Raw genomic sequence first — 70,994 nt, 5'->3', positions numbered from 1 at the left:
GAGGTGGAAGAAGGCATCTCTGGGGTGGAGAAAGATGTCCCCGAGGTAGAGTGGGGTGGTCCTGAGATAGAGAAGGGCAGCCCTGATGTGGAGGAAGATGTTCCCGCAATGGAGTAGGATGTCCCTCAGGTGGAGTAGGGTGTCCCTGAGGTAAAGGAAGACATTCCTGAGACGGAGTGGGGCAGCCCTGAGGTGGAGAAAGGTATCCTGAGGTGGAGTGGAATGTCCCAGAGGTGGGGAAAGGTGTCCCTGAGGTGAAGTGCACAGCCCTGAGAGGGAGCAGGGTGGTCCTGAGGTGGGGGAAGGCATCCCTGAGGCAGAGTGGGATGTCACTAAGGAAGAAGAAGATGTCCCTGAGGTAAGGCAATGTGTCCCTGAGGTAGAGTGGGATGTCACTGAGGAGGAGGAAGATGTCCCTGAGATGGAGTGGGCTATAACTGAGGAGGAGGAAATGTCCCTGAGGTGGAGAAAGATGTCCTGGAGGTGGTGTGGGCTGTCACTGAGGAGGAAGAAGATGACCCTGAGGCAGAGTGGGGAAGCTCTGAGATGGAGAAGGGTGGTCCTGAGTGGAAGAAAGGGTCCCTGAAGTGAAACGGGATGTCCCTGAGGTGGGCGGAGTATCCCTGACGTGGAGTGGGATGTCACTGAGGAGGAGGAAGGCGTCCCTGAGGTGGAAAAACCTGTCCCTGAGGTGGAGGAAGGCACGGCCGAAGCGGGGAAGGCCGCACTACCTTCTCTCCGAGAGGCCATGTTGCCATCACTGACCCCACGATATCGTCGCAGGACACCAGTGAAGTTGCCCCAGGAGCCTCTGCCCACCTTGGTTTTGGTTCCCGAGGCCCAGCTCCCAGGACGCCACGCGCTTACTTTGCTTACCTCGCCCGACGCTCCTCAAGCCTCGGCGCCACGACGTGGCCCTCAGGCGCATGCGCAGTACGCCAATATGCCTGCGCCCTCTATGGCGGGGCAAGGGAGGGACCTGTTTGAGGGGCGGAGCCAGAGTCCTAACTGAGATTGGGACCTGGGAGGGACCTGAGGCAGGAGCCTGAGAGATGGGGCGGAGCCAGAGCCTTGCTTGGAAGAAGCCTGAGGGCGGGGCCTTGGGAGGGGTGGAGCCAGAACCTGCCTGGAAGGGGCCTGAGGGTGGGGTCATGGGAGAGGCGGAGCCTGGGTTGAGGGCGGGGCCACGGGAGGGGTGGAGCCAGAACCTGCCTGGAAGGGGCCTGAGGGTGGGGTCATGGGAGAGGCGGAGCCTGGGTTGAGGGCGGGGCCACGGGAGGGGTGGAGCCAGAACCTGCCTGGAAGGGGCCTGAGGGCAGGGCCATGGAGGGGCGGAGCCTGGGATGAGGGCGAGGTCTTGGGAGGGGCAGCCCCAGAACCTTGCTGAAGGTTTGTCCCTCACCCTTCTCACTGTCCAGTTTTCATTCTCTTTGTGGTCCCTGGGCCCAGATGAGGCATGTGGCACATCCCTCACCATCTTCGCCATCCCTGAGCCTAGCTCAGGGTCATCGCCCTCTGCCTAAGACCATCTGTATGGCCTCTACCAGTTTGCTGGCCTCTGCCCATGACAGTCCACTGAGCCTTTATGGCCATTCTGCAGCAAAATCCCTCTCCCTCACTGGTGCCTAGGCCCAAGCACAGGCAGCTGTTCAGAGCCCCAGCCACAGGCCTATCCCTGGACCCAGGCCCTGGGCAGGCCTTGTTCAGTGCATCTCCCAGGCTCCAGGATGAAGGGAGCAGAGGACAGGGAACTGGGAGCAGCCAGGGAACTGCCCACCCTCCCACTCCACCCTAGGGATGAAGACATGCCTGAGACAGGGTAGACAGTGTATGTGCTGGCCACAATTTATTGTTAGAGAGTGAGAGTCAGGAGCCCCTTCCTCCAGGTTGACCCCCAGATTCCTGAAGCATTGTCCCTGTCAGGGGGTCTTGCAACAGTCACTCCCTACTACCCCTCCCGAATGTACCCCACCTCCTCTCGAAGTTACAAAAGTGATACATGCTCATTGCAATGGCTCAAGGACAACAAAGGGCAAATAGGACCCCTGCCTCCCAAGGTCTCTGCACGGGGATACTCTTGAGGATTCATTCCGGGAGAAAGAAACTCTTTCCTCTTAAGCCGAGAACTGAGGCAGCTTGCGGCTATAGAGAAGGTTTCTGTCAAAAGAAGGTCTGAAGAAGACTTGCAGAAATGGGAGATGGAAGGAGTCTTGTCTGCATGGTTCTCAGGTCTCAGGTCTGCCAAAGGTCCTCCAAGCAAGGCACCTGCCCCCAGGTGCACATGTCCATGATTTCCTTTAGTTGCGTTGATTTCACTTCAGCTACTGTGAATTGGGTTAATATTATTTGCAACCAAGAGGATCCTGGAAAATGTACACAGAGCCAGAAATGGCTCTCACGGAAGTCCTTGGGGATCCCCCACATCGCCTCTCCACACACCCTCTGAGGGTCAAGAAGGGGTGGAAGGCAACTGTTCTGGAGAGGGCTATTACCGCTGGACTCTGGCCGCCCACTCCGCAGGCTGCTCTGGAACAGGTGCAAAGCCACAGGCTCCGCACCCCAGGAATTTCCACTGTCCCCCAGCAAGCCACTCTGAGGGCCTGAAAAAGGAAGAAGTGGCAGAGCTCGAAGCCATCCCACGCTGCCTGGCCACCACGGTGGCTTTTCCTGCTGTGGTAGCACCCCACAATGGCTAATGAAATTGACCTAGAAGGTTTCCACTGACATCGTTAGGTGAGAAGGACCAGTGCTGCACTTAAAAAGTGGTGTCATGACCCTTGTCATCAAAGTGTCCCACAGCCACAGGCACGCAGAACAAAGTGGTCTTCATGACACATCATCAAAGGTGCACACGCGCACGGCCACAGGCACACAGAGCCTCACCTAGGAGGCGGGCAGTGGGTGTGTGCCCAGTGCCTTCTACACTGATGGTCACCAGCATGAGACTCCAGCCTCTGCTGCACAGTCAACCACATCCTCCCTGTTTCACTTCAGACCTTCGGGAGGTGGTCAGCTAAGACTTTCTATCGAGGGGCAAAGAGTACATATATCCTGCTATGTGGGCCATCTGGTCTCTGTCCCAGCAGCTGGATGCTGCCTTCCTGAGCAGGAAAGCAACTGCACACAATTTGCTGATGAGCATGTGGTGGTGCACAGGACACCTGCCCGTGTGGGCTGCACCCACCCAGTCCACCCTCAGATGTATTCACTGTGTCAGGTCCCGCCAGCCCAGATCCAAGCTGCTTTCTGCCCTGGAAGGCATCTACACAGAAATGCAAACACATATACCTCCCCCCACCCCCCGTGGTGCTGGAGATCAAACACAGGTCCTTGCACGTGCTAGACGAGTGCTCTACCACTGAGCTACATCCCAGCTCACTTTTTTTAAAAAAAAAGGCATACTTAGTAAAAATTCAAACTGTGTCAATTTGAAAGAGTACAATATAAAAGTAGCAAAAACTTTGGTTTATGTACAAAATTGGAATAATTTTTTTAAAAAGCAAAAGCTCTCAAAAGCTTTGGTTTCCTCACTTAAACACCATAATAGTTCCTGTTTCATAGGATGCAGGTAGGAATTGGCTATGACAATTGAGATAAAGAGCTCAGCCCTGTGCTGGACAGAATGGGCCCCCCCAAAGGCTGGCCTTTATGATCAACACTGTCAACCATCTGCTGACCATTCTTTCCTGGCCACAGGGAGGTGTCCCATGGGTGGAGAACCAGCCAGCTCAAGATCTGAATAGTGCCCAGAGCTTCATGGGCCCCAGACACTCTCCTAAAGCCATTTATAAAACCCTACATTTGACTATAAGGAAAACACAAATTAAGTGTCACCCATTTTCTTACTTCCTCGGGACCATCCCATGTGAGATTTCTGACAACTGAGATCTTGATCAGTGCTGAGGAGAACCTCCCACAATGCTGGGGATGTTGTTCATCTCCAAGGTCCATGCAGTACCCACGGACCACTGACACCGATGAGTGGTCAGTGCATTGAAGAAATTGATTTAGAATTTATTCCATGTTGATTCCTCTAAATGTAGGTGTGTACATTAGTGGTTATTGTGTGGGACAGCACAGGAACCTACCAGAATGCTCTCTCACACTCAGTTACCCACAGGGCTCTTGCTTAAGATGGCAGGGTGTTCTTTATCGTTGGAAGGTGAGGGAGCCTGTCTGTCATGTTGTAGGATTATTTCTCTGTATACTCGGCCTTTATCCACAGGTTCCAGTTGCCAGTAGCACCTCCCAGTAGGGACAATCAGAAATATCTCCTGATACTGCACAAATGTTGTGGGAAGAGGAACCGTCCATGGGGAACCTCTGAAGTAAAGTCAGATGGAAACCAGGCAGTGTCCACTCGAACAGTCTCCCTGGTCTGACCTTGCTGGTGGCTCTGGGCTAGTTCTGGACAAGGGCTCTTCCTGGGCCAGGAGGCCTTACTTTCCCTTCCTAGCATGCATTTTCAGGTGGAGCGTCAAGGTGGCCAGGTGCCTGAAGGTCCTCCCACACTGTGCGCAGGGGTCCGGCCTGTCTGCGGCGTGGATTCTGCGGTGGTTATTCAGGGTGGTCCTATCAGTGAAGCCTTTCCCACACTCGGTGCACACAAACGGCTTCTGCCCCGCGTGCAGCCGCTGGTGCCGTATGATGCTCGACTTACACCGGAAGGCCTTTCCACAGCCCTGGCACCGGTGCAAGGAGTCCTCCCCATGGCTTTTCTGGTGCTTGAGGAGGGCTGCCTTGCTGGGGAAGGCTTTCCCACACTCGGGACAGTCCTCGCGGGCTCCCGGCACGTGGATCTGCTTGTGCTCTGTCAGGTGAGCACGGTTCCGGAAGTGCTTTCCACACTCTTCACACTTGTGCGGCTTCTCTGCTTGGTGGAGCCGGCGGTGCTCCACGAGGTGTGAGTTGACTCTGAAGGTTTTCCCACACTCGCGGCAGCAGTAGGGCTTCTCTCCCGTGTGGATCCTCTTGTGCTCGGTCAGGGACGAGCTGCGGCCAAAGCACTTCTTACACTCCTCGCACTTGTAGGGCTTCTCCCCGGTGTGGATCCTGCGGTGGCGAGTGAGCTTCGTGCTCTGCTTGAAGGTCTTCCCACACTCATTGCACTTGAAGGGCGTCTCCCCGGTGTGGATCCTGAAGTGGCTGCTGAGGGTGGAGCTGCTGTTGAAGGCCTTGCCGCACTCCTTACACTTGTAGGGCCTCTCCCCCGTGTGGATTCGGCGGTGGGTGAAAAAGTACCAGCTGTGTCTGAAGGACTTCCCACACACGTCACACTTATGTGGTTTCTCTCCCGTGTGGATTCGCTCATGCTCCACCAGGTGGAGGGTCTGGTTGAAGGTTTTTCCACATTCCTTACATTTAAAGTGATTCTTACCCTTTCGGGGGCTCTGAGGCTTTTTCTTGGAGCCCGTGGCACTTTGTGTTTTCTTACCAGTGCCTTTTTCTGGGGTCTTCTTTCCTTGACGGGTTTTCTTTGGTGCTGAGGTTCCTGGTTTTTGACTCGAAGGTTCCTTCGGGGCCCTGGGTTCATGCTCTTTCTCAACAGGGGACATGTTCTCTGGTGCCGTGGTGGATGGCTTTTGAATCGAAGGTTCCTTTGGGGCCACGGGTTCATGCTCTTTCTCAGCAGGGGACACGTTCTCTGGTGCCGTGGTGGATGGCTTTTGAATCGAAGGTTCCTTTGGGGCCACGGGTTCATGCTCTTTCTCAGCAGGGGACACGTTCTCTGGTGCCGTGGTGGATGGCTTTTGAATCGAAGGTTCCTTTGGGGCCACGGGTTCATGCTTTTTCTCAGCAGGGGACACGTTCTCTGGTGCTGAGGTTGATGGCTTTTGATTTGAAGGTTCCTTTGGGGCCACGGGTTCATGCTCTTTCTCAGCAGGGGACATGTTCTCTGGTGCCGTGGTTGATGGCTTTTGAATCGAAGGTTCCTTTGGGGCCACGGGTTCATGCTCTTTCTCAGCAGGGGAGACGCTCTCTGGTGCTGAGGTTGATGGCTTTTGATTTGAAGGTTCCTTAGGGGCCCCAGGTTCAGGCTCTTTCTCAGCAGGGGACACGTTCTCTGGTGCTGAGGTTCCTGGTTTTTGACTCGAAGGTTCCTTTGGGGCCACGGGCTCACGCTCTTTCTCAGCAGCAGAGACGTTCTTGCCTGCTCTTGTGTCTGGGTTGGGGCCAGCTTTCTGGTTACTTGGAGATGGCCTGTCCTCGCTTTCTGAGGCCCTTTCCAGGGCCCTTTTGGGAGCCCTTTCAGAGGCCTCTTCAGAGGCCCTTTTCAAGGCCCTTTTTGAGGCCCTTTCTGCCCTCGCACTCTGGGCGATAGCCCTTTGGATGGCTTTCTCTGCCTTCTCCTGTAGCAGAATCTTTGAACTGTCTGGCTTCGGTCTTGTCTTTGACTTACGCTGTGTCTTCTTGCCTGAAAGAGATTCAGGATGCAAACATCCGTTTTATGTTGCTGTTTTGATTTTAAAGTGTTTTATTGGAGCATGTAACACATATACAAAGTTCATACACAGATAAAAAGTGCTCCTTTTGGTTAGTGCTCAAGAGTGAGCACACTCCTGTTCACAGGGCCAAGGTGAGGCTCACAGCAGCCCAGCAGCCCTCCCACCGCTCCCCTCTCCCCAACCACACGTGTCTGCATTGCCTGTTCTCACATACCTTTAGCGTCTGTATTTCTGCACTCCATGTTTCCTTTGTGACATTCATCAGTACTGTCTCCTGTCAGTGTAAACCATGCACTTGCTCTGCTTATAGTATTTCATCGTGTAATATGCCGAAACACGCTTAGGTAGACCCCACTTTGGGGTCATTCTGAACAGAGCTGCTGTGAACACCGCAGCACACCTCCTGGTGAACACAGATGCGTGTCTGCTGGGGTCTACCCAGGAAGAGTGGTCGGGGGCTGAGAAGGTTTGTGTGTGCTGCTTAATGGTCTTCCCCCTCCACAGCTCCGCCCACGTGGACTGCCACCAGCAGCCTAGGGCATCCTGCGCTCTGTGCTGTTATTGAGTGAATGCCTATGTCTTGCCAAAATGCACATTTTGAGATCCCCATCTCTAAAATGAAGGTACCAGGCCCTGAGCCCCTATGAGATAATTTAGGTCATTAGGATGGACGCCTTGTGAATGGGGTTTTTGCTCTGACAAGAGGCCAGAGACCTCTCTGGCTCCATCCACCATGTGAGGACCTCAAGAGGCTGGCAGCCTGCCCCCTGAGGGAGGCCCTCTCATGCTGGCATCCTGCACCTGGACAAGCAGGCTTCAGAAGCAGGAGAAATGGATTGACCTTGCTTACAAGTTGCCCAGGCTTGCTTGGTTCTAACAGACAACAAAGCCCAACACCACATTCTTGTCAGCACTCATACTTCTCCTTTAAGTCATTGTGAGGGGATGTATCCCTGGAAGCTGGTTCAGAAAGTTCAAGACTTACTGGGTAGCTGATAAATAACCAGAACTTGGAACTAGGGATGCAGAAGCCGGAGTGTGAAAGAGGATCACTATTTAAGGAGCATCACTTATTGTTATTAAAAGACTCACAAATAACAATAAGTGATGCTCCTTAAAGAGTGATTATATTAACATTATTATATTTTAAATAATTATATTTTAGAATCTAATTGTGCTACATAATATATCAAATAATCATGCTGTCTGTTATATACTACTTTTGGTTTCACCTGCTTCACATCTGGGACAATGGAAAAAACGAGTTAGTGAAAAACATCTACACACTCTGAGGTCAGACCATGGTGGGTAATAACAGCGCTGTGCTTTTCTAAGTCCACAGAGGGTCGCGCACCAGTGACATGTGAAAAGATGAAGGTCATGCACAGACCCACCCACACCAAGGCAATGCCACCGACCTCTCTTCAAGGTTCTGGTTGAAGCCGTAACGGAGACCCAACGGAGGACAGCACTCGCGGGAGCAGAGAGCCCGCCCCAGGCCAGTCGGGTGTCCCCCAGCTCACCTGCCGAGGCAGCGCTGGCAGCGCCTCCCTCGTCCTCCTCTCGCGGGGGGCCTCCGGGGGCCGGTCTGTCCTCCAGGGTCGGATCGATGCCCTGCTCCAGCCTGGTGATCAATGTCGGCTTGAAGAAATGACACCCCACTACACACAAGAAAGAAGGTTCAGGCCTCCCAGAAGTCCTCGCCCACGCCGGTGCTGGCACAGAAGGCCCACGCGGGCAGAGGGTGCTCCCCAGCGGGCGCGGCCCGGGGCTGGCCTGCGCCCCACCCAGCCCCGCGACCTCGGCGGGACCCCTCGAGCTCCAGCTCAGGAGCAGAGCCCGGGCGACGTCCGCCCACTCGGATTGGCTCCGCTGCGGCCACGTGACTCCAGCCAGCTCCAATCACAGAGAAGCCCACACTCGCCCTCCCCGCCGCCAGCCCGTGAGACTGGAGCACCCGGCTGGCCGCAGCTCTGCGCCACCACGAGCTGGGCCGGGAAAGGAGGAAGCCAGTGCCAGGCCCCGGCCTTCTGCAAAGCTCAGAGCCCTTGAGAATCGAGATGGCGTGGGGAGGCCGTCCTTACCCAGGGAGGCCAAATTGCTGTAGTTCTCCAGCATCACATCCTTGTACAGGGCCTTCTGCGCAGGCTTCAGCAGCTTCCACTCACTCTGGGTGAAGTACAGAGCTATATCCTTGAAGACCACTGGTTCCTGTAACACCAAAGCCCTGTGTCTCTTCACCCAGGGACTGGTCCCTCCCCTGGCCCCAGAGAGCATGTGCAAAGGTGTGCCAAATCCCGCATGGCCCTACCCCCGCCATGGCACTTGCTTTGGCCAGTGGGACGTTGGTAAAGGGTGATATATGCAGAAACTTGAAAAAAACTTTGATAACTGGCAATACTCTTACTGCCCGTCTACTGCTACCAGGAGAAAGAACATGCCCAGGTCAGCCTGTTGGAGCTGGCAAGATGTGTAGAGCCACACTAAGTCCCCCAGGCCCTTGGAGAGCCAGCTTAGACCAGCGGACACCCAGAGTGCACAGACTGCTCCTAGAAAGGAGCCTCCTAAACAACCCCTTCTGGTAGGTGTTCCTGAATTTCTGTTGTTGGTTGTGCAGCACTGCCATGTCAAGAGACAACTGCTACGGTATGTTCCCAGTGTTCCTGTGGGGTTGGGAGGTGAGTGCATGCTATGGAACATCAATGCCTGGAAGACTCCTGCCTGTCATCATTTGGCCATCTGGAAAACTCCCAGTTTCCCTATCTGTGATGTAGATACCAAGGATGGTTAGGAGCAGACTCAAGAGCCAGACTTCCTGGGTTTCACTCCTGGTTTGGCCACTTAATTAGCTGTGTGACCTTCGGCAAGTGATGCAAGCTCTCTGTGCCTCCACAGGGATAACAACAGTACCTCTCCTCCTGGGTTACTGTGAGGATTGAGTGGATAAGCACGGGTATCATGGTCAGTGCTCACTATTATTCTAAGTATTATTTAAATGTGGGTGATCCTAGGCAGTGGGAGATGGATGCAGACTTGGAGACCAGTTTACTCACGTATTCACCATTGCCAGGTGCTGGGGATAAGTTAACCTAACAGACTAGAGCTGTGATGGACACAACATGCCTACGATTTTGTTCTAAAAATAAAAGTTATAGGTGAATGCATGGCTGCCCAAAGACTACATTTCCCAGCATCCCATGCAGCTAGATAGGGTCTTGTGACTACATTCTAGCCAATGGGTGTAAGCAGAAGTGACAGATCCATCTTTGCCTTTAGAAGGACCAAAGCTGTCCTTCCTTTCCCATATCCCCACTTACTTGGGGCAGAATGTGAACTGACATGGGGTGAGCCCCCCTCGACCTCCTAGGGAGAGAAACAGGATCAAAGGAGCACGGGTGGTGAGCCCCATGCAGTGGTCACTGCCCCCCCCCACCCTGGATGTTCACACAGGGACCATCCCTGAGTGGAGAGCAACTCATTCTACCCATGTAGCTCCTGAATTCAGAAGACGGCAGCCAAACCTGTGTCCCTCCTGGGCTCTCGGTTCAGGGCAGGGAGCAGAGAGATGGACAGAGCCCAGGGACACCTGGATGCAGTGTGGCTGGTGCTGGAGGAGCGGCGCATGCCCAGGAGCACAGAGGACACCTGTGCACGCATTTTGGGGAACTCTGAAAAGGCTTGAAAGAGAAGATGACAGCCGAGCTGAGTCTCCGGGGACAGAGGAGTCTGCGAGGCAGAGCAGAGCAGTGGGCCCTGAAGGAGGTGAAGGGTGGAGCAGGCAGAGAGCTCAAGACAGGAGGAGGCTGGAGAGGCAGGGAGGTCAGCCGCAGGGCAGCGGGCCACATCCTGCTGGGATCCCTGGACAGGCGGCTTCCTGTGCCTTGTTTCCACATCTGCAGGATGGGAAGAAGAGCTAACAGTACTGCCTCTAGGGGATTAGACAGTAAGGGAAGAGCCCCAACAACATTAGTCACTTGATAAGTTCCGTAAACTCGCTAGCTGCCAGTTAACGCTGTCGCCTTAGCTGAGTTGTTGAAACTATCTGTTGTTGTAAAAATATCCCCACTTCTTTTCCAAGATAAAGCATCTGCCTCAGTGCCACCACTTGATTTCTGTCTGTACTCTCCTCAGGGGTTATTGTGGTACTCTTTTACGTAATTGACATGCATGCTCACGAGTCCTCAGCTACTTTTGTTATTTCTCCACTTGCAAGAACAGAGGCAGGAACACTTCCACAACTCGCTACACTCATTGTGATCAGAAATGGGGCTCAAAGAGGATCAATTTTCCCAAACTGGAAAATTTCCCATCATTTACCTGCAAACACTTACATGATAGGCATATTCCAAGAACTGCACAATCCACTCTCTATCCTGTAATAACCCTGTGATGGGCTACTGTGACCAGCCCATTGACAGATGAGGGAGCTGAGAGGCACAGAGGAGTTCAGGAAATAACCCAAGACCACACAGTGGATAGTGGCCAAGGTGAAAGTCTAGGCTCATGGTTTCGCTGGGCTGGGCCCTAACTGGGGGGCATCAGTGGATGGGAGACTTGGTTCTCTACTCTGTGCCTCTTCCTCTGCAGAACCATCCTTTGCTAGCCCTGGGTTCCTCAGCCATGGCTCCATGGCCACTCAGGCCAGTTCATTCTGACTGAGCACTGTGGGTGCATCCCTGGCCTCCACCCATTAGATGCCAGTAGCATGTCCCCTCGAGTGTGGCAATCGAAACAGGTCCACACATAGCCAAAAGGCCCTGGAGGGAGGGTGCTTCCAGGCGAGAGCCACAGCCTTCCTCCAGGCTTCCCTTTCTTGGTTTGTGGGACAGGCAAAGACACACACCCCCTTCCACTTCAGGGACATGCACATGGCCCAGGGTGGGCCAATGAGGGTCCGGCATCCCCCGTTATTGCTTGGTTAAATGGTGGGCATGTGATTCACAATGGGCCAATCAGAATATTCCCTACCCCAGGTTATGGCTTGATCTAATGGAGCCTCTTCACTGATTGCCTATTAGTTGTAATGAGGAAAACTGGAAAGTATTCAGTGGAGAAAATAGAAAACTATCTTGACCAGGATCAAAATGAGCAGCCACCAACGATGACAGACAGGCCACATGCAGACCCGGATATGAGGCTCTAAGCAGGCACAGCATTACCTGTGCCTGCCTGTATTCTGGGAACAAATGCATAAGATCAATCTAGTTCAAAGAAAAATGCACCCCCAGACCCAAATGCAGCAGTGACTGTAGTCTTCAAAAATATCAGTGTCAGGGGGCTGGGGATGTGGCTCAAGTGGTAGCCCGCTCGCCTGGCATGCGTGCGGCCCGGGGTTCGATCCTCAGCACCACATACAAACAAAGATGTTGTGCCCGCCGAAAACTAAAAAAAAATAAAAAAAGATTAAAAAATTCTCTCTCTCTCTCTCTCTCTCTCTCTCTCTCTCTCTCTCTCTGTCTCTCACTCTCTCTTTAAAAAAAAAAATATCAGTGTCATAAGAGGCCAAAAATGGCCAACAAGGTTTTCTAGACTAAAGGAGATTTCTTCATGTCCACTAATTGCAACACTTCCACAGACCGAATCCTGCCATGGAGAAGAGAGGATGCAAAGGTGGATGGCATTTAGCACATTTTCAAGTCAGGGATGTTGAGAGCAGTTTTGATTAAAAGCATTGTACCGATGTTAAACGTGAAGGTTATAACAGTACTGGGGTTATGTAGGAGGAGAGTCTTAGGAGAGACAGAAGTGTTTGGGGCAGGTGCTGTGTGCACTCTGTGCTCAGTGGTTCTGAAGGTAATGTACGTATCACGATAGAAAGTGCAGAGGACGAGGCCAATAGGAGAAACGTTAACAGATGGTGAAGCCTGGTGCGCTTACTAGTGTTGCGCTTTTCTTGTGAGTTTTAAATTATTTCCATAATATGCACATATATTTTCTCTGTGTTTGTGTGGGAGGAGTGTTGCTGGCACTAACAGGAAAGTCATTTCTGTCCTTTGGGATGCTTCTGAAGGTGGTGCTGGTGTGACAAGAGAGCCTGCCTCTCTGGATCTCCTTTCCAGCCTCTCATTCACCATAAGGGCCATCAGTGTAGCATTTCCACCTGTTTGGCAATCCTGGAGTCCCTTACAAGTCCCAGAACCAATTCTCCTTGGCTAAGACTGAGTCACATGCCTGGCCCTCAGCCAGTCACTGTGGTCCTGGACATAGTATGCTGTGATTGGCTAGAGGAATGCCAGGAGAAGGGACAGGATCTGCTTCACACAAAGTGGGTGGCAGACAGGAGTCTGCAAGGAAAGATCAAGAGTGGAGGGGCTGGGGATGTGGCTCAAGTGGTAGCGCACTCGCCTGGCATGCGCGGGGCACTGGGGGCGCTGGGTTCGATCCTCAGCACCACATAAAAAAAATGGAGTTGTGTTGTGTCCACCGAAAACTAAAAATAAATATCAAAAATTTTTTTTTTTTTTAAAAAGAGTGTAGATGGGCTGGGGATGTGGCTCAAGCGGTAGCGCGCTCGCCTGGCATGCGTGCGGCCCGGGTTCGATCCTCAGCACCACGTACAAACAGAGATGTTGTGTCCGCCAAAAACTAAAAAATAAATATTAAAAACTTCTCTCTCTCCTCTCTCTCTCTCTTTAAAAAAAAAAAAGAGTGTAGAAAGGAGGGGGCAGCTGCCGGCCTCCACCCACTGATCCTCTTTCCCTCCCTGCATTCACACTGCTGCCCTGTGCATTCAGTCCACTCTTCAGCCTGGCCGTTCCTAGGCCAGGGCTCTGTCAGTGAACAACAGATGAGATTCCTGTCCTCCCCAGGTGTAGTGGGGCAGCAGCGGACGGACACATAACAGCACACTGTCGGGTGGCAACCTTCCTCTGAAGAACGGAAGCATGATAAGGGGTAGAGAGCAATGGACTAAGTGACCGATTTGTTCTGCAGTGATGGGAATGTACACAGGGTGTCACCCAAACTGGACTAGGGCTCCACCATGGAGCTGTGTCCCCTGCCTGATAGGTAGCATTTGACCAGAGACAGGAATTAGGAAACCCGAGGCAGGGAAGAGAGGAAAACCACCCTCCTCTGGGTGCAGTGCCCACCAAGCTAGAGCAGGGTCTCAGCTGGGCAGAGAGGGCAAGAAACACAACTGCCCTCTCCAAATAGAGCTGGCCTCTGGCCATTGAGGAAACAATCAGCTCACCTTGCTCCAGGCTGGTAGAGACGTGGCCAGCAGTCTTCCCTTCCTTTTGGAAAGCTTGGTTGGGGTAGGACTCGGACTCTTCGGAGGCAGGGCTGGAGGAGGAGGGGAGAGTCATGAGGCCAGCCTGGCATCTGAGGGCTGGAAAACTCACCCATAAAACCTTAGCAATGAGAGAAGTGACAGGAGCCCAGGCGGATGGACCAGGTTCTGTGCTTGGGTGCAGACCTTTCATAGCAACTCTAGCAAAAGAAACCAAAAACAAGGCCCCTAATGGTATGCATGCTAAACTGCCACCTGTATGAAAAAACTGTTCATAAATATGTGATGACAGACACACATGTGTAGCTGTTTGTGTGTGCCCAGAGCTTCCTGCAGGAACTGGACGGTACTGCCGCTGGGGAGTGAGGAAGCGGAGGCCAGGTCACTCTTGACGGTGCAGTCAACACATGTGCAGTCTTTCCCTCCTCGTCACAGCAGTTGACTCTGCAAGGCAGACGGGAAGGAGGAGACGCCCAGGAAGCCCCACGCATGCCCCTGACGGCACCACCAAGATTCTGCCGTCCACGTGGTCAGGTCTCCTCTGCCCTCTGTCAATCCGTCTTAGAGTCTGTGCAGTCCATAGCAGGTCACAGGCTGCAGTTCCTTTCCTCCTAAGCATTTTTAGAGGCATGTCCTTAGGGAGAGTTCATGATTCATTCGCCTGAGTTTAGGTAAGATTTACATACAGGGAAGCGGACACCTCTCAGGGGCATCATTCCAAGGAGCTGAGACACACAGAGACCTGTGCAACCAGAGATACAGACCTCTACACATCTGTTTACACTTTCCAATCAAAACATTAGATTGAAAATGTTAAAAGAAGATTTAGTTCCCAGATTAAATCATACACATGGTTCTTACCACTGGGTTTCCGGAGCAGAAATCAAACTGGGTTAGTCTGGCCTTGATCTTGGCCCTCAGGACCACAAAGCTAGAAATACCCGCCCTCCCTGAGTTGGATGGGGGGGGAGTTCACCCTCCCCACCTCCAAGACTCTTCCCACCTCCTGGAATCTCCTCACCTCCCAGAATCTCCTCACCTCCTGGAATCCCACTTCCCTGTACCTCCTCACTCCCCTGAATTTCTCCATCTCCCATTCTAGAGAGGGGACAGCAGGTGCAAAGGCTTGAGTCGGGTTATTTAAGGCAAAGAAAGGCTCCAGGGCCTGGATCCTGTGAGCCTGAGGGAGATGTGGGTGATGGAGTCAGAGGGTGACTGGGGAAAGGCACCAGGGCCTCCGGGTGGCATAATGGGTCAGTTTTGAAGATCTCCTGTGTTTTATGGCACCTCTGCCTGGGAGGGGCAGGTGGAGTGGCAGCCACCCAGGAGCATCCTTTCTGGCCCAGAGGAAGTGACAATTTCCTGAACACCTTCACGAAAGCAGTCTCGGGTTCCGTAGCACGGCAACATGCCACGTGATCCTTCTCTGGCCAAGCGACCAATGACGGGTCACCATCCTGGGGATCATCCCAGAGAGATGAAATGTCCACACAGCAGCCTAGAGATGCACACCCTCACCCCCAGCAGGGAGAACCTGAGCCCACTCCGGCAGCCTCGAAAGGAAGCCGGCTGGGGTCCACTGGGGAACGCTTCCTGGGAACAACATGTGTGGACCCAGCTCCCGCCGAGGTCCAGCAGACCCAACCAAACAGAACCGAGGCCCTCACGCTGGATGTGCTGAAGTCAAGCCCAAACAAGCCGCTTTCCCCACACCAGGACATTAGCAGCAGCTCACCAGAGGGGCCCCTTACCCAACCAGATTGACAAGGAAATCTCTCTGCTTTCCCCGAAAGTAAAGCAGCTTTGAAAAGAACAAAATGGTTTACTTTGTTCCCTTTCTGCTTCTTCACCTTTTCAGCCTGTAAAGTGATTTCCCACTGCTCCCTTCATCAGAGACCTGAGTCTTTACATGAGATGCTACCCAATTCCAATTGGCCCACAAGAGCCACTGAAATCTGTTGAAAAAAAAATTTGTTTTTTTTCTGGTACTAGGGATTGACCCCAGGGGTGCTTTACCACTGAGTCACCTCCCTAGTCCTTTTCATTTTTTATTTTGGGACAGGTCTCATTAAGTTGCTGAGGCTGGCCTCGACCTTGATCCTCCTGCCTCTGCCTCCTGAATAGCTGAGATTACAGGAGTGTGCCACCATGTCAGACTTCAGTTTTGTTTTGAACACTACTAGCCAGCAATAAAGAGAAATGAAGTGTCTATGTGCAACAGAGCTAAGACAGGTCTCAAGCACACTGTGCAGAGCAAAAAAAAAAATAAAGGGAAAACCTCAAAAGGTCACAGACTGAAAAGCTCCCATTGAACATTCTTTAAATGACGAAATTCAGAGGGAGAACAGAGGAGTAATTGATGGTGGGCAGGGGTGGGTTAGGGTTAGAGTTAGGGAGCTGAGGTGGGCAGGGTGGGCGTGGCTCTGACAGGACAGGGAGCTCAGGTGGGCAGGGTGGGCGTGGCTCTGACAGGACAGGGAGCTCAGGTGGGCAGGGTGGGCGTGGCTATGACAGGACAGGGAGCTCAGGTGGGCAGGGTGGGCGTGGCTATGGCAGGACAGGGAGCCCAGGGGGCAGGGTGGGCATGGCTATGGCAGTACAGGGGGTCGAGGGGCAGAGGTGGGCGTGGCTCTGACAGGACAGGGAGCTCAGGTGGGCAGGGTGGGCGTGGCTCTGACAGGACAGGGAGCTCAGGTGGGCAGGGTGGGCGTGGCTATGGCAGGACAGGGAGCCCAGGGGGCAGGGTGGGCATGGCTATGGCAGTACAGGGGGTCGAGGGGCAGAGGTGGGCGTGGCTCTGACAGGACAGGGAGCTCAGGTGGGCAGGGTGGGCGTGGCTATGACAGGACAGGGAGTCAGGTAGGCAGGGTGGGAGTGGCTATGACAGGACAGGGAGCTCAGGTGGACAGGGTGGGCGTGGCTATGACAGGACAGGGAGTCAGGTAGGCAGGGTGGGCGTGGCTCTGACAGAACAGGGAGCTCAGGTGGGCAAGGTGGGCATGGCTCTGACCAGGACAGGGAGTCAGGAGGGCAGGGGTAGGTGTGGCTGTGACAGGACAGGGAGTTCAGGTGGGTAGGGGTGGGCGTGGCTCTGACGGGACAAGGGGTGGGAGGCAGAGGTGGGCGTGGCTCTGACAGGACAGGGAGCTCAGGTGGGCAGAGTGGGCGTGGCTATGACAGGACAAGGAGCTCAGGTAGACAGGGTGGGCGTGGCTCTGACAGGACAGGGAGCTCAGGTGGACAGGGTGGGCGTGGCTATGACAGGACAGGGAGCTCAGGTGGACAGGGTGGGCGTGGCTATGACAGGACAGGGAGCTCAGGTGGGCAGGGTGGGCGTGGCTATGACAGGATAGGGAGTCAGTGGGCAGGGTGGGCGTGGCTCTGACAGGACAGGGAGCTCAGGTGGGCAGGGTGGGCGTGGCTATGACAAGACAGGGAGCTCAGGTGGACAGGGTGGGCGTGGCTCTGACAGGACAGGGAGCTCAGGTGGGCAGGGTGGGCGTGGCTCTGACAGGACAAGGGGTGGGGGGCAGGGGTGGGCGTGGCTATGACCGGACAGAGAGCTGAGGTGGGTAGGGGTGGGCGTGGCTATGACAGGACAGGGAGTCAGGTGAACAGGAGTGGGTGTGGCTATGATAGGACAGAGCTGAGGTGGACTGGAGTGGGCGTGGCTCTGACAGGACAGGGAGTCTGGGAGCAGAGGTGGGTGTGGCTATCACAGGACAAGGAGCTCAGGTGGGCAGGGTTGGGCATGGCTATGAAAGGACAGGGAGTCAGGTGGACAGGAGTGGGCGTGGCTCTTACAGGACAGAGTCAGGTGAACAGGAGTGGGTGTGGCTATGATAGGACAGAGCTGAGGTGGACTGGAGTGGGCGTGGCTCTGACAGGACAGGGAGTCAGGTGGGCAGAGTGGGCGTGGCTCTGACAGGACAGGAGTCAGGTGGGCACGGGAGGCCTTGATGGGATAGGGAGAGCTTTGTGCTGAAGAAACAGTTCTCTCTGGTAGCAATAACAGTTACATCATGCTGTAGATGTGATAAAATGACAGCGATCTTGCACACACCCTTCTCATACTGACTTCTTGTGTTTGATGTGTTGCCATCAAGTGAGACACAACCATGAGGGAAAAGTGGATCAAAGGCACACAGGTGATTGACCTCTCTGTGCTGTTTTTGAACTTTGTATGAATCTGCATCACAGCAAGCTCAGCGGCCCTCCTTTGTGGGCCAACCCACCAGCAAGACTCAGGGGACTGAGCCCAGGTCACCTCCTGCCTGACTCTGCACCCCATCTCCTCTAGTTGGCTTCCAGCATCTCCAACCTGCCGCCCTGCAACCCCTGGCCAGACAGCAGGATGTGAGTCTAGCTCAGGCAGGGCCACTAGGCCACAGTGAGGGTCCTGATGACCTCAGCTCCCCAGACACACCCCAAAGGAAGTACCAGGACTCATCCCTATGACCGGAATGCCTTGGGGTTCCACCTGGGAGAGCCTCTGACCCTTTCCACCCCAGGGGAAGCCAGAGGGAAGACTGGCTTGGGAGTCCAGGCTCCCTCAGCATGCCTTGGAAGCCCTTCCCAGGCCTGCCCACTTCCCCAGTCTCTCACCTCTGTCATCTGAGGTCTCCTTGTCTTTGACGCAGCCACGACGCTGACGCTGACGTGGCATTTTGTGCACCGCAGGCAGAGCTCCTGGGAAGAGGGCTGAGGAGCAGGTGGCCTGAGCTGGAACTCTGCACTCACTCAGCAGCTGGGGCCCTCAGGCAGAAGATGTCACCTCCCCAAGTCTTCTAAGTGTCAGCAGGGCCTCCCCCTAGAAAATCAACCAGCTGATTTGTGGAGAGCACTTGGCAGAGACAGGATCATGGACTGCAGGGCCTGGGACTTGGAGAGGGTCTCTTCTCTCTAAGCAAAAGGTGGAAAAAATGTGTGAATGCTGCTGACACCCAGATGAAGTAATTCTTGTCAGACTCAGACAGAGTGAGAGCCAGGAAGTTACCGAGAACTCTTCAAGGCCCTGGCCAGGGAAGTACTGAGGTAAGTACTTTCTAGAGGACTTTCTAAAGCCCACAAGAAATTTCCTCTTGCTGTTCACATACCCCATGCATTGCAAGCCTTGCCCAAATGCACAGAATTCCATAACCAAGTTTATCTTTAACATCCTAAGATGCTCTGGACAGAACACTTGCTCACAATGGCACCTCCACTGAGATACAGCCAACTCTCACCTCAGGTCTCTGACCAAGGCACTCTGTATCCAAGTAGCTCATGTAAAGTTCTCCCTTTTCTGCTTATAAAAATTCCCCTTGCTTCAACCTTTAATATGTCCACAAGTTACTGTGGCATATGCCTTCCTTCTGCAATGTGCTGCAATTCCCAAACAAATGCCATTATCTTTGGAGACTCTCAGATTGTTATTAAGCTGACAATTATGCATGTAATCTGGCTCTGAAGGGGAAACTCATTTTACTGCACATCAAATCATCCTCTAGTGCCTAGAATATAGCCAGGGCTCAGTGAAGGCAGCTCTTAGTGAGCATTCAAATTCCCGTCTTTCTGACCCTGTTCTACAGTGATGATGTTGGTTGGAGTATGCTTAGTGGTAGAGCTCTTGTCAAGCATTCACAGGACCCTGGGTTAGATTCCTGGAGCCACAAGCAAACAAACAAAACAGACTTAAGAAACTAAAGTGACAGACAACATAGTAGCTCAGAACAAGACACTGCAGACTTAAGAGGCTCAACTTCAGACCCAGTTCTGTTCCTGCTATGTTTCGAATGTGGTTTGTCCTCCCCAAACTCATGCAGGATTTTTTTTTTTTTGCACAATACCTTTATCTTATTTATTTATTTTTATGTGGTGCTGAGGATCAAATCCAGTGCTTCACACGTGCTAGGCAAGTGCTCTCCCACTGAGCTTCAGCCCCAGCCCTCATGCAGGATTTTGAGCCTCAAAGTCTTAGGGTAATTATATCAAGAGAGTAGAAACTTAAGCTGACCATAGTGTTTAATGATAAGTCCTTTGGGAAGTGATTAGAAGATTAGGTCATTAGGTTGGAGCCCCTAAGATTGAGCCCTTTTCAAGGGGAGGGAGAGAGACCACACAGAGACACACAGGCATTCCAAACATGATCCATGCAGCCAAGGGGGCCTCCCAAGAGGTGCACCATGGTTTTGGGATGTCCCCCTCCCCAACTCTGGGCCAAAATGAGCCTCTTGGCTGTATCATCGACTCTAGGTATTTTACTATGATAAAGGAAAAGGGGCTGATCAGGTTCTTCACGAGGACCTGGGGCAAATGACCCTGCTACATTTGCCTGGGTGCCTCCCACTCTGAAGCGGGGTGTTATATGACTCCGCAGGACCACCATGAGGATGGAAGGGCCAGTCCCTGTGGCCCCTGATGCACTGCTTGGGGGAGGAGCAGTCCTGCAACAAAGCTGGGTGTTGGAAAGCTCAGATGGGAGTGCTCGGCCACCATCATCACGGTGGCAAGGTCTGTCTGGAAGGGAAGGGGGATGGTTCCCAGCCTACCACTCACTAGATGAGAGACCTCTGGGACTGAGTTGCCAGATTAAGTAAATAAAAATAGAAGGTCCACACTGAAAACAACTTTCAGATTAAAGATGCATAGTTTTCAAGGGTAGGTATATCCCTGTTACTGCCTGGGACACACCTATGCAAAAGAACTATTTTTAAAATATATTTAATAAGTTACTTTTAAGTAGAGGTATGTCCTATATATGCAATATTTGATAATTACTAAAAAGCAATTTTTGTTTGTCTGAAATTCAAATTAAAGTAGGTGTTCTGTACTTTGCTCAGTGACCTGAATACTGGGTTGGTCATTGAACCCTCTATACATACTTTAGCTTTCCACTCCATAGAAATGAGAACAAAAATGACTAAATATGAAGACTGAACGTCTGCATGCCTGTCAAGGAATTCACAGTGCCTACAGCAGAGAAAGGCAGAGGAACGGCTGGCTTCACTTTCATTGTTAGCAGGGCTGAGCGTCAAGGGGTCTCTTCCTCCACTCTGTCCCCAGCTTCCCTGCACCATGTCCCCGTCACCGAGGTCTTCACCTGGGTCTCACATGATTGTCCTCCAACCCACCCCATCTAGTCACCAGAGAAAAGCAAATTGCTGTTGAAGAAAAAGATGTGTAGGTCACACAGCTTCATACTGAGATGAGGGACCCCTGGCCAGAGACCCCTGGCCAGGTGGTTACAGGTCAAGGGCTAGGCTTGGCACCAAGGCCATGCACTCCCACACATGAGCCTCCCCAGACTGTGCACTCTCCGACTCACGGCTGACTTTGACAAACTCACAGGCACTTCCCATTGCCCCACAGGTCCTTTTAAAAAGTCACGGAGACCCACTGGCAGACCCTCACACATGTGCAAACACAGCTTCAAACTTAGGGGAGTCCCAGACTGTTGACACACATTTTCAGATAATGACCAGGCACACCTGGGCACACAGACACATACATCCTGACATTCACTCCAGGGAAACTGAGAACCCACTTGCTCAAGCTGGACCTGTCTGTGAGCGCCCAGATCCCTCCACACACATGCAGGCACAGACATGCACACAGCCCATCTGCAAACGGACATCCTGGAACTTCAAGTCATCCTCCGAACGCAGACCCTTGGACAGCATCCCCTGTCTGCCCCCTCGGGGGCGGCTCCCTACACTGGAGCACAGCCACTGCAGAGCCCCAAGCCCATCCAAGCCCCTCACCCACAGCACTTCATAGGAGTCCTGCCTAGCCAGAACATTTCCTGAGGGCTCCCAGCTCCATGCTCCCCAAAGTATCCTCAGTCTCCCCCCAAATCATCTTCTTGTGCCCCCATCAGGGAAAGGGGATAACTGGCCTCTTTGGTCCCCAACTGATCTGTCCAGCGTCCTGGAAGACTTCCTCCATCCCTCACCAGACTGGCGGTTCCCAGACCCGACCTTCCTGCTCCTAGATCCCTCCTGACCCGGCCAGGCTGCCTGTCCTGGAGGAAGCACCACGTCCTCCTTGGGCCGGTACCCGTCTCCTCAGTCTCTTCTCTCTCCTGGTGTCCAGGGACATCAGGGGACCGAGTCGTCCCGCGGCTCAGAAACGCCTGTGAGCGGCTAGTCGCGTCGGGGGAGGCTGGGGTCCCTAACACGGCGCGGCAGTGGCTGGCTGCAGCCCTCGCGCCCGCCGCGGCGTTCAGCAGACACAAGCAGGGCGGCGGTCCGACACGCCGCCACCCGTTCCCGCCGCGCCCAGCCACGGGGCCGTCCTCGGGCTGGGGGCTGTCCTTGGGGCCGGGAACTGTCCACGGGGGCTGTCCTTGGGCTGGGGGCTGTCCTTGGGGCTGGGGGCTGTCCTTGTGGCCGGGAGCTGTCCATGGGGGGCCGTCCTCTCGGTCTGGGGGCTGTCCTTGGGTCCGGGAGCTGTCCACAGGGGCCGTCCTCGGGCTGGGGGCTGTCCTTGGGGCCCGAAGCTGTCCTGGGGGCCATCCTCAGGCCAGGCCGTCCTCGGCCTGGTGCCCTCCTGAGGGACAGTGGGCTTTCCTTAGGGTGGGGGGCGTAGGGGAGGCTGTCCTCAAGATTGGGGGGCTGTTCACAGGGGCCTTCCTAGGGCCGGGGGCTACCCTGGGGGCCACCCTCAGGTTCAAGGCTGTCCTGGGGGCTGTCATGGGTGGGTCAGGGCTGTTCTGAGGGTGTGAGAGTCTGTCTCTTGGGTCGGGAGCTGGGTCCGAGGTTGTGTTTGGAGGAGTTGAGCTGTCTTGGGGCTGTGGTGGGGCTCGGGTCGCTCCGCGGCGCCATGCTTTCTTGGGGGCTGACCGCCAGCAAGGCTGTGCGGTCTGGACGTGAGCAACCTCAGCCTAGCCGGCACGCACGCGCACTCACAGAAGCCACACCGTCGTGCAGGCGTGCAAGCGGACTCGTGCCACGCAGGCCTGCGACGCGGCACACACGCGTGACCACGCAGACCCGCACACCCTCATGGTCCCACGACGCCCATGCACTCGCGCACTCCGAAGGCACACCACCACTCCAGACGCACACCACCAGACGCACACCACCAGACGCACACCACCAGACGCACACCACCAGACGCACACCACCAGGCTCACGGCGGGGCGGCCCGCAGCCGCGTCGTCGGGCGCGCGCGCACTTGCTCGCGCGCGGCCCGCTCTCCCGCGCACGTCCTGCGAGGCGGTGGCGCGCGTCTGCGCCCGGGCCCGTCGGGCCGTCGCCGGGCGAGATGTGCTAGCTCAGTTGCGGGACTCGCTCGCAGCGCACAGGGCGTCTGGCCGCACGCGCCGCACAAGGGACGCGGGCAGGCGCGCGGGTCCCGCCCCGCGAGGGGCCCCAGCCACCCGGACTCGACCGTGGAGCCCGACGGCCGTGCCAGAAGGCAGTGCGTTCGCCCGTGGAGGACTACAAGTCCCAGAAGGCCGCGCGCCCGCCTGTAGAGGACCACAAGTCCCAGAAGGCCGCGCGCCCGTGCACCGAGGAGAGGCCGCACGCGGGGGCCGCCGGGAGAGGGAGTCCAGGCGCGGCGCGTTCGCGTCAGGGCTCCCTGTCGGCGGGCGGCAGAGGCTTTGGGTAGCTCTTTTCCGAGCGGGCTCTGACGGCACGCCGGGGCACCTGTGTGCCCGTCGTCACAGGGCGGGGTGTAGGTCCCAGCCGCTGCCCGTCTCCTACGTCACCGAGGGGCGTGGCCGAGCCTACGGGGCAGCCCGAGTTAGACAGCGCGGGGGGAGCGCGGGGCCGGCGGGGACGGTCGCTCGGTAGCCGCGAGGCGTGCGAGGGTCCGCCGCCCGCGCCGCCCGCGCCGGCCCCGCGTCCCTCCCGAGGTGGAGTGGGGACGTCGCCTAGGCGACCCGCCTTGGCACAGCGTGCCCCCTGGGTCGCGGCCTCTGCACCTCTGCCATCACCGTGAAGGGGTGGTCCTCTGGCCTCGGGAGAGCGCGTGGGCGTTCTGGACCCCCGCCGCCCGCTGCCAGTCGGCCGGGACGAGCAGGGCCACCTAGGCCACCCCAGGACCGGGGGGGGGGGGGGGCAATGTGTGAGAAGTGCACACCGCGTGCCGCTGCGGTTCAGAGGTGGCTCAGGCAGCATCGCCAGGACTGTGGTCAGCCGCTGCCTGGGCTTGTAAGTGGCCCAGGTGGGCTAACAGGCTGGTCAGCAGATGGGTCAGCATTGCCCACGGTGAAGGTGTGTGTGAGCACCTGCCCCAAGTGCCAGAATAGCCAGCTTGCCCGCTCTTCACCTGGCAGTGTTCCTGTGTCCAAGGATTAGATTTTACTTGGATCCAGTACCCAGTAGTTCTCAGTGTGTTGCTTTGGCCAACAAATGGATTATCTATGTGTCATGGTTGGGTTGAGTGTCCCCAAAGGCCCACAAGTTACAGGGTAGTGTTGCCAGGCTATGGTGGGTGGCTCCTTAAAGTGGGGCCTAATGGGGACCCTGGCCTCTTGGTCTCACTTCTGCTTCTTGGCTCATGGAGTGAGTCGCTTACGCTGCCACACACTCTTGCTGTAATGTGCCCCCCTGGCCAGAGGCCCAAAGTGAGGGGGCCACTAGATCTTGGACTGGAGCCTCCAGAGCCAGGAGCTGAACCAAGTCTTTTCACTTTGTAAGTTAATTGCCCCAGACGTTGTGTTACAGTAATGGAAGGGGAAGGGCATCAGCCAGGCTCGATGAGGCATCTGGAACCAAGACTCCCTCTGGCCACGTAGCTTTCTCTTTCCAGGTCAGTTTTCTCATCAGCATGCCCAGCCCTAACCTATAGGACTGCACAGTTAGCTCTCGAGTCCTTTTGAGTCTGACTGGACACTGGGAACCCATGAACCCAATCCTCTAAGGCCAGGGGAAGTCAAGTCTCAGGGCGTCCGCTCAGAGACGGCAGGGCAGTTATGCTCCCCTTCAGGGTGTGGTTGTGAGGGCAGGAGGGCTGCTCAGGCCACTCCAGCCAGCGCCCACTTCACTGCCTTCCCTACTACCTGCTGTAGAGACTCTTCAGGAACAGCTTTAGGAAAGGGTGACCCTCTCACCTTGGCTGATCACAGAATGACCATCTAAGCTGTGAACCAAATAGATGCCACAAGAGATGACCACAATTCAATGGGCTTTCATTTTAGTGTGATTAAAAGTTGAGTTCTAAGAATCTGAAAAAAATCAGGACCTATCTAATGCCAGAGTGGCTAGAATTACACCAGAAAAACCCTTTTACATCTTTACTGCAAAACCCAACCACAGTGTGTGCCGAGGCGTCAGAGAGGGTGGGGTCATGGGAGCAGGGACACAGCAGCCATCAGGTGGGTTACCAACACTGATCCAATTAGCCACAAATGGAAATCTCTGGTCATTATGGGATAACGTGCATGTGTAAAGATTTCCTCCTGAATTACCTGCGGGGTAACCTGCTGCATTGTATGGGTGTTAAAGCTGGGTTAAAGTGTGGTTTGTGGACTGAAGAAAGATTGCCCCAGGGATAAACATCTTTTAACAAGAATTAGGAATAGATGTGTCACAGATTCTGAATCCTGATATTGGCATTTTTACATTGAGGGTTCGTGAACAAGCGAATCTCAAATTTCCATTTACAAATGCCCAGTCAAGTAACTGAAATATTTGTTATTATTCTCAAATTTAAAAACACTACTGGAACATAAGTGCAGTTAAAGAAAACATGGAATCAAGGAGTATGGAAAGATCCTATGGAGCAATTTAGAAAGACCCTGTTTCAAACAAACAAACAAACAGAATAGGTTAAGGACGTGGCTGATGCATCCTCGTGGTTACGTGCCCCCAAGTTTAATCCCTGGTACAGAAAAAAAAAATCCCATGGAAGTAATTATTGAATCATCCAATACCCAAAAACATAAGATCTGCAAGCCAAATGAGGCACAAAGTGTCTGAATTTATAGCTTTAGCAAAAAGCACACCTTAGCAAACTCTTGACAGGGACAAAAGAGACTGAGAAATGATTATTTTTAACTTTATTTTTATTGTTGACACTATTACAGATAGAACGATCACAACCATATCAACAAACCGAAAACCTGTGCACAAGAAAGATGATGATGAGGACACATCAAGATGCTGACTACAGTTGTTGGACGGTGGAAACATGGATGAGTTTCTCTTCTACATTTCCACAATGTCAAGGTTTACTATAGTGGACACATACTGCATGGGTGATGGGAACGTAGGGGGTGAAGGGGACTACTGACCACTGACAAAGGCCACTCAGAGAAACGGAGGCAGCACGCTTCCCTGTAACCCCACAACCACCTGTAGCTCTCAGCCGCTCTGTCTTCCAGTCTCCGACACGTATGGGACGTATCGTGAGCCCCCAGACCACAGCCCCCCCGTGTTAGCAGCAGCAATTCTTAGGAATACAGGTGAATTTCCTTCTCCTTTACTAACTTCCCAGTTTTCTATGAGTATGTATTATATTTGTAAAGGGAAAATACATACATTAAATTTGTCACCAAAACACCAAGGATTATTCAAGAAATTTTAGACAAAATATGTAGCCAGAATCCCACAATGACATCACTAATTTAATTATTTTTCACATTTTTTTTCACTTTTTGATTTGATGCACACACATTGAACACCATTACACCCACAGGCTGTGCACTGGAACAATGTGGAGGAAAGGACCGAGATGCTGGCGGAGTCTATGGGCTGGGGATGTGTGTGAATTGTTTTTATTTTCCAATTTTGCTCTGTTTTCTAATTTCTCCTCTGGGTACATGTTACGCTTATAATGTAGACATACACAATAAATGTTATCAGGACACTATTAAAAGGAACACTGGAAAAAATTAAGATAAAAGGATTTAACCATAATTCCAAAAGGGTACCATACAGCTATCTTGAACACACGTTTTGACATGGTTATATTATAAACCTGTGTAAAGAAACAAGAAAAAACAGGATGCTTTAGAGTGAATCTGTCTTTGGATGGTGGGGATATGGAATTTTTCCTCCACTTTGTTTTTTCCAAGTGTTTGATGAATTCCAATTATGTTCACAATGGAAATGTGATCATCAACTTTAACAGCACTACCATAAAGAACATTCAAGAAAGTTAAGAAAATGATGCTCAACTATAAGCGTACAACAACACAACAGCTTTTGACTATAAGCATACATTTTAAAGTTATAATTGTAGTATAAATATAATTTTGTGTCCTGCTTTCTCCACTTAATCTTCCGTAAATATATTTCCATGTTGCTACATAACTCTTTATGATTATCATTTTTAAACAGCTGCATAAGAGTCCAAAGATACGTTCACTTAATTCTTACTCTACTGTTTGGCATTTAAGTTTCCAATTTCCCATACACGTAAGGTTGGAACAGACACCCTTCTTGGCAAGTTGCTTTCTGAAAAGGGTCTAGTGATTCACACCGCCTATGGCACTGAACCCCCAAATTCACTCTGATGACATCCACACTGATCCCAGTCCAGGGCCCTCTCATTGGGGGATGCCTCACAGGCGTTTCCCTGGATGTCTGCTCCGACTATGGGTCTTTCTATGCAGCTTCCCACACTCTACCTCCAGGACACCACCCACCCATCCTCACCCCTGCTCTGGCGCTCCCTCTGTCTCCTGGGTCTGCGGGTGTGCTAGGATGCCCTTCTTTGGCTTACTCAATTCTGTTTCTTGCTCTCAGCTCTCCAGCCTCCTAGACTTTGGCATTCCCTGCAGCTTGGACACACTCCCCGGGAGCCCTAGACCTGCGGATCTAGAAGAGTAAGATTCAAATACGTTTCCCTCGGTGGATATTTTAATTTTGCTTGTTCAAATGATCTGCGCTTGTCTTTTGCTTACTTCAACTAGAGATCCGCTTTTTTTTTTTTAATTTTTAAAAATTTTAAAGTTTTTTTTTTTTCAGCCAACTCAAGGCCAAAAATTTTCTTAATATAGCCATTATGCGAGGGGAGAAGCAAAGGAGCACTGGATGTCCACAGCACAGGACAGGGGAGACCCCAAGCTGAGGTCAGTTTGTGATCAAGAGGAAAACCGAGATGGGACGACACGACACCTATGGAGAGGTCAGAAGCGCCTAGAAGGCCTGAAGAGAAGAACAGATGGGAACAAAACAAATTAAGGCTGCCGGGAACCTGAGTCCGTGTTGAGCTTGGGCTAACTGTAAAGGAAGCTTTTTTTTTTTTTTTTTAAAACACTTTTAAATTTTTTTAAAATGCAAGTTAGACATGGGATTAGAGAGTTAGGTAAAGAAGACAGTTAGGTTTAAGCAATAGAAAGATCTAAGGATACTAGCTCCTGGGCACCCAGGGAGCAAACTGACTTGTGGCAGCACACATGCCACATAGGTGACTCAAGCCATGTTGCTACTTGTCACTTAAGGCAGGAAGCATTCAGAAGAAGTGATGAAAGGTTGTCAGCTTGCTTCCTTATGTACAGCAGCGAGTCTGTCCTGTGGTTCTCAACCTTCATTAGGCACTACTGTGATCTAGTGATGGTTGCAACCCATTCTTTAAAGGCAAAGACTTAGGATTTATGGGGAAAAGCATCACATTTTAAATTCACTACTGAACACACATTATGTTGGTTTAAAAAAAACACTTTAAAAAAACACCCAAATTGTAATATTTTTGCACGAGAACCACTGCAAGGTACACACAAAGGGGACAGGTTGACCTGGGTCACAAAGGCCAACCTATAAATTGTAAAGGCTCACACAGCGTCAGGTCGCAAGGTGTTGGTGCAGACGAAATGGCTGTACAAGGAAGCGAAAATCACTCCTTTTTTCAAACAGCAAAGAATAAAGACATGTTACTTTTCCTGTCTACACCTTCAGGAGATTAGGAGTGAGAAACGTAGCAGTCAAAGATACTGACAGGGTTCAAATAATGCACAAGGAATCTTTCTCAGACCAAAGACACTTACAGATATATTCTACTTTGTTGCTCTCTCCCTCCTCCAAGAACAAAAAATTAAGAGTGTCAGGTGAGATACCTCTGCACAGTAAACTGCAACTGTGTATCATATTAAATCCAAACATGTGATCCCCATTTTGCTACGTTCTGCTCATTTATATACACTGCAGGGAACCTTCTGTTTAGGTTATAGGAGCATCATTTACAGGTGATTGGGCCAATCTCTCGGGTTGACGCAATCTGGTAGCTGGGATAGACGTAAGATATGTGCTATAGCTTTCCCCATGCAGACACTGATGCTCACGGGGAGAGCTAAGGCTGAAGGAGTATCCACGCTGTCTGGCTAATCTGAGCTGTCTGATGTTAAGTCAGGTGTACACATGCTAAGGTGAGTTTCCTATTGACATTATCATAGTCTTGTGTTGGGTAAGGGTCCAGTTCTAGGTGGAGGTTTTCCAACCTTTACACTTAGCCAGTGTGGCTGTTCTGGTGCCTGGCAAGGGACAGGCGGTCACTGAAGAGCTGCCCACAGACATCACATCTGAAGTGCTTCTCGTCGGCTGGCTGGGTGCCTCCGGTGCTGGTGCTGGCACGCTGGATGTAGCCTGAACACTCCCCGGGGGCGCCCACGGGCTCCAGCATGACCATGCTGGCCTGGGCCTTCAGGGGCCCACCCAAGGCTGCGCTGCACGGGAAGGTCTCTGTGCACTCCTTGTAGCCATCATAGGGCTCTTCCACCTCAATCTCCTCGTCTTCACCCTCCTCTTCTGGATCTCCCACTCCTAGGCCCTCAGGCCCGTCGGCATCTCCTTCTGGCCCTTGGGCTCCCTCCTCTGGGTCTTCAATCCCTACACCATCTGGCTCATCTGCATCCACGATTGGCTGCTCGGCTTCTCCATGGGGCTCTGCGGCCTCTCCTCCTGGCCCTTCGGCCTCTCCATTTGGCTCGGCAGCTTCTACTTCTGGCTCGGCAGCCTCTACCTCGGGCTCGGCAACCTCCACCTCTGGCTCAGCAGCTTCTATGTTTGACCCTTGAATTCGCAGGATTTCTTGTGGAACGAGGACATTGGCTTCAACTTCCTGGGCAGCAGCAGCTTCTTCTTCCTCCTCTTCCTCCTCCTCCTCTTCCTCCTCCTCCTCCTCCTCTTCCTCAGGGTGAAACACGGTGTGCTTGGTTAGGACCGTGTCGTGGATAAAGGCCTGCCCACAATCTTTGCACTCATAGAATGGCATTGGTTTCCTGAAGGGCTCTGCAAGAAATGAAGTGTGAGTGTAGGAGGGCCCATATTCATAGGGCTCATCCTTGTGGACCTTGGTGTGGTGATCGCCAAGTTCTTTTGCAGTGAAGAAGCACTCTCCACATATTGTGCATTCAAAGAGCTTCTCCTCGGTCTCACTTCCCTGGAACTCGGTGAGGGCGAAGCCATGAATGAGGACTTCCTCAGCCATCTCGCTCTGCTCCAGTAATTCATCCTCCCTGTGGTGTCTCATGTGCTCATTGAGAGCAGAGCTATGAATGAAGCCCTGTCCACACTGAAGGCATCGGATAGCTGACCCAGCAAGAGCAGGATTCCTCTCCGCAGCACGATTCCTCCGTGGCTTCACAGGCAAGAGGGAAATAAAACCATCATCACATCCCTTCATGGAGTACAGCTGGTCTTGCTCATGGATTCTCTGATGCTCAAAAAGGAAGGAGCTATGAATAAAAGATTCCCCACATTTTGGGCATTCAAAGAGCTGCTCACCAGTGAACTCCTTCGAAAACTCATTGATGGAATGGACGTGAACTTGAGACTCTGTGTCTTTGCTACTGTCAACACTCTTTCTGATGTGGACATCCTGATGACCTGTGAGATCTGTGAGATCCGCAAATCCCAGCCCACAGTCCTGACATTCATAGATTGTGTCATCTGGGTCATCCTTCTGGGGCTCCTCCAGATCTGACCCCTGAATGACAGTGTCTTCAACCATCTCCTGATCGTGGGTCTCCTCACCACGGGCTTCTACACCATGGGGCTCCTCACCATGGGGCTCCTGACCACGGGGCTCCTGACCACGGGGCTCTTCACCACGGGGCTCCTGACCACAGGGCTCCTGGCCACGGGGCTCCTGGCCACGGGGCTCCTTGCCATGGGGCTTCTGACCATGGGTCTCCTCACTGTGGGGCTCCTGATGATGAGTTTCCTCTCCAGGGGGCTCTTGACCACGGGTCTCTTCACCCTGGGGCCCCTGGGCAGGAGTTTCCTCTCTGTGGGGCTCCTGAGCATGGGTCTCCTCGCCACGGGGCTTCTGAGCACAGATCTCCTTGCCACAGGGCCCCTGGGCAGGAGTTTCCTCTCTGTGGGGCTCCTGAGCATGGGTCTCCTCGCCACGGGGCTTCCAAGTACAAGTTTCCTCTCCATGGGGCTCCTGAGCACGGATCTTCTTGCCACAGGGCTCCCAAGCATGAGTTTCCTCTCTCTGGGGCTCCCGAGCACGGGTCTCTCTGCTGTGGGGCTCCTGACCTCGGGTGGCCTTGCCAGAGGACTTTTCTTGGGTGTAGATGTTCAGACGTGCACGGAAGAAGCTGCTGAAAGCAGAGCTCTGCCCTGACTCTCTACGTTTGTAGCGTGCTTGCTCTTCAGCATAGCGCTCTTGGGCATAACTTGTCTGAGGGTCAGTAGGGGCCAAGCTGCGAATGACAGATCGCTCATAAATTCTACTTCCAGAGGGCTTCTCTCTATTGTGAATCTTCTGGTGCTCAGTGAGGTCAGAGCTACGAGCAAAGCACTCCCCACATTCCTGACATTCATACAGCTTCTCTCTAGGGCGAACTGTTTGCAGTTCACCAAAATGTAGGGAATGGATTACAGAGGTCTCGTTGCCCCTGTGTTCGATGTACTTCTTTTTAGCACGTGCCTTCTGGTGTTCACGGACATTTGAGCTGGGAAGAGAAAATTTGGCATCTTGCTTGAATTCACTGGATCCCTCTCCAGCAAGACTTCTTGGAGGTTCAGCATGAGATACACTTGGCATAACAGAATCCTTATAGTTGTTATTCTTACCCGCTTCAGAAGGGTTCTCTCTGGCAGCAATCTTCCGTCGCTTATTATTAAGGTCTGAGATATAAATGGAGGATTCTCCCTTCTCATCGCATTCATTTTGCCCATTTCCACTGTGACGTTTCAGGGGTCTGGGAGCAGCCAGGCTATGGATGACAGACCTCTTGTGCTCCTTCCCTTCACAGGCGCTCCCAGCGGCAGCTGAGCTCTGAATGGTGGACTCTGCGACTGCTTTTAGTTGACTGGGCCCCGCTATGCTGTGACTTCTCAGAGTCTCAGCAGGGGTAAAGCTGTGGACCACAGACCTCTTGTAGAATCGCCCTGTGGTGGACACCCGCTGGTCTTCATCAGGGTTGCTGCTGATGGTGAACGCCTTCTCATCCTCCTCATCTTCAGGGGGTCTTGTTATAGTGTGACTCTTCTGAGACTCGGTGAAGGGCGTGCTGTGAATGACAGATTTCTCATATGCCCTGCTTTCAAAGAAGTTCTTCCGAGCATGGATTTTCTGACGCTCACTGAGATCGGAGCTTTGCATAAAGGCATCCCTGCCATCTGCGAAGGCAAAGAGCTTCTCCTTGGTGTAAGTCTTCTGACGTCTTTTAAGGGACTGACCAGGAATAAAGGTTTCCTCACACACTTTGCTCCTGTTTTCAAATGGGTTTCCTCTGGTGTGGACTTTCTGATGTTCCTTCAGGGATGAGCTATGAAGGAAGGTCTCCCCACAAACCTTACACTCATAGATTTTCTCCTTATTATACATTTTCTGAAATTCATTCAGGGCTGCGTTGGGCATGAAAATTTCCCGATGTTCACGCTCGCGCTCAGGCTCACGCTCATTATCTTTGTCTTCTCCAAAATTCCCTCTGTTGTGGATTTTCTGGTGCTCAATCAGGGCAGAACTATGAAGGAAGGTTTCCTTACAAACCCTGCACTCATAGAATTTGTCTTTGCCATATATCTTCTGAAGCTCGCTGAAGGTTGGGCTAGGCATGACGGTCTCCTCGTGCTCCTGCTCCCTGTGCTCTGCACGGCACTCTCTCGCGTGGATCTTCCGATGCTCAGCCAGCGCGGCACTCTTATTGAAGGTTTCCCCACACTCCTTACACTCGAAGCGTTTCCCTCCAACCTGACCTTTCTGAACCTCACTGACTGCCACACTGTGAATGAAGGACTCCCCATACTCATAGAGGTTCTCTCTGGTGTGCATGATCTGGTGCTCAACAAACTCTGAGATGACATTGAATGACCGCCCACACTCATCACACACATACGCCATGGGCCCAAAGTCCACTGACTGTGACTCAGAATAGGAGGAGGAGCCGAGGCCACTTAGGCTGCTCATGCTCATGGCCTTTCTCATCTCACTGCCACAGTCAAAGGGCTTCTTTCTGACACAGCCATTATGATCATGGGCTGTGTCAAAATGATAGCGCCTTTTTCTTTCCAGAACTCTCTTTCTGGAAACAAGGCTTGAGTTGAACCTGAAGCCCCCCCTGAAGGCACTCCCTTCAGAACCCCTCTCCTGGATCACTGACTCCCTCCTGCTGAAGGCAGCATCCTTCCAGTTATCATCTGGCATTCTGGGGAGCCTCTGTGGCCGCTCCTCCGGCTCCCTTGCTCTTCCTGATCTGGGGCCACGTGACACATCTTTGATGAACTTCTCCATTATCACTCCATGGCAAGATTCGTCCTCACAAATTCCGCGCCGGTGAGAGGGCTTCTTGGCTTCAGGCATGGTTTTCAGACCTGGAAATAAACCCCAAACATAAATACTCCCTGGCCCATGTACTTGCACAAGGTGGCCACAGGAGCTGGAGGAGAGCACTCTGCTGCGACACCTGGGAATGGGTCTCATGGCTAGGTGGCTCCTCTGTAGGATCAGCCTGGGGCTTACCTCGGCTGGTGCTTGGGTAGACACTTCTCCTGGACCTTGATGAGTGGCCTTGGGTCATGTGGGAATGGCGGTCATCTTCAGCAAGTTGTACCCCTGGTCACAAGAGTGCAACAGCTCAAATTGGAGTTGGGGAATAAGACTCATCACCATAAATTGATTTTCATTTTCCTCTGAGCTACTAAATATAAAGTAGCTCATTTCTAATTAATTGACTATCTTTCATTTACTGACGCATTTTCCTACCATCCATTCCCTAACGTATTCCGTTCTGCATTTTAATTCTCTTAATGACACCCAAAGATGTGTAAAAGACTTCACGTGCCTGGGAACTCGGTGCACCTCTTATAGTCTTCAATTCTTGTCACTCTCTCTTTCACTGCCCTTCACGGCCAGTCCTCCTCCTCATTTTTTGTGGAGCTGGGGATTGAACCCAGGGCCTTGTGCATGCGAGGCAAGCACCCTACCAACTGAGCCACATCCCCAGCCCTCCCTCCTTTTTTTGTTTTTTTGTGGTTATAGATGGACACAATGCCTTTATTTTGTCTTTTATTTTTATGTGGTGCTGAGGATCGAGTCCAGTGCCTCAGGCATGCTAAGTAGGCGCTCTGCCACTGAGCCCCAGCCCAGCCCCCTTCCTCCTCCTTTTTGATAGTCCTTCCCTACCTGCTCTCTAACATCAGGCCTATACCACCAACTGTCTGCTACCAACTGGGGCTAGATGTTCTTCGGGTGGAGTTCACACAGAAACTCAAGACCCATTCTAAATGTGTTTTTAAAAATCTCTGCTGTCATTTATTCTAGAAAAAAATATTAACTCTGTGTCAAGAGCCATCTCCTTGATCACAACCACCTGTACAAGCTATTCTTCAACCAAAGTCAAGAGATTTCTTTAAAAGGCATTTAAAAATCTCTTGCCTGAAAATTTTCAAAGGCTTCTTATTACCCTTGAAGTCCAACTATGTTAGTGTGGACTCATCCTGCAACTTGAAACAATCATAGTGACAAAGTGGCCCAATGACCAGACTGAGAGTAAGAGAAGCAGCTCCCTACCCAGGGAGAGCAACTTCCTGTAGTTCTCCATGTTGTCCTGGACTGGGTTCTGAGGTTTCCTGTCCTGATTGAGGTTCACGACATTCTGGTATGATTCCGCATCCTAAAAGAACAAGCACAGACCTCTCAATGGGGTCTATCCGCATGGATGTCCCAAAAGAGAATAATGCTGGCGACATGGGAGCTACATATATGAAGTTATACAGGAAGTGCTCACAGTATTGGGGGTTCTGAGTGATCCAAGTCAAGCGTTACTAGGGGCCTACATCGTACCTACCTTGGTGCTACACTCTGAGGCAGATCCCAAAGACGCATGACACATATTCCTTGCCCTCATGCAGCTTATAATTTGGTTGGAAAGAAAAGACTCATGAAACAATTAGAGAACAATAAACAGTAAATTGGGGTACAGATAATAAATGCTAAGTAGACTTTGTGGAGGGAAAGTTCAGGGCAGGCCTGAACAGTGAGCAGAGGTCCTCACAGGGGGCCTTCAGTGGTGTGTGAGAGTACAGCATGTGCAGAGGGGGACTGGTGGGAAAGCCCAACAGGCTAAACAGCAAACCCGCATGTGTACTCTGGGAGCAGAAGGAAGACGCTTTCAAGCAGACATCTGGTCATGATGAAAGTGCGATTTAAACTTCCCTCCCAGTTCCTCCACTGCAGGTTATGGCTACAACACAGGGTTCTAGTGTGCAGGATTTCCACATGACCCAGCAACACCCACAGGCACTGAGGTCCTATCCTCTTTGTTTTAGTAGCTATTACCCTAAAAATTTTAAATCCCTACAGTACTCAGGAGAACCTTCTCTGCAGGATCCTAGGGACCTCTGCTAGTTGCCAGAGGGAGGATGGCACTGAGACCTGCAGAGATTTAAGAGGAAGACGGTGCTGTGGGAAGTCCATAGGCTTTGGAGCTGGAGAAAACTGTTGGGTCAAAGGAGGCCTGTACCCTGCATGAGTTGGCAACCTTGGACACTCAATTCCTGACCCTCAGGTTCTTCAGTGTAAAACTGGGAGAAGAGCATCTATTTGTCTTACAACACTGGGGGTGAGGATCTTCTGAAATGTAATGTGTTGTCTGAATAAAGAAAAAGTATGTAAAGAAAATAAAGAAGTTTTGAGAATAAATTTACTGTAGTTCTATTGCTGGGAAGAGACATTGGATGTTATAGAAACATGGGAAAAGTGGCCCAAAAAGATGAGGTTTGCAGAACAAGGTGCATCTCCTACTGAGAGCAGGGCACAGGATCTGGCTCTGAGGGGGAGCCTCACGTAAGTGACAACCAGTGTCTGTTAGAAAGCAAGCATGACAGTAAGGAAAACTAGGCAGGGCAAGGCTGCGCAGCAGGCTTCATGACCAAACCTCAAGATGGGGCTTAGGGTTTCCAGGACAATAAACAAGCCACAAAAACCCAGGAGACCTTGCAACACTGAGACAGCCGCCTCTGCAGAAGCAGAGTCTGCCTTTGACACTGCCCTTCTGGGGTCTCCTGCAGAAAGCTCGTGGGCACAGGTCTGCACCTTCAGCCTGGCAAAGGTGCTGCTGCACTCACTCTTCCTGCAAAAGGAAGAGCAAGGGGCCCACAGACGTGTTTTAGTGACAAGAGAGGAAACAGACTACACAACATGGAGTCTGGCAGAGAGAAAAGTGAGAGGCCAAGGGACCCCCCTGGAGAAGGCAGAGCCCAGAGGCAGGAGGATAGACTTTTTTTTATATTTCTCTATCTGCCTAATTTGAATAAAATAAATGTGTATTAAATTCTCAACTGTACTGCTTTGATGAAAAAAAAAAGATGCTCTGACTTGGGATTAAGTCATCAGCACAGTGGCAGGCCTTCAAACAGCTGTTCACTTTGTGCTGTGACCAACAATGGTGTCTAAATGCACACAAGCTGTGGTCATGTCCCCTGGAGGAGAGGTGCTGGCTTAACGCTGGCACAGCACAATGCTGTCTTCACAACAGGACCTGTACAGGGGACAACTGAAGGAGTACACCTGGGATTAAAAGGTCCTGAGAGAATCTTTTGTGTTGTATACCCTAAAAGTCCATCTGCGTCACCTGCTGCTGCAGTTTCACTGCGTTCAGTAGGCGCCAGTCAGCGCTAGGCTGCTGCACTCTGCGGTTACACAACGTGTGTGAGCACGTGTATCTGTGGGACTGTCAAAGGCCTGTCAGGGCAGGACCTGTGTCTCAGTGGCCGCTGTGCTGCCCAGGGCCGGGGCCTCCAGTCTGCTGGGAGGCCTAGCTATGAAGGGATGAAGGCTAAGCTGCTGTCTCTCTTCTCTGTCGGACTCCTTCCTCAGGGCCAGCTCACACCCAGGTCCCTTCTCCTACCCTTGCAAACAGCGCCTCGAGCCAGTGACCACCACAGCAGTCAGCACAGTGCACAGCCAGGAGCCAGGGGCACAAGGTGCACAGCACACGCAGGGCATCACCTGACTCCACACCAGGGTGATAGGAGACAGGCACCACATCCACTTTACAGGTGAGGAAACTGAGGTTCAGCTTAGCTGAGTCAACAGCCCAGGACCACACGGCTGGCAGGTGGCAGGGCCATCTTTGAACTCTGTTCTCATCAGCTCCAGAGCCACGGCTTGCACTGCCCGTGCTCTGTAGAGGCACAGCTTTCTGGCCCGGCCTTCTTACAGAATCACTCTGCTCTCTGGCCACAGGGAGGGGCCTCAGTGACCAACCTATCAAGTGGCACACACTCGCTGAGGGCAAGGGCTCCTGGGACCACATGGGTGAATGAGGAAACAGGTAGCAGTGACCTCAGTCACTTGTCCTGCACTGGGACAGACCCAGGTGCCTTTGGGAGTAACTGGGGGCTCCTGGCTGTCAGTGGGCTCTAGGGGGCAGATTAGCACGTTATCTGGGGTAGGAAAGGCATTTCTGCCATGAAATGAAGACACTTTTCTGGAAAGAGGAACACTGAGCGTACCTGGGAGCGGGACTCATAATCCATCGAGTCCCTGTCATCTCTTTCAATTCCAAATCTTCTTTTTGCCATCACAGGAAGGGAAAGATCCCGCTGAGGCAGCCCTAGAAAGAAAAAAGCGTCAGGAAGGAACAAGGTCCAGCCCACCTGGCGGAACTCAGGTCTGCCCCCGAGCTCCCGGCCCACCCGGTGTGTGTGCCAGTGTCTGTCTCTTCTCTGCCTCCTATGGCAATGCCCCTCGACTGCCACAACACAGCAGCCTCATCCTTCTGTCCCTTGTCTCAGGCAGCGGAGGTCAGGCCTCAAGCTGCCTGGTCTGGGCAGGACACCCCCCAGCCCTGTCAGTCTCCTCAGCTGGGGCTGCCATGTTTCAGGCTCATCCAGACACCATGAACTCCTGGCAGATGTCAATCACGTTATTCCCTGGTGGCAATTTCAGGGTGCCCGACTGCCAGTGAGGAACAAGAGATGACTTCTGGTGATATGGACACCAACAGTTCATCAGCATGTCTGTTAGTTCCTAATGCTCTCCTAACTCACAGGGAGGTCTCAGGCCTGGCACATGGAGGAGCATCCCACACCTATACCAGGCCACGGAAGGCTTGCCAGGCAGCTGCACTGCTATAGCATGTCTGTCTTTCATGATCACACCTTCTATCTAAGGTGTTTCCTACTTCCAATCTTTCCAGCAGTCTTTACGGAGACACTGTTAGCTTTTTAAAAACATATGCCAGCTTAAGAAAAATACTGCGCAAAGAGTAACAGAGATGGAGATAGGTGCATAAGGCAAAGACTGCAGAGGAGCTTCAGACACGGGGGCCTGGACTCAACTTTGGAGGAACCAGGACACAGTCCACACCAAGCAGCATGGCCTTCCTGAGGCCCTGGCACAGGTACTGGCATGCAGACCCCAGGGGACTTACTGCTTCTAGGGCTCCTGGTGTACAACCAGCGGTCTCGAGGCTCCATGTCTCGGCTCCGGCCCCTCCGGTCCCATTCCCGCTCCCGGTCACCTAGGCAGCCAGATGTTGGGGTAGCTCATGAAGTGCTGGGACACACCTGTGCTCCCTTCACACACACACACACACACACACACACACACACACACACACACACACACACGCCTTGCCTCTCCCTTGAGGAGACGGCCCTGTATGGAGGGCTTGGGACCCTAGCATGATCCCCACCCAATACCTGCAACATGGGCTCTGAAGTCTGGCCCAAGTATGGCTCATTTAAAGCAAGTCCCAAAGCTCACCAGAGCCAGCTCCCCCCAGACCCTGGGATGTGTTCCTAATTCCGTTCCTCAGTGGTCAGGTCCAAACCTAGGAAATGGGCCACAGACGTGCTCAGCCTGCTCAGGCCAGCTGAACTCAAGAGTGCACACTGCTGTGCTGCAAGGAAACAAGACCCAAGACCACAGCCTCCCTGAGAGCAGCGCTCCCTTCTGCACACCTCCCCGGGGGGAGGCTGGGACTGCTCGCACGGCCTCCAGACAGCTTTAGGTGCCTCACTGTGGTCAGAACCCCACATTCCACACCATCTGCTATTGCTGTCACATCAAATGTCTCAACCGCCTCCCTCTCCTCAGACCCAAGTGATGCCAACCACACAGGCTGGCACACTGGCCGTCTCCTTGGGGGCCTTAGTGTCTCTGCCTGCAGGTGGGCAGTCCTGGCAGACAAAGCCAGGGTGTGGGACTGGTGGGCGGCTACTCACTGCTGGAGGCGCGGCCTGGTCCAGGTGGTGGGGCTCCTCTGCTGGGGCTCATCTCCTCATCACTGGTCATGTCGCTGCTGCTGTCGTCTGAGGGGACAGAGATGCCAGCTCAGCGAGCCACCACCTCTGGCCACACTCTCGCAGCAGCCCCCAGCCCTCTGCCACTCTCCCCTGAGTAGCTCAGAGCCCTCGGTGGCTTCCAGCCACTTCTGCCACTTGAAGACCTCGTGGCGAATAGGGCTGCACCCACCTCCTTCACTCCAGAGAGAGCCAGCAACAGGCTCTTCCTGCAGTACCGGCCACAGGGCGTGGGTCCCGCAGGCTCTCTGCCTCACGGCACCCCTCCTCCTTCTGCTGACTCAAGTGGCAGCGCTTAGCTAGTGGCTGTCTGTCCCACAGGGGACACTGGGCTAAGCATGAAGACACATCTGGGGGTCACACTCAGTGGGAGGTGGTCACGGATGAGGCTCATCCCAGCGTGCACAGGATGGCCCCTCACCCCTGCCCCCAGACAGAGAGTGAACAGCTCAGATGGCTATAGCTGGGCCCAGGCAGGGCCCAGGCAGAGCCACGGCAGCCCTTGGTCATGCCCACCAGCCTCCCCTAAAAGTCCTCACCGTCGGGCTGGTGCATCTCCTTGCAGTGCTCTAGCACAGGGGCAGTGCCTGGCAGTTCTCTGGTCTCTCTCGTACCCAAGGCTGGCACTCCTTAGGGCTGATGGCCAGGTGGTGCTCAAGGATCCAGAACTCGATGGTCTCCCTGGTGCGGGTCTCTGGCTGCAACCAATTGAAGCAGAGGTGTCAGATTGTGATTGAGCCTGTGAGGCCCTGTGCCTTCCACACAGAGAAAGTTCCAGAACTCGATGAAGGCATTCAGAGTCTGCTGGGCCTCCTCCTGGAACAGCATAGGCCTCCAGTCATGTCACTGTCTAGCTCACAGGTAGGGCCTCAGACTTGGTGTTGACAAAGTGCTTTGAACACAGAGTTTCTCTAAATAGGTTCTCACTGGAGGAGCCAAGTGTAAGTCAACAGGAAAGACCTGGCAGCCTGAGACAGTTGGTCCCAGGGACCTGTGGACACTGAGGACGCCCATAGCTCAGCAGCCCAGGATGGGTGGCAGTGCGAGGCTGCGTCCCCACTCGCATCAGCACTGTGTCGGGAAACGGCCTCGGCTCAGCAGTGAGACAGGACCTATTTCTGAGAGGCTCCCTGTCACCGGGGTTATGTGATGGAGGCGGTCTGCGTGGTCTGTGGGATGGAGGAACAGGTCCCAACCCTGTCAGAAGGTAAAGCTGAAGTGAGCTGAGACACCTGGAAGGCTGAACTGCCTAGTGCAAAGCCTGTGGGCACTGCTCAGTCCAGGCCGAACAAGAGGTCAGCATCCCATCCAGACCAGGAGGGACAGGAGAAGGGGGCCAAGCTTGCCTGGTCTGTGCATTGCTTCCCCTAACACCACAACTGACTCAGGATACCACGTGTGAAAGATGAAGGACCACACAAATGCCGAAGTCCTCGCAGCAGGTGAAGTAGTGGCGAATGACTGGGTTCCCTTCCCTGAGCAACGAACGCCTCTGCATGGGTGCTGCCGTGGGAGGCAGCCCAGGGCTCCTGGCTGCACGCAGGGCAGGGAGTGCAGGAGGCTGGCTGGCACATCACCAGGGAAGTCCCCCCAGGGTGCCTTCCCTCATAGTGAACACCCTTCTGAGGGCCACCGGGCCCCAGATGCAGCCCTTGAGCCCAGGCCAAGTCCACTCCCTCAGACGTCTTCCCTGACATGCCCTCTGTCCATCAAGTGTCTCACACACAGGTCGGGATCATCTCAGGTATTCTCTGGTGTGTGTGCCTGTCTTCTAGCAGTAAAGTGAGAACTCAAGTAAGAGGGGTGGAGGCCAAGCCCACCCCGTGCGCGCCACTGCCCGGTCAGAGCTGACACTGCAGTGGCGTGCGGGACGTGACATATGAAGTTCCACTTTAGAATCAGTGTTGGATGCAGACACACAATCTTCACACACGCCAGCAGCAGCAGGGTGTGAGTGTCTTGGGGGGCGGGGGACATCCTGGGTGGACTTCTGTGCCACTATTTCCAGAAGAGCATGCTGGGAAGCCACCAGGCCTCACTGGCCCCGTCCCCCTCACCTCGGGGCCGGATCACTCACACACGCGTGTCACCCTGGTGGTGTGCAGGGGGCTTTCCTGCCACAGAGCCTGGCACTCTGGGGAAGTGGGGTTAGATGTGGGAGACCCCAGACAAGGCCCAGGCAGCAGACTTGTCTCCATCTAACTGGTCCAAGGCCTAGTCTGTCCCCAAGGATCCAGCTTCCCATTTGGATGACCCTCTTGTCTCTTACTGAATTCAATTATTTACTTGTCTTTATTTTCTGCCCCTCTTGCATTTTTAAACGTTTTAGGCTGGATGTAAATGTTGATTTTTCAATCTTTCTTTCGTAACATAATTGAGTAAGACTTTGCACTTTATTTTACTCAAGTCATCTTCTGCTGCCACCTAAGTTTCATGATGTAGCCCTTTATTTCTGGCCAGCACCACTGGGGCAAGGAAGTACAGCAGCATCAAGAGGTTGGGGGGCCTGTACAACACCTGAGAGTTTTGGGCTTCCAGCTTCAGAGAAGCACAAGACCATCTGCAGCAAAAAGGCTCTACTCTACCTTTGTTTTGAAAAGAAAGTAAATAAAGCTTAAAAATGTTTTTCAATTAAAAAAAAAAAGAGAACTAGCACCCAATAAAGATGTACAAATATCATATCTCAATAAGATTTAAAAAAAGGTCTAAAGGAAATCTGAGAATGTTTCAATTATTCAGTCTCTAACCAGACTCTGTCACTTGGAAATCCGTGTGCTGACCTCAGTGAACTTGTGCCTCTCCCTCACAGTGACGGGCTCCCTTCCTCCTCCACAAACCCCCATTCTTATCCTTTGGTATTAGCATCTTATGGGGGCACACAGGGCACCACCCACCGCATATGGGCCCCAGTGCTGGAGAGCCTGACAACATGGCTACTCCTTCCCTGCCCTCTTTCAGGAGCATCAAGATACAGAGAGAATCACAGGTAACACCTGCTAGGTAAGCGAAGGGAACAGGCCTGCGTTTGGGCTCCTGAGAGCTGGTGTGGCATCTCTAACGTGAGGGTTGGCCAATATCACCCAGGACCAGCTGTGAGCAGAGTCCTCTGCCTGGGAGGAAGAAAGGCAAGGGCAGAGGACCCAAGCCTGCTCTGTGGCACCCAAGACTCAGAGGACACTCTGGTGCACTAGATGACATGGGCCTCCACTCCTGGGTGACAAGACGCCCTTAGTATGCAGTCACCTGTCAGGAAACAGGATCCTTTCTGGAACGTCAGACCAAGCAGCTATCCACAGGAACTGAGTCAAAACGAAGGTACCTGCAGACATTTTAAAGAAAGAGATACATGGACTAAGAGAACAGGAAGAGTCTGAAAGGAGTATCAGAGAAGTCGATCCCCAAAGGCTGGGGACTGGTACAGTGCTGGGGTGAGGCCCTACAGGTCTTCAGGAAAAGGCCATTCCCATGCCACGTAAATCAAGCTGGAGATGAGGAGCAGAAAACTGCCAATTGTCTTTATGAAACTCGAGTTTCTAAGCCCAAGACAAAGACAACACTAAGGAAGGCACACCTGACTCCCTTGTGTCGGCAGAGAACGCCACAGACACCCAGGGGCCCCTGAGAGAGGGAGGCGGCCTTCCCTCCCTGTGATCTACACACGCACTTCTGCATTAGGAAGCTCCCCGCCAGGGCAGGTGTCTGCAGCATGAAGCCCTGGTGAAAAACACCTATAAGAACTATAGGCTTTAAAGTTCAATAGGAAATCATCATTTTAAAATAAAATATAAATAATCAAAACTTACTCAGGAAGAGGAAAATATGACCACAAGAGAAGAAATCTAAAAAGTTGAAATGATTTAAGAGCAATGTCCCAAATAAATTTTCTTTTTTGGTACCAGGGATTGAACCCAGGGGCACTTAACCACTGAGCCACATCCTCAGTTCTTTTTGTTTTTTGAGACATGGTCTCACTAAGTTGCTTAGGGCTTTGCTAAATTGCTGAGGCTGGCCCCAAACTTTTGATCCTCCTGCCCCAGCCTCCCAAGCTGCTGGAATGACAGGCCTGCACCACCATGCCTGGCATCCCAAAAAACTTTCCATGAACAAAGCATCTGCCACATTATGAGACACCTCCAGAGCACAGACGAGAGAGGAGGCTTCTTGCTCAGCAGCAGTGCAGCTGCCTGGCTGCCCGCGAGTGCCTTGTGGCAGGAGGGCGGCGGACTATGCACCACCACGCTGTCACAGTTTCCTTGAGAAGGCCAAGAGCAGGGTACAGAGAGGACCAGTCAACATCTCAAGGTGTTCTGACCAGGCCAACAGAAGAGCCTCTGTGAATAAGAGCCTGGACAATGAAAGATGATTTTAAATGAAAACCTTTAAAAGACCTTAGCCACATTTTCCTACAATGCAGAGAAAACTCATTTGAGAGTAAAAAAAAAGTGGGGGGGGCATTGTATGGTGGCTTAGGAACAGGATGATCACAGATGGACCCTGTACATCTATGAGCAGGTAAAGAGACACTCATACTCGTACACTGCTGTGGTGACTGACTTTGCCACAATTGAAAGTGCACATATTCTGTCCCATAAATTGTACTTCAATGAATTTATCCCAGAGATATGTAATGACACATGTGCAAGAATATGTTCATTGAAGTGTTGCTAACAGATATGGTCTATTTATACAATGAATTATTATGAGACCTCTTAAAATAACAAGGCACCTCTGGATAAATGGGTATGAGATGATAACGATGTTTCTAACATTCTAATAAACTATGAAAACAGAAGTGTTTACACAGACAGTTCCTAGAGGGATTTTTAAGAAGCTATTAACGATGACTGATGTGACTGCCTCTGGGGAAAGGGACTGGGGGCCAGCAAAGGGAGAGGAACTTACTTTTTCATTGTATAGTCTCCTTTTGTTTTTAGTTTTTATTTTTATTTTTTACCATGAGCATGTATTACCTATTCAAAAAAATAAATTCAGAGTTAAAACAAAATAAACAAAAGCAGACTGCTGACTGACGACTGCCGAGGCCCTCAGAGACTGGGCTGCCTGCTGAGGGGTATGGGCAGCCTTAACACCTTTGCCTGGAGGCTGAACCCAGCCTTTCCTTCCCTCCTCTGCCATCCCACCCACGCCTGAGTTCAAGGTCCCTCCCTGATCTGGCTATCTGCAGAGGATATGGCAGGTAATCTGGAAAACACATAAGAATCAACTCTGAAACCTCCTGGACCCAATAAACTCTTATGGAAATTGTAGTTGCAATTGGAACGCACCTCTCAATCACACCCCCCAATTACCTGTACATAAATATAATGCCATCCTCTACAATGGTGATTCCACTTCTGAAATCTAACTCAGATCTGCCCAGGTGCCCCAGGGTAAACTGTTCAAAAGTGTGTTCACAGAAGCACTGCTTGCACAATAGGAAAGGGGACAGGTGAGAGTGTGCTCGAGCTCAATTACAACAGCAGAGACCACCACATGGAAAAATGAAAATAAAGATGGGTATAAGTTTTTCTGTACTGTAAAAATCAACCAGAAATAGAGGGGAAGAACAATCTGCAACACAGATACTAGTTAATATTTAGAAGGTAAATATTAAGAAAAAGGTAACCAGGGGCTGGAGTTGTGACTCAGCGGTAGAGCGCTTGCCTAGCACAGGCAAAGCCCTGGGTTCGATCCTCAGCATCACATAAAAATAAATAAGTAAGGGGCTGGGGCTGGGGCTCAGTGGTAGGGCGCTCCCCTAGCATACATGAGGCACTAGGTTCGATCCCCCACACCACATAAAAACAAACAAATAAAATAAAGGTATTGTGTCCAACTACAATTAAAAAAATAAATATTTTTTTAAAAAAGAAAAAGGTAACCAATCCAATGTGAAAATAAACTAATACATAGTTCATAAAATCAGTGATGCTAAAAGCCAGTATTTAACATCAGAAATCAGAGAAACATAAATATTACAATGAACATCTTTTTGACCTGCCAAATGGGCAAATTTTAAAAGATAAAAACTGATGCTGGAGAGGGAGCAGCTGGCCAGTGCAGGAGCAAACTGCATTCTGGATGCCAATTTGGCCTCTGTTTAAAGACATTAAAACTGTCTCTTCCTTTTGAACGAGCAAGTCTCTGTCTAAAGACAAAGATAAGACAAGTAAATAAAATAGTAATAAGAAAAGAATCTAAAAAAGTCAGCTGCAAATTATAGTTAAATCCTTTGATGTACAACTAGTAATAAGAGGCAAGGCTCTGGGTGCAGAACGGCATGTGGGGCAGTGGGAGGGACAGGCCAGCAGCAGAGAGGCGTGCTTTGCTAGAGCGCAGCAGCTGCCTGGCTGCAGTCCTAACACCTGGGGCCAGAGTCAGGGTGGACAGCACTGGCAGGCATCCTCCTGCAGGGCTACCTGAGCCCAGGTGGGCCGCATGCAAAAGGGGCAGCGACCCTCCTGGCCGAGGGGCCCAACCCTACCCCTGACTCACCCTGTCCTCCACTGACAGCCCAGAGGCAACCAGCAGTGGAGTCTGACATGGCGTCAGTGCCGGCCAGGGCCCCGTACTCACCTCACCCTTGCTGGGGCAGACCAGATGCCAGGTGACCTCTTCCTGGGACAGCGAGTCTGGCCAATCAAAAGCATAACTGCTCTACCCACTCGGCCCCCACTTCCCCAGGACAGCTTCTCCATGGCAACAGCCACGCCTACCACTGAAGAAAACAGAAGATATGTGTTTGCAGGTGGCTGAGGGGAAGAAAGTCTCCAGGTTTGTCTAATATCAGTGAAGGAAATGTTAAGGCTAAGGAAGGAGTCTGCCCAACAATGGTCTAGAAAGGCACCCAAGTAATCAGAGATGTGCTGGACTATGTTTGACCCCAACAGGGCACTGTACCCATACCCTGCCCACAGGTCCCCGAAGGCATCTGTTGCCTTTTTCATCCTAGTATTCTTATAGAAACTGTTCAATAAACTTTTTTTTTTTTTTGCATTTAGATGCAAAAACAATAAATTCCATCAAGCAAAGTCTGAGAAATAACTCATGAAAGGCTATTCCACAATAGGAGGATGATGTCCTACAAGGGTACACTGCTATTCTTAATGGGTTGGGGGGCCCATGAGCAGCCAGTACAAGTTACAAAGTAACTTGTTGATAACTTTGTCAGTCCTTCCTCATATACTCTCAGCCAGTGGTCAACGTAAGGAAGTGCAAGCAAGTGCAGCATCAGACACTAAGTCACTCTCCGAGGTGGTTATGATGGGAGCGGTGCCCCCACACGGCCACTATCAACATCTTCTCAACGTCCTAGGAAAGGGCGGATGTGGAAAAAGCATCATTCTGAACTGGAAACCCATACCAGAAGGACAGCAAGGTAGGAAAATCTACATTAAGAGTAGAAAAAAATTCTCATGAATATATAACAAAGCATTTGGAACTCCAGACAAAACCTTAAGAACTGAAACAAACACCCTTAAGAACTTACAGAAGGACACCAGGTGGATCTAAGTGGACAAGATGTATATAAACCGTAAAAACAAACAGTGGCAAAAAAGGTGACTCTCCTTCTGGTAAGGGGTCTTGACAGACATGTGACCCAGCTCTCCTGGAAGAGTATACACAGAAATATCAACATAACTCTATATAAGAGGGTCTGTGGGGTGGGAGTCTGTTGGAAAGGTGACCCAAACACATGGAAGCCAAGTTCTCTCAACACCAAGGTGTGGTGTGAGGACCAGCGGACCATGGGACCCAACAGGGTCTTAAATCAGGAGAAGGACTGACTACTCACCAGGACCTGACAGGGTCTAGAGCTACTCGTGCAGATCCAGTGTAGAGCAGAGGAGCGTCTTAAATCAGGAGAAGGACTACCTACTTAAACAGAAGCTGGGATCTCTCTTAGGCCTAAATGGTAAAGGGTAGCCTATAACAGCAGAGACCACAGTAGACCATGCCTGCTTGACCCCCCTCCCAAGTGTACACTTCCAAGGGAGATCAGCCTCTGACACTGGCAGAGACCAATAAAACAAGAGCTGTGTCAGTCCTCCCCAGAGAAATGCTGCATTTCAACTGCACACTCTGGAAGCTCAAGTCACTCAGGTAGGGACAAGCACACCCTATTCTAACTACATCAAGTCACTGCACCCAAACTCAGCATTCCTCCTGGGAGGAATGTTAATTTCATTAACAAGGAACAAGCAGAAGTCTCTACCCTGATGTTACCTAATTGTTAAGTCATGTTTCAAGAAAACTTAACAGCTTTACTTCCCGATTCTAACACAAAACTCAAGCACCTGCAAAATATTCAATGTAGAAATTGCAAGCCACACCCACTGATCTGCTATGTTGTATTATTAACCTTATAAACCTAGACATGTTGTTCTTACTGCATATATATAGCTCATTATTTGCATACAGAAAGTGATGGCAATGTCCACAAAAAGGGATCTAGTGCTCTTCGGAGGGCAAAACAGAGAGAACGCCTAGGTGTGAAAGGTGTGACAGATGACACACTCTCACATAGAGCTACAGTCACAGAGCCACTGACACAGAAGACAATGGCCATATAAGCTTCCATAAGGCTAGTCACAAAATGGGGAAATCTATTAGACAAATAGGTGATTAGTAAAAGGAACCTTTCCCCTATCTTTTTAGAATGCTATTTTAAGTTCACAACCAGGAAGAAAACATTCAATCTACAATGTGGAAGTGAATTCAATTCCCACTTCCTTTCCCTTCGTGCTGGGTCTCCTGATGCTCCTTAGCTCCTCGCTCTCCTCTATGGGGTCCCCATGTCAAGGCCTCTCTCAGAGCTGAGGCCCCCAGGCATGCCCAGGCATCCTGCAGTGCTATCTGCATGCACCTTCCTGTGGCATGCTCTCTGACTCCTTGGCCCTGAGCTCCATGCCAAAGCCCTCATTTCATCTTCACCACTGATGAAGGCTGAGCTCCAGCCACAGGGAAAACTCACCTCCTTCACTTCCTGGCTTGAAGGTGGGCTCTTATACACCTCTCACGTTCATCTCCCTTTTGCTTTCTCCAGAGTAGGAATCCTAATGTTGGTCAAGTACCGGCCAAGGTCAGGGGACGGCCCACAGGAACTGGCCTGACTCTGGGCCAGAGGACCAAGGGATGGGGAGGGCCAAATGCTGTGAGCCAATAATAAAGCTGCCTTTCCCACAGCTGGGCAGATGAAGGCACTGATGGGCATCTGGCTGCTCTTCAACCTCTGAGGAGCCTTTCCTAAATACAGCCTTCTGTATGCAGAGGGAATTTCATTCATGAGCGGGGACACCTGGAACCACAGAACAGTGGCCATATCTGCTAGGTAACAGTGGTGCCACTGGCGTCTGTGTGATGGAAATTTTATAACAATTCTATTTCCTAAGATTCAGTAAAAAAGCATGGATCTAACAACTAACATAACACATAATAAAGATGAAATTCATCACAAGTGGGGTAGATCTTTGCCTTCACTCAGAGAAGCCATGGGTCAGTGTACAACTGAACAGGGACACATGCAGGACACTGGGATGTGTCTGGGACAACATGTGAGGAAAGAGAGAAAGCTTGCAGCCCCCTTTTGACCCATAGCCCACTGGGGTGGGAGAACCCACCACGCTCCTGCCCCCTCTCCACTTACTTACTTCTGGCCCCTCACCATGGTGCCCCTAGACCCAGCCCCTGACTGGTTCTACCTACCTCACGTACAGGGGCCTGGGATTGAGGACTTTGACATCAGGAACCGAGGAGGCTACTCTTCTCTCCCAGGGGCAGCATGGTGTGCAGTCTCTCCTTTCTTCTTGTCTGATCCCTTCTCCTGCCCCTTTCAGCAGACCGATATTCTCCACTTCAACATGCACAGGGAGTAAGACACTGTCCCAGCCCCCCGCCTGCCTCACCTCCAGTCAACACACCCAGCCCTGACAGATTCATCAGCATCCCTCCATCCAAATTCCGAATCTGAAAGTGCATGCTGCCATCTGATTTCTTCTAAGGCAGTGGTTTTCAAACTCAGGTGCACTGAAGAGTCACCAAGTGCTTATGTGAAAAATGCTCCTTTCCATGCAGGACAACTCCAGAGGCCATTTCCTCAGGAAAGAGGTGCTCGGCAGGTGCTCCAAGAACTGTACCTGAGAACCACTGCTCCAGGCTCAATTGTCTGGTATGGTTCAATTAACTCTGAACAAGGCACACATGGGACAAGAGGGCTTAGGAGTAAGGATTTTATGGGGGAATGTGAGCAAGGAGAGGATGAGCACCACCCTACTACATGGGCCACGACCTCCACCCTCTGGCCTGGTGGGTGGCACCTGTCAGGTGATCTCTTAGCATCCTGGGCTCACCTCCACCTGAATAAGCTCAGCACTTACCACACTCCAGCAAAAACTCCTCACTGTTGTCCACTCTTGAGGGATTTCCCCAAAAGTTCAGAAAGAGAGGAAATAGTAGAGTTCAGTTTTGTGATCAGCACAAAAACAGCTCAAGGCTACTTTAAATAAAGCTACTTTAAATAAACAAACTGTCTCCCAGACCATTATGACTTATCTGACCGCTATTTTTAATCAGTCATTGGCTGATGTCATTTTTTAAAAGATGGGAGGCATGAAAATGCCACAAAGCATGGCTCATCTGACACTCTGCAATGGAGAGTGACTCTTTCAGACCTAATCTGAGTGCAGACTGGGGAAGGAAGGGAACAGGCAAGGAGCATCTGGTCCTCTTATAGTGCCACCAAGAGCATCACCAGGCCAGATGGCTGCACGGCGCCTAAGGCCGGTGCTGCTGCACGCATTCACACCCTCAGGTGGACTTCGCACTCATCCAGCAACCTCCCCATTATGCTTCCCTTTCCTGTACAGGTCTGGCTCTGCCACAGGGAGACAATTTGCTGGTTACACACACTTTTGAGTATTTAGGTCCCTGCTAGTGTCACCTCTTGCCATGAATTACTAACCCGATTCATCATCTGGGAGCAGGAGCATCTGATTTCAGTTCCCATGACAGGCTAGTTTCTGAGTTTCTTGAATGTGGTCTACAAATGTGAGTCCACAGGTGGGGAGGCTTCTCACTGTCTAGAGGTTTCAGCACAGGCTGGACACCTAGAGAACCCACTCAGGTCAGGAGCACAGCAAGCCATGCAGGGCCACTCTGGCCTGCTGGCCTTCCCCCAAGAGTGTCCCCACCACCAGCAGAGCAGGCTACTGGGTAAGCACATTTCTTTACAACAGGAAATAATGGACACTTAGGCCAGGGATTGCCTCACTCACTTCTGGAGTGTCAAATCTTGCAAATGGGCTGAACAAATCAATGACGACTGGCTATTTTGCTCACTTCCCCATGTTAAAACAGTCATTGGTCTGGTCTGAATCCTGAAAACTAGGAACAAAGAGAGTGACCTCTCAGAAGTCACCCTCCTCAGTGCCTTTCTCCTCTTCCAGTGTGGTAACTCCAAGCCACCACCTGACACCTGCTCCAAGGTGATCTCCCCCACCCACCGTGTCCACCCCACCCTTGTGCACTCTGCAACCAGACAATCTTTGCGAATGCACATGTGCTGTCGTGTCCCATTATCCCACAGCTGGAAAACCTCCTGGCTCCCCTGCACACCAAGTCATGCCTGAATGACTGCTGCTGGCTTCTAGGCCTTTAACAGCATAGCCCAACTTACCTTGCCTCACCTCAGCCGGGCGCCACTGGGCTCTTCTCTTGCTCTAGGTGTCCTGGAGTTTGGCTCCTGTCTCTGCATCTCTCAGGAACATCTCACCCTCTGTTTAGACTACTCTCCCCATGACACACACAACTCATGGTCCTTTAGGAGGCAGTTTTTAAAGTGCCCAACCACCTCAGGGAGGACTTACAAGGTCTTTCCCAGATTAAACTAGCTCCCCTTGACAAATGTGCCCCAAAAGACTTGAATCATACAGTCGTGTTTTCCATGAGACTACAAGCTCCATGAAGACACCTCCCTTCCCACTTAAAGCCATGTTTCCAGTGCCCGGCACAAAGTGTATGTGATCAATACTGGCAGATGAATCAAATCTCTCACACTTCTTAAATCACCCCACGAGAGAAAGAGGAGGCCTAAAGGAGTGGCTGACTGCTAGGAAAAGAGGTAGGACACCAAGAGGGACGGCATGAGATCACAGAGGAGAACTTCTGGCCAGTGCATACACAGCCAGAAGACTGTGAGGGTCTGACGGTGCTCTTGAGGCTATGTGAACATTATGCACAGCAGGGAAATGTCAAGGTGTGGGAGCACAGGGCTCCCTCCAGAGGCAAGTGTGGCAGTGTGAGTAGTAAGGACGACTCACCTGGACTCAGCCACCTAGCGCTTGGACCTAGTCCCTCTTTCTTGCCAGCTGTCTCCAAGAAGGTGAAAGATCAAGAAGGCAGAGCTGTGGGAGGAAAAACAAAACATGAAGCACCCAATTTACTTTGCAGTTACAGGCTCCTCAGCAGTCAACAAGCACCCAGGTCCACCTGTATCTCCCACAACAGCACAGGTCCAGTGAGACCAGGAGGGCAGCCTCACTGCCCAGGATGATGGTCATGGGCAGTACTCCTGAGGTCCATGCTGCATCCTTGCTATGCTCAGGGCCTCCTGACCAGGTTATGTCAAGGGCCTTGAAGTCCGCTCTGGGATGTCTCCAAACCTCTGGGTTCTAGATTAAGAGAGCAATTCAGTCATCCATATAACCACTTATGCACGTGGCCCTAAGCGTTCCTCTAAAGGCAAAGATACATGCTGCACATAAAAACTGGAGAAACCCGACTGAGAAAGAACTCTTACACAATACCAGGTATAGCGTTTAGCTCTCACATTTACACTAGTTTTCACAATTCTACTATTTTCCTAGGAAAACTATTAGACACTAACTTAATGCCATTTACAAATAGAAAATTGACTTGTGTTTTACAGAAATCACATGGTATACCAATATAGGCACCCATTAGAAACATGAATTCAAACTCCAGTTCTGTCACTTAATAGTCAGTGCAGTAGGACCAGAATTTTAATTTTGCTGTAAATTTAAGTATGAAGGAACTATCTATTTTAGAACTTTAATGCTATCATCACCAATACTATTAGACACTTGTATCATTACTTAATTATGTGTAATGCTTTAGGGCTCATCAACACGCTCCCAGTGGACTCATAATACATAGTTAAAACCCCAGGGCACTTAACAGCATCTATTCAACCAACTGGAGGCCCCGGGGGAGGGAGCTTCACATCACATTTCTGGCTTCTGTTCCAGGGTCAGGCGAGTACATTTTGGTAAGATGAAATAGTTTACTTATTAGAAACTACTTGCCATTTACTGATGCTCCATAAGTGTCAGCCATTATTAATATTAGCCATTAATAAATGGATACATTAACCACAACTGGAAAGGAAGAATCCTGTGTGTCACTTTTCCTACCTCCTGGAGGGCAGAAGGGGAAAGGAGACAGGGACTTAAAAAGCTAGAGTGGAGACAAGCCTGGAGCCTCAGACATGCTCAGCTACTGCAGACTGCCAGAAGCTCTGTGCAAGCTCCACACTCTCCTAGCCATGGGCGTGGCCAGCCTCTCTTGCCAAGCCCTTGCCCAGATCACCACCCCCGCCCCCACCCCCAATTCCCCTTGCCTTGCCTCTCAGGACCACCTACAGCTGTTCCAGCTGTGGAATTTGAGTAAAATCCCTTCTGCTCCCACAGCCTCCAAATTACCCAGACGCCCAAATCATATGCTCAGCCCCCCCCTCCATAACCTCCCCCAGTATATCAACCCCCTGAATTCTGGACCCATGTTTGCAGAGAGCGAGGTTAAGTGTTGAGCCCCACCCTGTGGCAACACGGCAGCATGTGTGGCACCCAGCCAGTTTGGCGGCCGGGGCTTGGTGGGCCATTGTCACCTGATGACACCTGCACAGATTGAAAGAACATGACTGTGGCCTGCCCACAGTCCTGCTGTCATTCTACATGACACCTGCGCAGAAGTCCTGGGCTGCCACCTTTCGGCCAACACGCAAAGTACCAAGGCCAGTGGGGATCCGTGGGCCCACCACTCAGAAGTCAGCCCTTCCCTTGGGCCCGCCCCTGCAGCAAATCCTTGCCAATGAGGATGGAGCTTGCGAGTAAATTTGAGACGCCCCCCTGTGGCTAGCAAAGATGGCTCCGGGGTGGGTGGGCTCTGCTGTCCCTGTCAGTCAGAAGACAGCCCCTCCCTTGGGCCTGCCCTCTGCAGCCAGCCCCTACCAATGAAGATGGCACCTGCGCAGAAAGCATCAGGTGCCCCCCCCCCCCCCCCCCCCGTGGCTAGCAAAGATGTCTCCGGGGTAGGCGTGGCTCTACCGTCCTTGTCACTTGAAAGATGGCTCCTCCCTTAGAACTTTCCCCTGCAGTCAGGCCGCCCAAGAAGATGGCGCCTGCGCAGAAAGCATCAGGCGCCCCCCCAGTGGTAGCAAAAATGGCTCCAAGGTGGGCGGGGCTCTTCTGTCCCTATCAGAAAACAGCCCCTCCCTTGGGCCCGCCCTCCTGCAGCCAGCCCCGCCAATGAAGCTGGCACCTGCGCAGTAAGCGTCAACCGCCCCCTTGTGGCTAGCAGAGAGGTCTTCAGGACGGGTGGGGCTCTGCTGTCCCTGTCACTCAGAAAACAGCCCTTCCCTTGGACCCGCCTCCTGCAGCCAGCCGCTGTCCATGAAAATGGCGCCGTCATACAAAAGTCAGGCATCTCCCCTGTGGTTAGCAAAGATGGCGCCAGGGTGGGTGGGCTCTTCGGGCTCATTAGTAACTCAGAAAACAGATCCTCCCTCAGGCATACCCCCTGTAGCCAGCACTGCTATCAAATCGGCATCCAGGTAGAAAACAAAAGGCCGCCCCCAATGACCAGCAAAGATGGCGCCAGGGTGGACTGATGCCCTCTGAGGCACTCAGAAGACAGCCTCTCCCTTGGGCCCACCCTCTGCAGCCAGTCTACAGTCAGTGACGATGGAGCCCGTACAGGAAACCTCGGGCGCTCCCCTGTGGCCAGCGAAGACTACGCCAGGGTGGGCGGGGCCTTGCTGCCCGTCAGTAACCCAGAAGACGGTCCCCCTCTTGTGCCCACCCCCTGTAGCCAACTCAGCTGTCAATGAAGATGGTACCTGCATAGCAAATGTCACACGCCCCCAGGTGGCCAGAAAAGATGGTGCCTGAGTGGGCGGGATCTGAGCATTGTCAGTCACTCAGGAGACAGCCCCTCCCTCCGATCTACCCTTCGCAGCCAGCCCAGCTGTCACTCAGGACAGCGCCTGCCGCAGCAAGCGTCGTGCGCCCTTCTGTGGCCAACAAAGTCTACACCATGGGTGGGAGAGTCACTCAGGACAAGGCACCCCTCCTGCCCGTCCACAAGACACCAACGTACAACACATTTTTTGCTGCTTCCCGTTTTCAACACCTTCCAGAGTTGGAGCCTGAGACACTCCAGGGTAAAAAAAAAAAAAAAAAAAAAAGTTCCCAGACAATAACAGAATGAAACTCTAGTGCGCACCACCCCAGGAGAAGCCGCGGGAATACTGCAACTTGCCGCTCTGTCCCTTAGACCAGAAGTACCGCGGCAGCTACGGCAAATTAGGCGCACAGCACCTGGCTCCACCTGAAGTCGCAGGTTGGGCCAAAGAACCAACCAGAAAAGACAGCAGTCAGGGTGGCACCTCCACTGCCAGCACCCCACAGCCTCCGGGCACTGCCGAGGACACGACCCGCACTCCCAGCCCTACACAGCAATCAGCCAAGACTGCACCTGCGCAGCAAATCCCTGCCCCTTAAAGATGGCGCCGGACAGGCGGGGCTAGACAAGACTGCCACAACCCCAAGAGGCAGCCGTGGCAGAAGCCCTGGCTCCGCCCCAATCTCAGACAACCAATCAGAATGACGCTTGCGCGGCAAGCGCTTAGATCCCGTCTAAGAGAACCCGCCGCCACCAGAGGGCGCCCGGAGAGCAGGCAGAGCCCAAAACACCTCCCACGTAAGACTGGCTCCACCCCCAGTGGCTTGTGGCCCCTCCCATGGCCACTGCGGCAAAATAAGCTCCTCCCCCAGCAGGCAGCGCAGTACTGAGCGCGGGCTGCAGACCCGTCACTGCCGCGATGGGGTGGTCCCGCGGCGTCTGTCCCCAGGGCTTGGGTGCCTCAGGATGGTACCCTGAAGTCCCCCTGTCTGGACTCGGCTCCTCAGGGTGTTAGGCTCTCTGGCACCTTCCCACATGCAGCCCCACTGGCCGAAGTGGCAACCACGCTTTGCGTGGCAGAGCCCGGAGACCCCCGGAGCCCCGAGACCCCAGCCAAGCGGGACGGCAGCCCCGCGGCAATCTGGCCACCCCCTCCCGCGACTCCCACAGGTGCGGAGCACAGGCTTGCTACAAGCCCTGTGCAGCCCGCAGCATGATAGCGCCAGCACCTTTCTGCCCGCCCCTCCTGAGGGTCCACAAGACAGCTGCCACGAGCCCGCAGGGCGCGACCTGGACACCGTCCTTCCTCCGCGGTCAAAGTCCGGGAGGGTGCGCTCCTGCAGGCGGGCAGCGACTCACCTGCCCACCGCGCAGCGAAGCACGGCACCCGGCTCAGCCCGTCTAGCACGTCCACACAGCACCTGGCGCCCGGCGGCGCCACCAGCCGAGGGTGGACATCTCTGGCTCCTCCGATCCTCGTCCTCCAGCAGCTGCCCAGCGTCTGCAGCCAGCGCTGCCCGATGCCTCCTTGTCAGGCTTCTCTGCAGAGGCGGGGCTTCCGCCAGCCAATCCGCGGCAATGCCGCCCTCGCCACGCCTCCGCGCCTTGCGGATCAGGCAGCAGTTGCCGTGGCAACAGCTTGGCGCGAAGGCTGGCGTTGACGTCAACCAGCGGGCGCGGGAGCTAGGGGCCGAAGCAGGGTCTGGAAATGGGGGCGGGGTGGGGAAGGTGCACCCCCAAAGAAATGGGTGAACCGGAGAAATGCTCAAAAATTATGCCCCAAAGCAAAACCTATGGGGGGAATAAAAGATAAACTTACACATTTGACTAAACGACATGAAAAATGAAAATCCGGGAAAACACACATAGAGGTCTAAAGACGAACCACAGCGTGGACGATGAGGCTACTCTGCCGGGAACGCACGAAAAATGCTGGGCTAATCCTACTAGTTAATGAGGAGCTCTTGCAAACCAACAAGGACCAAACCAGGCAGAAAACGGGCAAGAGGGACACGACTAGCCACTCGCAGGGAAACGCGCGAGGACTGCCCGCGCGCACTGCCGTGGAGCCCGAGGACCAGGATACCGACACGGGCCGTGGCCGGAGCCCACGCGGACCGGTGAGTGTGTCCTCGAGCGTGGAGAACACGCGCAGGTGGCGAGGCTGGTGGAAATTCACCGCCCCTCCACCAAAGGGCGCGTGGCGGGTGAGCGGGAAGCGTTCTGCATTTCCTGGGCAGAAACCCGTACAGCCGATGAGCTGCCGAAAGTCCATTAATGTACCCTTTGATCCAGCTATCCCGCTCTCAAGGAACTAAGGCGAAGGAAATACCCAGAGATGTACATACAGGGATGGTCACTAAAAATGTGCACTGCAGAGAATTGAACTGTGTTCTTGTAAATCCACACTGCAATTTTATATGGCCAATAAAAATGTGGAATGATTTTAATTTTAAAGAAAAAACCCACTAAGACCCAGTTTATTATTAAAAGCAGTTTACCTAAAAGCACACAGAATACAGCCAAATTAAAGCGCGTATTTATAGGAAAGGAGGAGTTAACAGTAGTTGCTTGCTGTGCTGAGAGGCTGCGGTCTTGGAGGGGGCATGCATTCTGAGACTCCCCAGCCCTTCAGCAATGCAACATAAACATAAAATATGAATGAAAACACTGTGCTCACTGTGTAGACCTACCTTCAAAACAAGCTCCTAGCAGCAGGACTAGAGGTGAGCGTGTGCTCCTACTCTGAGGTCAAATATTTTCAAATTTGGCCACTCCTTAGGCTCAATGGGGAAGCTGTTAAACAATGCAGACGCCCGGGATCCCACTGCGAAAACCGCTTTGGAGCTCCTGGGGGAATCCCAATATCTGGGGAGATTTAGAGGTGGTTTTAACATATTTCTAAGGAACTCGTTCTCCGTCTCCACAATCCAGCTTTTCTGGATCCCGGATCATTTGTTTCCATGATACCATATGCTCTCAAGAGATTCCACAGCCACCACTCCATTCCCCTGTACCCATTGTCACAACGGAAGGACCTTACTGCATATTCTCTCCGTATTCCCTAACATGTATGCTAGGTAGGCATCCATTCCTTCCACATGCCTGAAACTGCCTGACAATTTCACCTATTCCCTATGAGCTAGGAAACGTTCTTGATCTTACAGCAGCATTCAACATCTGAATTCAAACAAACAATAGTGAACAAAATCCCACATTATTTTTTCTTATTTTTGGTGACACTACACAGTCCTGGTTGTTCTTCTACACCAACCACCTCTTATACATCACAACTGGGCTTCTCCTTCACTCAACCTCTAAATGCTACATGGTCTTGCCCAGGACTGAGTCACTACTCTCCATTAATAGCTTCTCGCTAGGAAGCAGTCTTACATTTTCAACTAAATAGGTTTAAATGCCACCTGCATGCCAAAGGTTCCCAAATTTCCATTCTCTGCATAGAACTCTCTACAAAAGTAGAGTCTCATGTAACCAACTATCCACTTGGATGTCTAACATGCAACCAAGAGCACTGGAAACAATTATTAATTTTCCCTTTCCCCATTTGTACCAACATCACCAGCTGCTGTAGCCAAGAAATCTCATTTAGGTTTTTTTTCCTTTATTCCTTACCACCACCAACATTCAATTTGTCAGCAAATCATACTGACTCTCTACCCAGGGCACATCCCGAATTTGTCCCACTTTCCCTTTCCACGGTAATCCAACTGCCACTATTTTCCGGAGATAACCTTCATCTACTCCAAACTCCTGCCTCTGCCATTCTCCACACTGCATCTAGGTCATATTTACAGGCAAATAAAATGTCGTGTTCCAGCTTCAATTACTTCCTGTCCCCCACTCTCACCCCCACTCATTAGGAGGGCCATGGTTACCTAGTGTCTTGGAAGAGTGTATAAACATTAACAATCTTTTCTTTCAGGTTTCTAGTTTTATGTCTTATTTAAGAAAATTTTCTCCATACTGAGGTCATGCACATAGTCTAATAACTGTCAGTTGTAGGTTTTTGAATTTACTTTTGTATATGTCCTATAGCAGGAATGTAATTTCCCCTGACATGTTTTCATGTACAAGTGAGCCTGTTCCTGAACTCTGTCCCATTGGTCCACCTGACTCTCCCCCCCCCCCCGCATTGATTACTAAAACTTCAAAATGCTGTGACAACTTCAAGGCAACTGCCCTACTTTGTTTCTCGAAAGTGTCTGTTCTTGGCCCCAGAGCTTTCAAATGATATTCAGAATAAGTTTGATAAAATATCCTGAGATACTGATTAGTATTTTATTAAATCCAGAGTGATTCAGAGAAAACTGCAAATGTTATGCTATGAAGACCTTTCATCTCTGACCGTGCTCTAAGTCAATATACACGTGTATTCTACAGACATAAATAATACAATGTACTATTTTTTCCTATAAGATCCTTATTTGACTTTAGGGGGTATTTTTCCTATGAATTATGTTGCTGGTGATTTCTCATTTGTTATTTTTAAAATAATTTCAGACTTCCGTAAATGTTGCAAAGCAATACAAAGATTCTTCACACAGTTTCCCTTGATAATGTCCTACATTACCTTGGTACAGGATATTGTCAAAACAGTTTTAGGGGCTGGGTTATAGCTCAGTTGGTAGAGTGCTGCCTGGCACGTGTGAGGCACTGGGTTCAATCCTCAGCACCACATAAAAATGAAACAAATGTATTGCATCCATCTACTATAAAAATATTTTTTTAAAAAACAGTCCTAGCACAATGCTAATGAACTATGGGCTTCATGTGGACTTCACCCAGGTCTCGGTGAATCCCTTCCTTCTGTTCTGGAACCCCCAGGACCCCACATTACACAGTGGTCACTCTCCTCAGGCAGGCTACAGCTTCTCAGCACTCTTGTCTTCCATGATGTGATAGTTGTTCAGAATTTTGAAGAACGTCCCTCAGTTTGTCTGGTATTTTCTCAGACCTGACCTGGGTTATGAGTATTTGAGAAAATTATCTGCTGTGGCTCTATGTCCATCTATGATCCTGCAGACTTGCTCAGCTCCCCTTAGTTCTGTCTGTAGATTTTCCTGGACTTAAAAAAACAGTGACATCTTCTTTAGAGACTTTTTAAAATTTTTATCTGCACTCATCCTTAATTCACTCCCATGCATGTTGGCTGGGACCTCTGGGTGATAAGGCCCAGGAGGGAACACTCTTGCCTTTACCATCAAGTACAAATGTCCACTGAAGGCCTTTTTGTAAAAGCCTCTTTATTAGGGTTAAGAAAACTCCCTTAAGTTCTGGTTTTAAAAGCTTTTATCGTTAAGCTTAATTTTGACTTTCATGTACCTGGAATTATATTTTACTTTACATCTCCTGACAAAGTGGTGAATTCAGGAAGATTTCTGATGCCGACACATCTTTGGATTCCTAAGCCCTCCTTGGTCGTGACTAGGAAGGTCTGATCTAGACACGTGCAGCTGCTGAGCATCAGGTTCTGTTTACTGGTGGTTTTTCCTTCTGAGTTAGTATTTTTTATCATATTACCCTTGTCTGGGTTCGGTGTCAAGGTTAAAGTATCCTTATAAAATCCCATTGTTTATATTCTCTACACCAGTTTGTAATCTTTTCAACAACTTATGCTCCTTTTTAAATTAGTATTATTAATCTAGTGCTGGTTTCTTCCTGAGTTTTGCTAAAGATTTGACAATCTTGTCCCTTTAAAGTGACTTCTCATTTTGCTGGCCATATTCTTTTTTATTTTCCATTTATTTCCTTCATACTTACTTAGGCTTCTTTTCCTAGTTTCCTGAATTGCACATTTACTTCTTCTTTCTTAATTTTTAACACATGCATTTAAGGCTGTACATATTCTTCCAGGTGCCACTTGGAGAAAAATTCCACATATTTCATTGTGGTTCAGTCGTGTACCTTCTCTCCATTAGTGACATTAAGAAATTTGTTTAGGGGGCTGGGGCTGGGGCTCAGCGGCAGAGCGCTTGCCTAGTATGTGTGAGGCACTGAGTTTGATTTTTAACACCACATATAAATAAATGAATAAAATAAAGATTCATCAATAAATTTTTTAGGACTTCAGAAATCATTTAAAAACTATCCTTTGAATATAGACTTCTATATTAATTACATATAGTCAAATAACATTGTTAAAGCATCCTATATCTTAGGATATGATTAATTTTAATTGTTCAATGTGTTAAAATATGAGTTATTCTTTGTTAGGAACTGATTTACATTTATGTTCAGAGGATTGAGCTTGTTATTTATATTTTCAGTATTCTATTTTTTGTCTGCTTTATTTATCCATTCTAAGTAGTTAATATAAAATGTCTAGTATTGCCCGTGGCTTTATTCATTGTTCCCTGTAATTCTGTTAGTTTTTGCTATACATATTTCAGAGCCATGCTTTTAGGTGCACACAGATCCAGATTCCCTCTGTTACATGCCATTAGGGAACTGATCTGTCTACATTTGAATTAGTTATGCATTTCTTTACCATTCCTCCTCCTCCTCTCCTTTCCCACTCACTACTGTGTGGGTCAAGTTCTCCCCCATATCGGCCTTCTGCTCCTTTGCAGGCTCTAGGTCATATTTCAATTGCGTATCTTTAAATTCTTAATTTAACACACAAGCATCTTTTAAAATGGAGAATGAATTACTGAAGCAAAGATACTGGCACACCTTAGAAATGAATTCAATCTCTCATTCCCACCTTCCTTAATCATGTCTAGAATTTTAGTTGCACCTCTTAAAGACAAAAGGTTCATTTATATAATCAACTAATTATATTTACTGATACTTTGAGAATTTGTTTTGTTCATTCTTGTTTCTTAAATCTCACTTCTTTCTTCCAGGTTCATTTCTCTCTCCTCATTGCAGTACACTCTTAAGGCTTTCAGTGAGGGTGAAAAGGGGTTTGCTTGTATTAAGATGCCTTGGTAAGACATTTTGAATAAGAGCTGACCCAGGAATGGAATCAGGGATAATCCTTATTTATTCTGAAGATGGTAGTCCACTGTCGTTCAGAGTTGCTGATGGGGCCTGCTGTCAGGGTCATGGTACTTCCTACCACCACCAGGTTTCCCTCGGTGGCTTTGAGGACAGAGGTTAGGCATGCCTGTTCTTGCTGCTTGGGACTTCTGTGGCCAATGGAGAAAGTCCTATTGTGGAAAAGTCTTGGCCAGGATGTCTTTAAAAATACCTTTTCTGCTATTCTGCTTCCATTCCTCACAACCTATTAGAGTATCATAGTCCTTAATCCCATCCTCGATTTTTCTTGATTTCTTTCTGTTTTTCATACTCTCCTGTACTGTTTTCTAAATAATTTCTTTTATTAACTGCATCTAATATAGTTTTCCAAAGTTGTAATTACAATGGCTATACTTTTTCAGTTCTAAGGTTTCTAAGTGGTGCTTTCTAAAAAAACAACTTTCTAAATGGATGAGCATTTTATAGATATTATTCTCAAATCTTAAAAGTCACAATAAAACTTTGAGTCATATTTCTGAGGAGTAACTTCATATCCAAATTGCTGATTTTGTTGTCATGTTTAATAAAACTTTTCCTGAGTTTAAAACAGTGCTGTGCAAGTAGCTTCTAAGTTTTCCTAAGGGGTTTCTCCCTCCCCCCGCACTCTTCTTCCCTCTGCATCTAGCCACTTTTAATTATCTCCACCTCACTGCAAGAAATGTAGTCCAGAGACAAGTCTTATATTGTCAGCTAAAGGCCCTGTGACACGTGATGAATGCGTACTAGCCACTGAAGAGATTAGACCTTAGGTTGGGTCCTCCGGCATGGCCCTGAGGCCACTCAGGTTAGTAATCTCCACTGTGTTTTCAGGTTCCTTTCACCTCGGGCGAATATGGCCTGAGTCCCTGTTAGACCCAGTGAGCCTGAGACTGCAGTATGAATGAGGTGCTTCTAGACCTCATCTCCCACAGCAGTCAAATTCTTACTACCTCTGTGCATTTCAAGATCAGAAATTCCACAGTTGTATGTCTTCAACTCCACATTCCTTGCATTTTCCTCTTCAATTTTTGATCCACAGATGTCTTAAATATCCATATCATTGCAGGTTTATATTAAGAGGTTAGTGGGAGTGTGAACTCACAAACTCCTAGCACCACATCAATGAAAGTATTATTTTCTAAAAGGTCTACAGCAGTTCTCACTTCTCCAAGTGTATGAACAGTTTTCTCAAAGCTGTGTGACCTGTGATATCATGACAGATTAAATGCTGAAGTAGATGAGAATACAGCTGTTTTACATTAAGTCACATGCTGAAGAGATTTGTAAAGATGCAAAACAATGCTATTCTTCTCAGTAATCTTTTGTTTTGAATGGTCATTTTTCACTTAAAATTTCTGCTTAACTTGTAATAAATTTACAACTACTATTTTAACTTAGTAAACATATTTAAAATTGTGAGTTAACTTTTCCTTTATTAAGGTAAAATTGAGAAGCAGGGATTATCTTGGTGCACATGTGGCATTCTGGCATGTGCATCCCCAGCGGTTTTCCACAATGGTGCTGCGGACACTCCCATGGGTGTGCACAGGTCCCTTTCACCCATACTTGCCATCTTTTTGGTTTTTTTTTTTTGGTAACAGCCATTCTAAGAGGTATGAGGTGATAGTTCATTACAGTTGTAATCTGCATTTCCCTGATAATTATTGATGCTGAACATCTTCTGATATATTTACTGGTCATTTTAAGTCATTTGAGAAATGTCTGTTCAGATCCTTTGCCATTTTAAAACTGGGTGGATTTCTTGCTACGGCGCTCGCTTCCTGATGTTATCTTGGATACTGACTCCTTGTCAAAGGTATAGTCTGGAAATATTCCCTCCCACCTCAGTTTCTTCACTGTTTTGTTTCCTCCATTTTGCATAATATTTTTAGTTTATTGAAATCACATTTATCTATTTTGGGGACAGGTCGTATCAAAAAATTATCACCCAGACCAATCTCAAGAAGTTCTTTCTTCGTGGTTTCTTCCAGTAATTTCATAGTTTCAGGTCATAAGTCTTTTATCCATTTTGAATTCATTTTTTTACATGTGACTTCTATAAAAACAGATCACTGAGACTTCAAGAGGGATTGCATTGGATCTGTAAATCATTTTATGCAACATAGACATTTAAACAGTATTAAATTTTCCAATAATGAACATAATACATTTTTCTTTATTTGTATATTTTTCAATTCCTTTCATTGATGTTTTATAGTTTTCAGGATGCATATCTTTCACATCCTTTGTTAAATTCACTCCTAGGTATTTTCTTAAGGTGTATTGTAAATGGGCTTGTTTCCTGGGTTTCTTTTTCAGATAATTCATTGGTACGTATAGAAACACTACTGGGTTTTGTATATTGATTTTGTAATCTGCAACTTCGCTGAGTTAGTTTATTAGTTCCAACATTTCTTTAAAAAAACAGATACAACACTTTTTTATATCTTCATTTTATTTATTCATTTTTATGTGGCGCCAAGGATCAAACCCAGTGCCTCATACATGTTGGGCAAGTGCTCTACCCCTGAGCACACCCCCAGCCCCCCAGCAGTTTTCTAATGATGTCTTTAGGTTTTCTGTAGAAGGACCTCATCATGCAAGCAGGCCATCCACTTCTCCCTCTCCCACCGGTGTGCGGCTCCCCCCCCCACCCCTTGCCGAGTGGCTTGGCTGAGAGTTCCAGTGCTGCCCAACCAATGGTGGGTGGGCTTCCTTGCCTTATTTTTCATCTTACAGGAAGAGCTTTCTGTTTTCTACCTCTGAGTGTTACAGTAGCTATGGGCTTGTCCTATGTAGCCTTTACTATGTCCAGGTGTGTTCCTTCTATGCCTTATCTGTTGAGTTTTTATCATGACAAGATGTTGAATTTTGTCAAATGCCTGTCTCCATTCATTAAGATGAGGTGATCTTCATCCTTCATTCTGTCAATGCAGCATATCAGATTTATTGATTTGTGCACATCAAGCCATCCTTGCATCCCAGTGACCAATCCCTCTTGAACACGATGTTGCTAAATCTGGTGTTCTGCTATCGTGTTGAGGATCTCTGCATCTGTCAGGTGTACTTACCTCTTGTTTTCTTGTAGTTTGGCTTTGGTGTCAGCATAACACTGGTCTTATAAAATGCATCTAGAAAGGTTCCCACCTCTTCATGTTTTTTTAAGAGTCTGAGATAGGTTGGCATTAATTCTTCCTTAAATATTTGGTAGAATTAATCAGTGAAGCCATCAGGTCCCCAGCTTTTATCTGTTGCGAGGGTTTTAACGGAATATCTGGTCTCCTTATGTATTACTGACCTAGTTAGATTTCCCATTTCTCCAGGGGTAGGCTTGGTAGGCTGCATGTTCCCAGGAATTCATCCATATTTTCTGTTCACAGTCACCTCTCACAAGCCTTTGTATTTCTGTGGTATCTCACCTTTCACTTCTGATTGAGTGTTCTCTATAGTCTATCTAAAGGTTTGTTGATTTTGTCTTTTAAAAGCAAACTTTTAGTTTCTACTGTTCCTTTCTATTGTTTTTATAGTCTCTATTTCATTTATTTCTTCTCTTTACTGTTTCCTTCCTTCCTTCCTTCCAATGACTTTGGGTTTGGTTTGCTCATCTTTTTCTAGTTTCCTGAGGTGTACAATCAGGCTATTTAAGGCATTTTTTCCATAATGTAGGCATTTATCACTATAAATTTCCCTCTAAGAACTGTTTTCCATTTTCATTTGTCTTAAGATTTGTTTGTGTGGGGAGGATACTGAGGAGGGAATCCGGGGCCTTGCGGATGCCAGGCAAGCACTGGACCACTGAGCTACATCCCAGGCCTGTCTCATGGCACTTTTTTATATTTCCCTTTGAGTTTTTCTTGGATTGGTTGGTTATTCATGAGTATGTTATTTGATTTCAACATATTTGTGAATTTTTCAATTGTCCTCTTTTATTGATTCCTAGTTTCATCCTACTGTGGTCAGAATAAACACATGATGTGACTTCAGTCCTCTTAGATTGGTCACGATTTCTACCGAGGCCTACCATATGATCTATGCTGGGGAATGTTCCATGTGTCCCTAAGAAGAATGTGTCTTCTGCTATTATGGATTGTTCTAGCTATGTGTGTTTGGTCCATTTGTTCTATGGTACTATTCCAAATGCATTAGGACTATATAAACTGTTAAATATCAGTTGTTTGCCCTTATGGCTGACTGGGACCTAAGGTTTACTGCCCAGAATTGAAAGAACATCATACTACATGTTGCTAGGTTGGGAAAAGGTATAAGCCACATAAACAAAAGTACTCTGGGGTCCTCAATCATTTCCAAGAATGTAATAGGTCTTGAGACCAAAAAGTTTGAGAACCACTGATCTACAAAAAATCTGTAACAGACCAAACTATTTGCACCGTATGGATGGAAGTCTCTTCTTCACTATATAACCTCAAAGCTGAGCACAAAGCTTGATACATAGAAAACTTTCATTAAATGCTTATTTGGCCAGTCCCTTAACATACATTTGGGTGCCTGCTACATGAGGCTATACAGTAGGCTATGTTATTAACTTGTTTAAAATGAAACTAAAGTGGTTCCTGCCCTAATTCATTCACTTAATACCTGTGTCTTCACAATTTCAGTCTAGCAGGGGAAAGACATTCAGCAGTAAGTTAACAAATAAAACAAAGCTTTAAAGAAAAACCCAGAGTGCCGAAATGAGAAGGAGTATTTGTACAGTAATCAAGGAAAGCCTCTCTGAGGAAGAGAAGCTAAGGTGGAATTTTGAGAGATGCCAGCCCTGGGAAGAGCAAAGAGAGTACTCCAGACAGACAACACAGCAATGTGCAGACTATAAGGAAAAGGCAGAAGAGACACCAGAATGGCGAGGGTAGCGGGGAGCATAAGATGAGCTTCACAAGCCTGCAAAAGCAGCTGCTGAGGAACCAATCCCTAGTGCAGAGGAAACTAAAGAGAAACAGAAAACATGAAAGAGATAATCCCAAATGACGAGGAGGAGCCATGTGAGACGCTGTACTCAGTCTGACACGTCCACCCAAGGCGATTCAGCTGCTCTGCAGAGAGCTGGGGCCTGGCGACAGCAAGCCAGGTGCAGAGACAGATGAGCCAGGAAGCAGCTGCCCAGCATAGGCTGGTGGGGCTCTGGACCAGCCTGGGAGCACTGGTGTGGGGAGGGGTGAAAACACAGGACAAACTCTGGAGAAGAACAGACAGACCTCACTGATGGTCTCTGTATTCGTGGCAGAGAAAAGGTATCAAGAGCAGTCAGTGAGCACGTGAGACACAGGGCAGGGAAAGAGCACACCATCGACAGCTTGAGGTCATATTTGAGATGCTTATACTAAATGGAGACGTTCAGCTGGCTAGAGCTCTGGAAATCCTCTGCACATAGCTGGTTGCCTGAAGAGGCAACAAACACTAATTTACAAAATAAATAAGCTACTCCTTCCAGCATTTAGGACTCCTGTGTATGCATTCAGTGCTGGATTAATAGATATATCCATATAAAATTTGCATGTAGCTTCCTTAGTAACACAAATTTCACCAATTTTCCTTAAAGGAAAACTTACTCTTTTGTCCCTCTCCAGGAGTTTTAGGACAATACAAAACATAAAATTCACATAAAGGCAACCAAGTCTTTCACAAAAGATGATCCTAAATACAAATACAAATTTGAAGAGAACAGTTCCTGAAGGCAACTGATCACATACAAGACTGAAGACAGACAAATGACTACCCTGTCACAAAGCGGATGTTATGAAGGGAAAACATGTCAATCTGGTACAGTGTTAGGTTTCAGAACCACGAGAGTGCCTGTGCCCTGCAAAGAAGGCTCGCCTCCCTATAGCTCAGCTTGCACATCCTCCACCTGAGAGGGCAATGGGAACTTTTCCTTATAAGAAGCTAAAACATTTAGAAGTCAAGTTATAACATGCTAACTAAAGAACTTTGCTTATTTAGAAAATGCTGGGTTATTCATCCACTGTTTCCCAAGTTAATTTACCAGCCAGAAAGTTCTAATCCGGAGCTGGCACACGGGTAGATGTTCACTTATTCAGCCTTTAATAAACAGGTATTGTCAATCATATGCACATGAGAGGGACACAGTGATAAAGGAGATGGCAAGGGCGTCAGCCTCCACTGGAGTTCATGGTCCTTTAGTGAAGCCAAACCGTCAGACCACCACACATGCAGCAAGGAGTCACCAGCAGTCAACACAATGAAGGACATACTGTGCTGCTGTAAGCCAGATCAGAAAGCCCGACAGGCAGGCCAGGTGGAGAGCAAAGACACCCAGGTCTCCTGCGCACGAGGATCCTAGGACACAAAGGGGCCAAGAGACCTGTTAGCTAAAACAAAGGAGAGCCCGAGACAACGGCACAAGGAGGGAGCGAAGTCAGGCCCTTCTGGCCCTGCAGAGCCCCAGCAATCATCCCTTGTAGCACACCACCAGGAGACCAGCACGAGGTCTCACACAGTCCCCTGAAAAACGGCAGTGCCTCAGAACACACTAGAACACGGAGGGGACTCTGGTTCCACATGCAGATTCTCAGGCCAGAAGAGAAAGTACATTTCCATCCGGCTGCCCCCCGATGAACCTAAGGACCAAGAGAAAGACAACCGGAGACCAGAGCAGGAGATGACTCTGAAGCAGAAAAACAGATGAAGACACAAAGGCTTAAGAAGTCCTAATGACGACCAAATATTCACTGACAGGATTCGCTGAATAAATTACAGCCCCTACACATCAGATAAAGTTATACAACCATAACAATGCAAAACTCTTAGGGAATCATCTCCAAGATACACTGTTAGATGAAAAACTAGGATTTTCAGCAGCAAACTTTATGTATTAAATAAAAGAATATATATGTATACCCACACAAATTTGCTTCTGTATGCATAAAATAACTTTGGAAAAATATTCACAAAGGTAGAGTCACTGGTTGTCCACATGGAGATAAACAGGTGGCTGGGAGCCAGGAAGTAGGAAGGAAATTTTCCTTACATGCCCTTCTCTTTTTTGAGTTTTGAATTGTATAAATATATGACCTATTGAGGATTAAAGCAGATATGTTAATATTCAATTTGATTTTAGACTACTATGAAAACTTTAATGAAAAGGAGCATTTTCAAGGAAAAAATTACCAGGGGAAAAAAAAGATTGGAAATGTTTTCTTACAAAGAATGTGTGTTAAAACCATCCTGTATATTTCAGTAACCTAGCACTCTACAGAATCCATGAGCTAAAACCTAACACTTTTTTGAGCACCTCTTGGATGCTTGATACCATACCAAGCACTGCATGCACTTGCACCTCAGAGTACCCTTGGAAAGAGGTGTCCCATGGCTTCTATGGAAACATAAGGGAACCAAAGCTCAAGGTGGCGTACCTAGTAAGTAATTCCAGGGCAGGCTTCCAGCCACTAGGACAGACAATGCTGTGCTAACAAACTGGAAATCTTAATGAAATGCCTTGTTTCCCAGGGAAGCAGAAATTACTTGAAATCCCATTTTGATCCAAAGGATCCTTCAGATGCCCAAGGAACAAATTATTCTTAGTTCACACAAATTGTTCTGTACATTGCAAGATGGAAGGCTTGAACTAAATTAGAAGAATGGCCTTCAAGAACATATTTCCTACAACAGTAATACATGACAAGAACAGGTACCTTGGATGGGGCACTCTGGGTAAGAGCTTTAAAAAGTTCTGGGTGCCACTTGGAAAATGGTCTTGCAGGTCTGCAAAGGGTTGAAAATAGTGCTAGCATATGACCCAGCAGTGCACTCCTAGGTGAAATGAGAACCCACTACATAAAATCTTGCATCACTATTCCCAGTGGCATTTTTTGTCATAGCCAAAAAATAGGAGAGACCCAATGGCCATCAGCCGATGAATGGATAAGTGAAGTATGGTACGTTTACTCACCAGAATGTCATCTGACAGAACGATTAAGTCTTGATACATGCTACAGCATGGATGAACTTGGAAAATGCCACACTAAGTGAAAAACCAGCCATAAAAGCCCCCACACAATACCGTTCCATTCACATGAACCATCCAGAACAAGTGCATGCTACAGGTAGGAAGCAGACACTGGGCTGCCTGGGGTCAGTGAGGAGAAGGTGAGAGCGTGTCTTGCTAGGTAGTGACAGCGGTGCAGCTGGAACACACTGTGCTGCTGACCTGCACACCCCATGGGGGTCATGAGGCCCAGGAATTTCACCTTGAGAGCCCTGCTATTAAAATACATATTAGGGCTGGGGCTCAGCAGTAGTGTACTTGCCTGGCATGTGTGAGGCACTGGGTTCAATTCTCTGTACCACAAATAAATAAAATAAGGGTCCAAGCACAACTAGAAAAATATTTAAAATAATATATAAATACACACACACACACACACTCACCTAACTGCAATGAAACTGGAACTGCTACACTTGCTTTAGAGATGAGAAGTCTCTAGCTCGGCAAGGACACTGCATTCTTATGCTCATGATCAGTCAGCAGAGAGATGATCCAAATCTGGGTCTGTCTACACTGCTGACTAATGCCCAGCACAGCCCCATGCAAATACACTGACAATCTTCAGGAATATCCCCATACACCACTTTTTTCCCCTTTTTTTGAGAAAATAAAACAAATGACTAACAGGTTCAAGAGGGCAGCCTCCTAAGAACAAATGATTCTCATACTGTAACGCACTCAAACTTACAGTAAGAGGGAGATACTGTGTGCCGAAGTGGCAGACGGTCTTCAGTCCCGAACATCTCCTACTTACTTAGAGAGTGCCCTGGAGGGTAATAAAATAATAGCTATCGCTTATTAAACTTTTACAATGTGCAAGGTCTGGCTCCAGGCGCTCCCTGTGAGCCATGTTTGGCTATCACCATGATCCGAGGCAGATGCTATCACTACCCAGGTTTTATAGAAGAGGGTGAGCCTCCAGAGGCTGGCCTCTGCCCAGGTTACAAGCTAGGCAGGGGCAGGTCTAGGGACCAAGTTCAAGTCTGTCAGATGCCTGAGCTCTTCACTACTACCAAGTACAATTCTAGGCTATTAAACTTGAAAGCCATGATGAAATGGATCACTCTTGATAGGAAGGCAGATGATAAGAACCTGGCAGATGTCAAGGGAGTGCTCAAAAAGAGCTCTGAGTCCTTGCCATTCATGGACAGCTTCCTCCACATGTGTAAGGAACAAACTGTACAATTCAGCAAAAGACATTTTAACAACACAGCACCGTTTTCAACCCCAAATATAACTTATTTTGATATATCAGCTATTAATTTATTAATTTATTGAGAACTTGTATGTGTCAGGAATGCTTCTAAGCACTTTGTGTTGGCTTAGTAAACCTTCATGATTAAGGTAGGTACCATTAATAATTCCCATTTTACAGATGAGGAGAGGCACAAAGAGGCTGGGTGATTGGTACAGTCACATGGCTTAAATAAGTGTTGGCATTAGAA

General features: G+C 50.0%; 1 protein-coding gene and 1 long non-coding RNA gene across 34 annotated transcripts; one reads left to right on the top strand and one right to left on the bottom strand.

Moving 5' to 3' along the window:
- The first annotated feature begins 23,548 nt into the window (after nucleotides 1-23,548).
- Nucleotides 23,549-27,877, top strand: LOC308638353. Its single transcript, XR_014019825.1, has 2 exons — nucleotides 23,549-24,417; nucleotides 25,694-27,877. It is a non-coding gene; the product is annotated as an uncharacterized lncRNA (long non-coding RNA).
- PEG3 (paternally expressed 3) lies at nucleotides 25,655-56,032 on the bottom strand. Of its 33 annotated transcripts, XM_081275699.1 has the most exons (15): nucleotides 54,926-55,251; nucleotides 52,634-52,744; nucleotides 51,798-51,979; nucleotides 51,629-51,712; nucleotides 50,272-50,693; nucleotides 49,017-49,722; nucleotides 45,888-46,029; nucleotides 42,555-42,630; nucleotides 39,851-40,009; nucleotides 39,234-39,320; nucleotides 38,438-38,527; nucleotides 37,518-37,618; nucleotides 34,573-34,675; nucleotides 33,523-33,615; nucleotides 25,655-33,374 (listed from the first exon to the last, which is right to left on the bottom strand). In XM_081275699.1, the coding sequence occupies exons 9-15, from the start codon at nucleotides 39,864-39,866 to the stop codon at nucleotides 29,056-29,058; spliced, it is 4,809 nt and encodes a 1,602-aa protein (XP_081131825.1). In that variant the 5' UTR covers nucleotides 39,867-40,009; nucleotides 42,555-42,630; nucleotides 45,888-46,029; nucleotides 49,017-49,722; nucleotides 50,272-50,693; nucleotides 51,629-51,712; nucleotides 51,798-51,979; nucleotides 52,634-52,744; nucleotides 54,926-55,251; the 3' UTR covers nucleotides 25,655-29,055. The 33 variants fall into 33 exon arrangements, with proteins under 33 accessions (XP_081131825.1, XP_081131823.1, XP_081131850.1 ...); XM_081275697.1 differs by lacking the exons at nucleotides 51,798-51,979; nucleotides 52,634-52,744; nucleotides 54,926-55,251 and adding exons at nucleotides 44,627-44,733; nucleotides 55,869-56,032; XM_081275724.1 differs by lacking the exons at nucleotides 51,798-51,979; nucleotides 52,634-52,744; nucleotides 54,926-55,251 and adding exons at nucleotides 44,214-44,281; nucleotides 55,869-56,032.
- Between the last annotated feature and the right edge of the window lie 14,962 nt (nucleotides 56,033-70,994).

The sequence above is a fragment of the Spermophilus citellus genome (genome assembly GCF_964194105.1).
Source record: "Spermophilus citellus genome assembly, chromosome: 18".
Classification (NCBI taxonomy): Eukaryota; Metazoa; Chordata; class Mammalia; order Rodentia; family Sciuridae; genus Spermophilus; species Spermophilus citellus.
The sequence above is the reverse complement of the archived record's forward strand: the minus strand, read 5'-3'. Positions and strand labels throughout refer to the sequence as shown.

Coding starts and splice junctions, on each gene's coding strand:
- PEG3 (XM_081275697.1), bottom strand. Junction 38,528..39,233: donor ACCAGGCCGCGCCTCCAGCA/GTGAGTAGCCGC, acceptor CTGGCTGCCTAG/GTGACCGGGAGCGGGAATGG. Junction 33,375..33,522: donor CTACCCAAGCACCAGCCGAG/GTAAGCCCCAGG, acceptor GTTTATTTCCAG/GTCTGAAAACCATGCCTGAA.